Raw genomic sequence first — 72,089 nt, 5'->3', positions numbered from 1 at the left:
GGGGACTCTAATAAAGGGGTAATTATAATTTCATTCCAGGAATAACACTCACTTGAAATTAAATACTAGTCTACAAACTAAATTTTAAAATGCAACCAAAGACATCACTATGAGTCTGGAAGAATGCTTTAACATACGATTTAAAAATATAATTATGGCTACATCAGTTTCGATTAGATAGAGCAATAGAAAATCCAGCTTTATTCTTACAGAGGAGCCAGTCAGGCAAAAGAAGTGCGCTTTAGTTAAATGCTGTATTTAGTGAATACAATTAAAGTATCTGAACATTAATAAGCACCTACTTGGATTTCAGAAAGATTTTGCATAGAAATTTTCGTATGAATTAATCCTGTTGCCAACTGAGATATCAATTTCAAAAAACATATTAAAAATAAAATAGTTCTTTCAAATAGTGAAGAAAAAACAATTTGCATACAACCAAGACATGTAACGATACAACCAATTGCTTTGGAAATCAATCAGCCCTCTATACTTGTTTAGCAAATGTTGCTATATTTTAGCAACATTGCCAAAGCTTCCCAGATTTGATTTCAATCCAAAATTTTTAGCAGAACTCAGCACTTGAGAAACAAAGGGAAAAGGTAAATCCAGTGCAGATGTACATTTCTACAATATTTAATGCATAACAGCATAGTTACAGCATGTTAGTCATCAAAGCAATCAGCCTACCAAAAATACTAAGGAAACCTGAAGGCAAGCTGAATATTTCTGTTCCATCCTCTCACAACACATATTACAAAGGCTTAAATATATATAATAAATATACTCACTTCATAAGTATTAATAGTTATATTGGAATGGGTGGTGGTGGTGATGAGTTAATCAATCATCAAATACTTAACCATAAACCCAACAAACTACCAAGCTATTTGAGTGGGAAAACAGAATAGTATGATTCGTCTCTTATTTCAGGGACATAACAATTATATGATTTTTTGTTGTTCATTTCAGTTCAGTCGCTCTATGGTATCTGACTCTTTGCAACCCCATGGACCACAGCACACCTTGCTTCCCTGTCCATCACCAACTCCTGGAGCTTACCCAAACTCATGTCCATTGAGTCGGTGGTGCCATCCAATCATCTCATCCTTTGTTGTCCCCTTCTTCTCCTGCCTTCAATATTTCCCAACATCAGGGTCTTTTCTAAGGAGTCAGTTCTTCACATCAGGTGGACAAAGTATTGGAGTTTCAGTTTTAGCATCAGTCATTCCAATGAATATTTAAGACTGATTTCCATTAGGATTGACTGGTTTGATCTTCTTGCAATCCAAGAGACTCTCAAGAAAAAGCATCAGTTCTTCATCACTCACTTTCTTTATAGTCCAACTCTCACATCTATACACGACTACTAGAAAAACCATAGCTTCGACTAAATGGACTTTTGTTGGCAAAGTAATGTCTCTGCTTTTTAATATGCTGTCTAGGTTTTTTATAGCTTTCCTTGCAAGGGGCAAGCGTTTTTTAATTTCATGGCTGCAGTCACCATCTGCAGTGATTTTAGAGCCCCCCCAAAATAAAGTCTCTCACTGTTTCCATTGTTACCTAATCTATTTGCCATGAAGTGGTGGGACTGGATGCCATGATCTTAGTTTTCTGAATGTTGAGTTTTAAGCCAACTTTTTCACTCTCCTCTTTCACTTTCATCAAGAAGCTCTTTAGTTCTTCACTTTCTGCCATAAGGGTGGTATCATGTGGGTATCTGAGGCTATTCATATTTCTCCTGGCAATCTTGATCCCAGCTTGTGTTTCATCCAGCCCGGCATTTCACATGATGTACTCTGCATATAAGTTAAACAAGCAGGGTGACAATATACAGCCTTGATGTACTCCTTTCCCAATTTGGAGCCAGTCTGTTGTTCCCTGCCCAGTTCTAACTATTGCTTCCTGACCTGCGTACCGATTTCTCAGGAGGCAGGTCAGGTGGTCTGGTATTCCCATCTCTTTAAGAATTTTTCTCAGTTTGTTGTGATCCACACAGTCAAAGGCTTTAGCATAGTCAATAAAGCAGAAGTAGATGTTTCTCTGGGACTCTCTTGCTTTTTCAATGATCCAACAGATGTTGGCAATTTGATCTCTGGTTCCTCTGCCTTTTCTAAATCCAGCTTGAACATCTGGAAGTTCACAGTTCATGTACTGTTGAAGACTGGCTTGGAGAATTTTGAGCATTACTTTGCTTGTGTGTAAGCTGAGTGCAATTGTGCAGTAGTTTGAACATTCTTTGGCATTGCCTTTCTTTGGGATTAGAATGAAAATTGACTTTTTCCAGTCCTTTGGCCAGTGCTGAGTTGCTGTCATATTTAGTGCCAAATGCTGGTCACTCCCCTCCATAAGTTACAGTCCAGTAATCGGCAATCTTTCAGGAAACATTTATTAAATAGCTACTATGTGTCAGGCTAACTACATAAAGATGCTAAATAGGACATAGCCCTTCAAGTGTTTAAAATTCAGTGAGCGAGGACTCCCTTGGGGACTCAGTGGTCGAGATCCAGCTGGCCATGCAGGAGACACAGGCCCAATCCCTGTGTCTGGGAAGACCTCACATGAAGCGGAGCGACTAAGCCCATGCTTACTGTAACTGCAGAGTAATTCCCACTTGCCATAACTAGAGAAAAGCCCAACAAGGAATGAAGATCCAGCACAGCCAAAAACAGATAAGTAAATAATTTTCAAAAATCCAGTGGGAGAAACAACTCAAAAGGGATAATTGCAGAATTATCTGTTGATAGAGACATAGAGATATACAAGAGGAACTCCTCCTTAAATGTGTCTACACAGATCTCAGTAATTTCCCCAGTACCATGTGAGCTAAACAATGGGGTTAGTCATCCTACCTTAAAGATGACGAAATTGAGACTCAGGAAGATTAGGTAGTATGCCCATGGTCATATAAGCCTAAAGCAGAAATATGGGTTTAACTTCTCTTCCATTTTATGCTTCACGAGCATCACTTCTCTGCATAGCACAGAGGACTTAGGAAGCGAAGGCGGGGCTCTTTCCTACTATGTATGGATAGAGAACTATTATTAGTAACTGCCGTCTGCTCTTCCCCAGTAGAGCACCTTTTCACGGGGTTCACGGGGTTATCATGGCGAGAATACTGGAGTGAGTTGCCACATCCTTCTCCAGTGGACCACAATTTGTCAGAGCTCTTCACTATGACCTGTTCATCTTGGGTGGCCCCCCATGGCATGGCTCATAACCTCATTGAACTACGCAAGCACCTTCACCACAGCAAGACTGTGATCCATGAGACACAGCCCCAGAAAGAATTAAGTGACCGGGCCAAAGAAGAACAAGGCTCAACTGTGGGTGTATCTGGTGGTGAAATTAAAGTTTGATGTGGTAAAGACCAATATTGCTTAGAAACCTGTAATGTTAGGCCCATGAATCAGGTAAACTCAATGTGGTCAAACAGGAGATGGTAACACTAAACACTGACATCTTAGGAATCAGTGCTCTAAAATGGACAGGAATAAGCAAATTTAATCCAGATGACCATTATATCTATTACTGTAGTCAAGAATCCCTTAGAAGAAGTGGAGTAGCCCTCACAGTAAAAAAAATAAATAAATAAAGAAGAGTCTGAAATGTAGTATTTGGGTGCAACCTCAAAAGTGACGGAATGATCTCAGTTCACTTCCAAGGCAAACCATTCACATCATAGTAATCCAAGTCTATGACCAAACAATAAGTGACAAAGAAGTTGACTGGGTTCTATGAAGACCTATAAGACTTTCTAGAATTAACACCAAAAACATAAGTTATTTTCATCATGGAAGATTGGAAGTAGGAAGTAGGAAGTCAATAGGTACCTGGGATAACAGACATTTTGCCTTCAACTACAAAATGAAGCAGGGGAAAGGATAACAGAGTTTTATTAAGGGAGCATGCTGGTCATAGCAAACACCCATTTCCAACAACACAAGTGATGACTTTATACATGGATATCACCAAATGGTCAATACTGAAATCAGATTGATTATATTCTTTTCAGTTGAAGAAGCTCTATACAGTCAGCAAAAACAGGACGAGCTGACTGTGGCTCATAACATGAGCTCTTTACTGGAAAATTCAGGCTTAAACTGAAAAGAGTAGGGAAAACCACTAGGCTATTCAGGTATGACCTAATTCAAATCCACTGTGATTACACAGTGGAGGTAGCAAAAAGACTCAAGGGATTAGATCTGATAGAACAGTACCTGAAGAACTATAGTTGGAAGTTTGTAACACTGTACAGAAGGCAGTGACCAAAACCGTCCCAAAGAAAAAGAAATTCAAGAAGGCAAGTTGGTTGTCTGAAGAAGTTTTACAAGTAGCTGAGGAAAGAAGAGAAGTGAAAAAACAAGGGAGAAGGGGAACAATAAACCCAACTCAATAAAGAGTTCCAGAGAATAGCAAGGAGAGATAAGAAGTTCTTCTTCAATGAACAATGCAAAGAAGTAGAGGAAAACAATAGAAAGAGAATGACTGCAGATCTCTTTAAGAAAATTAGAGGTATCAAGGAAATATTTCATGCAAAGATTAGCACGATAAAGGACAGAAATGGTAAGGAGCTAACAGATGCAGAAGAGATTAAAAAGTAGCAAGAATACACAGACTTTTCAAAAAAGTCTTAATGATCCAGATAACCACTATGGTGTGGTCATCACCAGACATCCTGGAGTGTGAAGTCAAGTGGGCCTTAGGAAGCATTGCTACAAACAAAGCTCATGGAGGTGGTGGAATTTCAGCTGAGCTAGTTCAAATCCTAAAAGACGATGCTACTCAAGTTCTGCACTCAATATGTCAGCAAACTGGGAGAACTCAGCAGTGGCCACAGGACTGGAAAAGGTCAGTTTTCACTCCAATCCCAAAGAAGATCAATGCCAAAAATTGTTCAAACTACCAAACCGTTGCACTTACTTCACAGACTTCAAGGTTATGCTCAAAATCTTTCAAACTAGGTCTCAGCAGAATGTGAATCAAGAACTTCCAGATGTACAACATGGATTTTGAAAAGGCAGAGGAATCAGAAATCAAATTGCCAAGATCCACTGGATCATAGAAAATTCAAGGGAATTCCATAAAAATATCTACTGCTTCATTAACAATGCTAAATCCTTTGACTGTGTGGATGGATCACAGCAAACTGTGGGAAATTCTTAAAGATACAGGAGTACCAGACCACTTTACCTGTCTCCTGAGAAACCTATTTGCCGGTCAAGAAGCAACAGTCAGAACCAGACATGGAACAATGAACTGGTTCAGAATTGGGAAAGGAATAAGATAAGGCTGTATGAAGTTACCCTCCTTATTTAAATTTATGCAGAAAACATCATGCAAAATACTGGGCTGGATGAATCACAAGCTGGAATCAAGATTTCCAGGAGAAATAACAAAGCAACCTCAGATGTGCTCATTAATGGCAAAAAGTGAAGAGGAACTCAAGAGCCTCTTGATGAGGGTGAAAGATGAGAGTGAAACAGATGGCTTGAAACTCAACATTCAAAAAACTATAATCATGGCATCCAGTCCCATCACTTCATGGCAAATAGATAGGGAAACAGTGGAAACAGTGACAGACTTTATTTTGGGGGGCTCCAAAATCACTGCAGATGGTGACTGCAGCCATGAAATTAAAAGACGCTTGCTCCTTGGAAGAAAAGCTATGACCAACCTAGACAGCATATTAAAAAGCAGAGACATCACTTTGCCCACAAAAGCCTGTATAGTCAAAGCTATGGTTTTTCCAGTAGTCATGTATGGATGTGACAGTTGGATCAATAAAGAAAGTGGAGCACCAGTGAATTGATGCTTTCAAGTTGTGGTGCTGGAGCAAACTCTGTAGAGTCCCTTGGACAGCATGGAGATCAAACCAGTCAATCCTAAAGCAAATAAATCCTCAATATGCATTGGAAGGACCTATGCTGAAGCTTCAATACTTTGGCCACCTGATGTGAAGGGCTGACTCACTGGAAAAGACCCTGATGCTGGGAAAGATTGAGGGCAAAAGGGAGAGGCAGAAGATAAGATGGTAAGATATCAGCACTCACTTAGTGGACATGAATTTAGCAAAATCAAGGAGATATTGGAGGCCAGGAAAGCCTGGTATACTGCAGTCCAAGGGGTCGCACAGAGCCTAATAGGATTTGCGACTGTTTAACAACAGATAGAGAAGTAAGGAGAGAAAACGCCTTGATTCAGAGAATTACATGCGCTGCTACCAAGTATTTTAAGTGTAAACTTAAAAGCCATACATTTATGACAGACATAAATAAAAATAGCCAAGTTAGCAACTTAGAACATTAACTCGCCTACTTATCAAGAATATAGTACTCTCTTTTAAATAAATTGAAAATCATCTGAAGATACCTTGTCTCATTACTGAGTACTTTTTATGGTCTTTCATTTCTCAGATTCAAAAGAAAAATGCTACTACTTCAGGAATCAACAAACAAGCCCTCCAGGCATGCAGGAGTACCTGAACCCAAGTCCAAGTTCCTAGTCCCAAGTTCCTCTGAGGTGAGTGAAGTTAGGCCATATAGGACTAAATAAAAGACAGGGAGAATCATAAGACTGCAACATTCTAAGTCTCATTTTTCCTTAATAATTGACTGCAGTTGTGTCAGCTTCTCAGCTTTTAAAATCCATTCTAGCAAACTTAGTATTCATGAAAAAAAGTTGCTCTTATTAAATATAGTCTCCTACCCAAGCAGACACTCCTTCCATGCCAGTTTGATTGAAGAATGCACTCTCAAACAGCTTTGCACTCAAGTTTCCAACAATCAACTGCAGATTTCCAAGAGAGCCTTAATTTGTAGATAGACAAAAGAGTTTTGTGTGTTTGTGTCCATGTGTATGTGTCTGCCCTCTAAAGTAAAAACAGACATGGTAAATTATGAAAACAAGAAAATATAAAGATGTTTCATTACTACTGACATCATTATTTTTCATTACTTAATGTTAATAATACATGTTATATTCTAATATAAAAATTCAAATGAAAGAAGATATGCTCAGTAATAAATCCAGAGGTCCTTCGCACTCAACAACTACAACCACAAGTTCCCTCTCTCTCCGTGACTTGCGCTCAGCTTTCTGTTCTACTAATCAATACTTCTGCACACCTATATGTGTACTTACACATATGTATCTTCAGAGGTTGTTTTTAATAAAGAATCATCCTTACAGGTTTCTCTACAACCTGTGGTTTCAATCTAACAATGTTTTTAAGCTCTTACTTTATCAGTGGGTTCAGATCAAATTTTTGTAAGGACTGCTTGTTATTCAAAGTATAAATGACTCATAATACATTTGCTTGCTTAGTAAGTTCCTTTTATGGTGCCACTGCAAAGTGTTTCACAAAAAATCTGACACCTCAGATTGGTTTCTTTTCAGCTCATGACTCGCCTTTAAATAATTTAAACACCAGTGTTTGACACTAGAAAAACATACTAGTAAACTAGGATGGAAGTTTCTATTTATTAATCTCATATTAGTACTGAGCTACACAGTCAGACAAGGCTTAGTGACCGAATAACAACAACTGAGCTACACATTTATAGGAATGAAATCTGTGACACCTGAAAAAAAGCCAATAAAAAATTCATGTGTTTTAATATGATTGATCCCTAATTTTCAACTAGAGTGGTACATATAAAGAAAAAAACAACCTATGACCTAAACAATCATGACCTATTCTCCTTGAAATGACATTCATAAATTACCACTGAGAGTTTTACTGCTAAAAGGATTACAGAGTATGTAATCATAACCATTATAAACAATGAATTTTCCTTGGGGTTTACATTTCAACATTTTACAAAGTTCTTAAGCACTCTCTCACAGCCAAAACAGCCTTATTTTTTATTCCTATTGAGAAATCATGTCAGGACTATCTCTGCTTTCATGCATTTGTGCTCAGAGGGGGATAATCCTCCAGTCCCAAGAAATTGTCATCATTTGAAGTTAACATACAAGACTCACTAAATGGGAAGAAATTAATGATTCACAACCAAAGCCATATACCACGCTCTTTCTAGTCCAGAATTTAGTCTCAAATCTCATCCATACCAAAGAATGATCATAAATTCTGCATTGAAGAAATCTTCACAATTATACTCAGAAAAACAGAATGATGTATTGAGGGTAACAGACGGTTGGTTGACAAGGTGCTGCCTACTTTTTAAAGGCACATATTAAAGAAAAAACAAAAAACAGATCACAAGATCAGAAGAACTGATTACTAAATTGACCAGGAACAAGTTAAATGGCCCAGCATGATCAGTACACAGAGCTAGAAAAGTCATTAGACATGGACCTTATTTAATTGCCTCAATTCTACTTTTGCTAAGAATTACACAGAAATAACAAATCTTTATTTAAATATTTACTATGGTAATATTGCAGTTTAGTTGCTAATTCATGTCCAACTCTTTGCAACCCCATGGAGCCCACCAGGCTCCTCTGTCCATGAGATTTCCCAAGCAAGAATACTGGAATGGGTTGCCATTTTCTTCTCTAAGAGATCTTCCCCACCCCGGGATTGAACCCAAATGTCCTGCATTGACTGGTAGATTGTTTAACATTGCATTTCTGTGAAATATAATACTGCTTTGCTGTCATCTTTCCCAGAAAAACATGAGAGGACTGAACACAAATGTAGGTTAATTTGTCCCTCCCTCCATCCTTCCCTTCCTCTCTTACCTCCTCCCTTTCTTCATTCTTTCCTGCTTTCCATTCCTCCTGTTGCTTTTTCTTTTTTTCATCCCCAGAGCACAGGGTTTCTCCATCTCAACACTACTGGCATTTGAGACCACATCATTCTGTCTCGTAGGAGCCTGTCCTGTAAACACGGGAAGTTTAGCAACGTCCTTGGCCAATACCGACAAGGTGCCAGCCATACCTCTTCAGTTTTGACAACAAAAATATCTCAAGACATCGTCAGATATACCAAGTAAAATCACCCCAGTTGAAAACCACTGTTGCAGCATTTGTGAAGTATGAATCTCCCACAGCAAATTCTTAATCCTGCCCACTCTATCCAATACCTTGCAGCCCATAAACTGAGGTAATGCCTCATTGCCCACTGCACCAGGTGACGCCACCATAACCACTGTTCTCAACATCCTCCTCACCCCAAGGAGTAGGAATATAGCGAAACTATTAATAATAAAAATAATCATCAGCACCTGTTCTAAGAACTTTAATGTATTTTAACATAATTTGTTTGAGTCAGTTTTCTCTTGTTTAAGAAGGAGATAACAATACTCACTACCTAAAGGATCTTTGTGAGAACTCAATGAATTAATGTAGCTAAAGCTTAAGTTGAGCACTTATTAAATGTCACTTTAAGTACTAATGATCTTTATTTTTACTGCTATTATCATCTTCTCATTCAAGTCTCTCAGCTGCCCTAATAAATAGAGGAACTGGAATGCAAACATGAACCTATCTAATACCAGAGCCTGGGCTTGTAAATATTAATGTTATTAAAAGGTGAGGCACTAAGAATGGCATATTAAGACAATTAAATCTGTGATTTAAATTTTTTTTTTTTAGGATTCAGAGCTTAAGAAGTAAAAAGAAAGAAGAGAAAAATAACTTTATAATTTAATCAGGTACATCAAAATATTGTCATTTCAATGTGTAAATAAAATTGTTGATGATACTTCTTTTTTTAAGTGCTCAAAGTCTGGTGCTTGCAGCTCATCTTAATCTAAACCACGCATACTTCAAGGCTCAATAGCCAAATGTGTCTTGGGTACTCTATTGAACAGTGCAAGTTTAGACTAAGGAATATCAAGGATATTATGTTTGTGCAAACTTCACTGCCTCCTCATCACATGTCAGTCATGTGGTTGAAAGTCTTGCCTTCCTTGTTAGGTTAGATCTCCTTTAGTGAAGAAGACTATAACTCGTTAATCATAGCGTAGCACACACAACTGAATGTGCTATTTATCTAACAGAAGCATAAACCAAAAAATAAGCAAGTGAATGAGTGAAATAAAATGAAAATCAAACAGCGAAGCTGCCTATTTTTTATTCAGAAGGGTGTTATTTAGCCTCCATATGTTTGAATTTTTAATAGTTTTTTTCCTGCAATTGAGATCTAGTCTTACTGCATTGTGGTCAGAAAAGATGACTGGAATGATTTCAATTTTTTTGAATTTACCAAGGCTGGATTTATGGCCCGGGATGCGATCTATTCTGGAGAAGATTCCGTGTGCACTTGAGAAAAAGGTGAAATTGATTGTTTTGGGGTGAAATGTCCTATACATATCAATTAGGTCTAGCTGGTCCATTGTGTCATTTAAAGTTTGTGCATCCTTTTTAATTTTCTGTTTAGTTGATCTATCCACAGGTGTGAGTGGGGTATTAAAGTCTCCCACTATTATTGTGTTATTGTTAATTTCCCCTTTCATACTCATTAGCATTTGCCTTACATATTGTGCTGCTCCTATGTTGGGTGCATATATATTTATAATTGTTATATCTTCTTCTTGGATTGATCCTTTGATCATTATGTAGTGTCCTTCTATGTCTCTTTTCACAGCCTTTATTTTAAAGTCTATTTTATCTGATATGAGTATTGCGACTCTTGCTTTCTTTTGGTCTCCGTTTGCGTGTATTTTTTAACCTCAGAGAAGCAGAGAGTTTGAAAATCCACAATATCTATAGTAAGAATCATTTGGCTGCTGAGAGAAGAGTGCAGAACTATAACAGATGCACAACTCAGATCTCCTGCTGTCAATCTGATAAAACCCTGAATATTTTCACATCAAAAATGCACTTTAATTTTTTATGTATTCACATCCTGCCTGTAGAATTGCATGATTTTTATACAATTCTTTTTAAACTTTCTTAAGAACAGACTTTAAGCAAAGTATCTTTAAAAAAATTTACAGAAATATTACAGAAGAATGGACAAGTGATACAAATACTAAAGTCTGGATTGTGCATAGCATAGCATATCCATTTGTCAAAGGATGACTAAATAGTCTCAATTGTTTGATCTATTTTGAGCACTAATCCTTAAACAGTTTTTTTCCTTAAAACATGAAGCCCAAACCAAGTATAATGTTCTGGATAAGTGAACAAGCGCAGATACAACGGAAGTATTAACTCTCATAATAGACTTTGTGGTTATAAACCTGTTCATTACACTACATTTTAAAGCTCTATCATGAATCAATCTTTGTCCAATTTCTACATTATATATAAGGACATGAGTATACATACATAAAATTGAACTTTAGCATAGAGTCATATGAGTTCCTATTAGACCTTCTTTTCTTAAGTCATATTTCAAAATTTTTAGGTTAAAATTCATTTTAATTCTAACATCTACTACATTAACTAACTTTCCCAGTTTTATGACAACCACAAATCTGATCACCACATTGACGTCTTGAGCCAAATGTTTATGAGAATAGTAAATGACAGCATTTGGAAGTTCTGTGGAGCACCACCAGGTGTAATAGTTCTCAAAATTCAAGTGCAGAAGAATTGCCTTGTGGAGCTTTAAAATAGACAGCTAGGCCTGTCCTCCATTAAATCGGGTTCAGTTGGTCTGGAAAAGGGCCTAGGGATACAAAGTTTTAAGAAGCACCCACAGACATAAATGCTCTGGAGAAATGAGAAATAGCAAAGGAGGAAAAGCATGCACTATTCACTCAGAGCTTGCTACACCGAGGCAGTCAGCCCTGTCTCTCACATGTAACAGAGGCAGGCGTGGAGGATAAAAGGCCTTATAATGAGGGGGAAACAGGGAAAGACTCCAGGTGTTACGGAGTGTGTATTTGTGTCCCACCCAAAACTTCTATATTGAAATTCCAACCAGGAATATGACGGTTTTAAAAAGTGGGGACTTTGGGAGGTAAGTAGGTCATGAGGGTGAAGCCTTCATGAAAGAGGCCCTAGAGAGCTGTCTCACCCTTCCTACTGCATGAAGACACGCGGAGTCTGTCTGCAAACCAAGAGGCCGTCTTTCACTCTGAATCTGCCAGAGCCTTGATCCCAGCCTCTAGCACTGTGAAAAATAATGTTTATTGTCTAATCTCCCCAGTCTATAGAACTTTTGTTATAGCAGCTCCAAGAGCCTGAGAATTAAAATGTGCCCTGGCTGGAGGCTGTTGGCATAAGGAAACTGCAGGCAGGGTAAGCGGACGTGGGACGTCCTATGTGACTGGTTGGGTGCTTTGACTTTCTCCTGTTGATCCTAAATTGGAAGCAGGGGCAAAATTAGGTCAGTTATTGACCAAGTCCTGGTTACCTGAAGCCAATTTTTAGAAAGGCTACTGTTTGGCTTCCTGGACTGTCTGCCTATAGACAGTAGTCTGACTTCCTGGACTAGTTACTCTAAGTAGGAGATTGGCTTTCTAGGCTGATTGCCACACATTGTGGATCAGAGTTCTATTTTTATATGTAGTCTAGTCATTGTCCATATGTGTATTGTCTTTCAAGATTCAGGAAATCCTGATGCAAGAGTTTCTGAAACCGTACATGCTAGACATTTAAAGACCTACTCCTTGGTCTCCTGGTTGACTCATTAAATTTATGGTCTCAGAAAGCTGACGTTTCCTTGTATGCCCCAGTCCATAAAGATATTAAGACTGAACGACCAATTGAAATACAATCTCTGACTTGTGTAACTGTTCACAATTTACAATATTTCACATTCTTTTTCACATTTAATCTTCATATTGCCTTTCTTTATGGACATGATTGTATTAACATGTGATAACTTGCAACAGGCTACAGATTACACCAATTAGACGTAAATGAACAAAAAAGAAGCACAGAAGGTTTTTCTAAACCTATTTCACCACCAAAAGGAAGAGGTACGTGTTAGGGGGGAATTTATCCCAATACAGTCACAGAGGAAAAAAAAATATATATGTATATATATAAAACTTGGTAAAATTTTTGATGACTACATACCTATTAGAATGGCATAAAGAAAAACAAACAAATAAAAAAGCCGGAAAATTCTAAATAACAGAGGGAATGGAAAGTAACTGGTGCTTTCACATGTTGCTAGCGGCAATGAAAACTGGCCCAAGCACTGTCATTGGCTTCCACTTTGGAAAAACTGTTTAGAAATTTCTTGTAAAATTAGATATACACCTACCATCTGGCCCAGCAACAAAACTACAGATATTTACCCTAGAGAAATGAAAACTTATATTCATGCAAAAACCTGTATGTGAGCATACATAACAGCTTTATTTATAAATGTCAAGAACCAGAAACGACTCAGATGTCCTTTAAAATTAGGGAATGGATAAATAAACTGTGCTCCATCCATGTGATAATATAATACTCAGCATTTAAAAAAGAATAAAGTAATGATTCAAGAAACAACGTGGATATATCTTAAATGCATTTTGCTAAGTGAAAGGCCACATAGTTTATGCTTCAATTTGTTTGACATCCTTGAAAAGGCAGAGTTATAAAATGGAAAAATCAGTTCTTGGCAGGGGGTTGGGGAGTGGGAGGGAGAAGTAAACTACAGAGGTGCAACAGAAGGGCGTTTTGAGGATGATGAAACTGCTCTTTAAAAAGCGATCATGTTAGATACACGACCCCGTACATTTGTTAATCTCCGTAGAGCTGTATTTCACAAAGGATAAATTTTACTATCTGCAATTTTTCAAGTAAAACAAGATATAGAGGGAATCCAAGACAGAAAGAAGTCTGTGAAAAATGAATTTAAATGTGCTATAAATGAACAACACAGGGAGTGGGGAAGAAAGGAGCTGACCCAAGTAACTTTGGGGAAATGTGGTGGGACTGGATACTGTAAAGTCAAAGATAAAAAGAACTGCATACAAAAATTTTTGTTGTTCCATTGCTGTGTCCAACTCTTTGTCATCCCATGGACTGTAGCATGCCAGGTTCCTCTGCCCTCCAATGTCTCCTGGAATTTCCTCAAAATCATGATCATTGATTTGGTGATGTTATTGGACCATTTCACTCTCTGCCACCCCCTTCTCCTCCTGCCCTCAATCTTTCCCAGCATCAGGATATTTTCCAATGACTCAACACTTCACATAAGATAGCCAAAGTGTTGGAGCTTCACCTTTAGCATCAGTCCTTCCAATGAACACCCAGAACTGATTTCCTTTAGGATGGACTGGTTGGATCTCCTTGAAGTTCAAGGGACTCTCAAGAGTCTTCTCCAACATCACAGTTCAAAAGCATCAATTCTTCAATGCTCAGCTTTCTTTATGGTCCAACTCTCACATCCATACATGACCACTGGAAAAAGCATTGTTGCTTTTCAATTACCGAGTGGTGTCCAACACTTTGCCACCCCATGGACTGTGGCAGAGCTTCCCTGGTGGCTCAGATGGTAAAGAATCTGCCTACAATACAGGAGACCTGGGTTTGACCCCTGGGTCGGGAAGATTCCCTGGAGAAGATGGGATGGGCTTCCCATCCAGATGAGACAGGCTTCCCAGGTGGTGCTAGCAGTAAAGAACCCATCTGCCAATGCAGGAAACATAAGAGATGTGGGTTTGATCCCTGGGTCAGGAAGACCCCCTGGAGGACTGCATGGCAACCCACTCCATTATTCTTGCCTGGAAAATCCCATGGACAGAGGATCCTGGTGGGCTATGGTCCAGCACACACATGAGAAAGTGACACAGGACAAATTCTTGTTCAACTGAGGAATAAAGAAGCTGACCTCAGGAATTTATATTTTGGGGGTTTCCCAGTTGATGCTAGGGGTATGCATCACCTGATGCAGGTAGAGAACCTGCCTTTCAATGCAGGAGATGAAAGAGACATGGGTCTGATCCCTGGGTCAGGAAGATCCCCTGGAAGAGGGAATGGCAACCCACTCCAGTATTCTTGCCTGGTAAATCCCATGGACAGAGGAGCCTGGAGAGCTACAGTCTACAGGTTTGAAAAGAGTCAGACATGACTGAAGCAACTTAGCATGCACTCACAGATTACAGCACACCAGACCTCCCTGTCCCTCACCATCTGCTGGAGTTTGCCCAAGTTCTTGTCCACTGAATCAGTGATGCCATCCAACCATCTCATCCTCTGTCATCCCCTTCTCCTCCTGCCTTCAATCTTTTCCAGCATCAAGATCTTTTCCAATGAGTCAGCTCTTCCCATCAGGTTGCCAAAGTATTGGAGCTTCAGCTTTAACATCAGTCCTTCCAATGAGTATTCAGGGTTGATTTATTTTAGGATTGAGTGGTTTGATCTCCTTGCTGTCCAAGGGACTCTCAAGAGTCTTCTCCAACACCACAATTCAAATGCATCTATTGTTCAGTATTCTGCCTTCTTTATGGTCCATCTCTCACATCTGTACATGACTACTGGAAAAACCATAGCTTTGACTACAGGGACCATGGTCAGCAAAGTGATGTCTTTGGTTTTTAATACGCTGTCTAGATTTGCCATAACTTTCCTTCCAAGGAGCAAGTGTCTTTTAATTTCACGGCTGCAGTCATTGTCTGCAGTGATTTTAGAGCTCAGGAAAAGAAAAGTTGTCACTGTTTCCACTTTTCCCTTTCTATATGCCATGAAGTAATGGGATTGGATGCTTTGATCTTAGTTTTTTTAATACTGGGTTTTCAGCTGACTTTTTCACTCTTCTCTTTCACCCTCATCATGAAGCACTTTAGTTCTTCATTTTCTGCCATTAGAATGGTATCATCAGCATGTCTGAGTTTGTTAATATTTCTCCTGGAACTCTTGATTCCAGCTTGTAACTCATTCAGCTTGGCATTTTGCATGATGTGCTTTGTATAGAAGCTAGACAATCAGTATGACAATATTCAGCCTTGTCATACTCCTTTCCCAATTTTGAACCAGTCTGTTGTTCCATGTCCAGTTCTAACTGTTGCTTCTTGACCTGCATACAGGTTTCTCAGGAGACAGATAAGGTGGTCTGGTACTCCCACCTCTTTAAGAATTTCCCACAATTTGTTAATGTTTTTCTGGAATTCCCCTGCTTTCTCCATGATCCAATGAAGGTTGATCTGTGGTTTTTCTGCCTTTTCTAAATCCAGCTTATACATCTGGAAGTTCTTGGTTCACATACTGCTGAAGCCTAAATTAAAGGATTTTGAGCATAACCTTGGTAGCATGGGAAGTGAGTGCAATTGTCTGATATTTTGAACAACCTTTGATCCTGCCCTTCTTGGAGATTGGGATGAAGATTGACCTTTTCCAATCCTGCGGCTACTGCTAAGTTTTCCGAATTTGCTCACATATTGAGTGCAGCACTTTAATAGCATCATCTTTTAGGATTTTAAATGGTTCTGCTGGGACCCCATCATCTCCACTAGCTATATTGGCAGCAGTGCTTCCTAAGACCCTCTTGACTTCACACTCCAGGATGTCTGGCTCTAAGTGAATGACTACACCATCATGGTTATCCAGGTCATCAAGATATTCCTTGTGCCGTTTTTCCATATATTCTTGCCATCATTTTTTTATCTGTTCTGCTTCTACTAGGTTTTTATTGTTTCTGTCTTTTATTGTGCCTATCTTTGCATGAAATGTTCCTTTGATATCTCCAATTTTAAAAAATTTTAAAACTTTAATCTCCCTTATAACAAGACCCTATTACAACCTGTTATGAAGTCAGTGTATGGATTACAACAGGATATAGTAAAATATATGTGCCAGATGATCAATAATGATAGCTTTCCTAAAGACTGCACATTGCAAAGTGAAAATAAAGAGCTTCTAACTCACAACCAGAATGAGCTTACTCTTCTTCTTTTCAATATTGAAGTAGATAAAATGAAGAAGTTGTACTGTGGGATCATTTTCAACCTATCATAAATGAGGAAGATTCCTCCCCTCATTTAATGTAATGTTTCACAGATGGGATCTTCTTTGCAGAGTTGCCTTACCACTTTTCACATTTATTGATAATCTACACTCTCGGTAGTACTGAGTATTTTCACTGAGTTTTGTGAGCCATGTATCCTATTTTGAGTCACTCTGGCTGAATAGAATTAACGAGTATTTTGTAACTCCACAAAACTTTTCTTGGGTAGTGCCCATGATTTTTAATCAGAAATGCAAAGTACTTAGTAAGTAAACCACAGCATCTTAAGAGTGACTGAATTAAAGTCATAATATTGAGTCCCAGTCTTGCCACTTCCTTGTGTGGATAAAGAACTTACTTACTATGGGCCTGTTTCCTTGGTAGCCAAATGTTATAATAATCCTTTCTTTGATTATTCCACAGGGTTGTCATGAGGACCATGAGAAATTATGAAAGCATTAAGGTTTTATAATCTCATTACATAAAAACTAAACAATTGAGAGTTGCCATGATGACTACAAGTAGTAATCAGGAAATTCTTATAATGAATGAAAATCAAATAAAAATTATTTTTATATTGATAGGAACAGTACATGACTGTGTACCCTGACCAAATGATATGACTCTGAAAACCATAAATATGATCATTAAAATGTCTTCTTCCAATTATAAAATATTCAATAATAAGGAAAAGAAAAGTAAATTATAATGTATTGTTTAGTCACTAAGTTGTGTCAGACTTTCATGACCCCATCAACTATAGCCCATCTGGCTCTTCTCTCCACGGGATTTCCCAGGCAAAAATATTGGAGTGGGTTACCATGCCATCCTCCAGGGAATCTTCCCAACTCAGGGATCGAACCTGTGTCTCCTACATTAACAGGTGGATTCTTTACCACTGAATCACCTGCGAAACCCAAATTATAGTGTAGCAAATCAATTAAATAATTTTCCCAAGGGATCTACCTCTCTGCTCTTCTGTCTCAGCAACATCATGAAGCAGTTGAAGTTCTTTTTTGGAGCTTTTTCTTCAGGACCCTGTCAAGAGTTTAGGTGTTTTTCCATTGTTCTAGGGCACTGTGGCAACTTACTGTTCACTTCTCCATAAGTCAGCTGCTGAAACAAGACTTACAGACCTGATGAAGCCATGATCACTTTCAACTTCAGTTTCATCACCTGAGAAATGAGGTTGTGTTATATTGACAGGCAGATTCCTTAACACTGAGCAACAAGGGAAGCCCAGGGAAGGCTTTAATTTTGAAATTAAAAAAGAAAAAGACTCTTCTTAGGGCCTTGGAAGGCACCAGATAAGAGCCCCTCAAGAACAGTTCATCAGCTTCATGCCAAATCTTGTCTCTCCAGCCAGCCTGAGCCTGCCCCTGGTCACCTGCTGGCTGAGTAGAAGGGAAACCCAGACTGTGATACAAAAGATGACACTTGAGGATTGAAGCTGAAAGGTCATGGGAAGGAACAAACTCTAGAATGCCTAGAAAAGTTCCTAGATGTAGTGGAAATGTAGTTACTACCTCAACCTTGCATTAATGACAGTATGAAAATAGACATCCGCTTTCCTCGACAGAAGAATAGGAAACTGGACTAAAACCAAATTCTGCTAAAGAAGCCAGGGCACGTGCACGCACCAGGGGATGCTGCCAACTGCACATCGGAGGGAGAGTGGCAGCCACGACCAATGAATTACGGCTGTCAGGGCACTGAAGTCTAAGGTGACCCAGAGAGTTAACGGCCTCAGTTTGATTGTGTCAGTCCAAACCAGAGAACTCGGGTAAGCTGAATCGGAGATAGCGAATAGAGATTCAAACTACATTCTTCACAGTTGGAAGAATTTAGCAAATCTTCTAGTTCTAATATATATTTTTAAAAAGATAAAAACACAACCTCTGCCCTCATGGTGTATATATTTACGTGGGAAATTGTTTTAGGTCATAGACCTTGACATGGAGATTTGCTTATGAAAATCTTGTTGAGCAGTGTTCTCAGGAGGACTTCCCAGGTGGTGCTAGTGGTAAAAGGCCCACTTGCCAGTGCAAGAGACACGAGAGATGCAGGTTCCATCCCTGGGTCGGGAAGATTCCCTGGAAAAGGGAAAGGCTACCCCCTCCAGTATTCTTGGGTTTCTGTTGTGATTCAGCTGGTAAAGAAGCTGCCTGCAATGCGGGAGACCTGGGTTCAATCCCTGGGTTGGGAAGATCCCCTGGAGAAGGGAAAGGCTACCCCCTCCAGTATTCTTGGGTTTCTGTTGTGACTCAGCTGGTAAAGAATCTGCCTGCAATGCGGGAGACCTGGGTTCAATCCCTGGGTTGGGAAGATCCCCTGGAGAAGGGAAAGGTTACCCACTCCAGTATTCTAGCCTGGAGAATTCCAGGGACTGTATAGTCCATGGGGTCGCAAAGAGTCAGACACAACTGAGCGGCTTTCACTTAAAGACAATTCACCTCTGATCTCCCCAGCAAAGAACTAGCAGCCTTGTGATTTAAAACGTAGTTATGGTTTTTGCCATACATTGACATGAATCAGCCATGGATTTACATGTATTCCCCATCCCGATCCCCCCTCCCGCCTCCCTCCCCATCCGAAAGTAGTTAGCCTCCAACTAATAAAAATAAATGAAAATAAATAAATAACATGTAGGTTATTATTCAGGTATGGGGAATAACAGGAGATGATTGCCATTGAAAGAATAGCTTGTTAAGCTCCCTAGAGGAGGGGCAGACACAGGGGAACACCAGGGTCAGTCAGAAGGCAGTGGAAGTGGGAGGAAAGCGCATGCAGGAGGCTTGACTGTGGTTTCCTCAGAAAAGAAAGGGCTCGGCAGGGTAAGCAGAAAGCGAAGAGGAACTAAAGAGCCTCTTGACGAAAGCGAAAGAGAGTGAGAAAGCTGGCTTAAAGCTCAGCATTCAGAAAACTAAGGTCATGGCATAAACACTCAGTCACTGAGTGACTTTCACTTCACGTCTCTGAACTGAGATTACAGGGCTCTCAAAACTTCCCTCCATAATATAAACAGGCCCCTTGAAAATTAGAAGGCACAGTTCTAAAGACACCATTGGCCACTTAAAGAGCAGAATGAAGGTAGGTATGTTTAGATGGAGTGCACTGCAAGTGAGTATCCTCATTGGATTACAGTGGAAGACTGTGACTCACCAAAGTGCACGGTGGGAAACAGCCCACCTGCCGATGCAGGAGACATAAGAGACCGTGGTTCGATCCCTGGGTTGGGAAGATCGCCTGGAGGAGGAAACGGTAACCCACTCCATGTCTTTACCTGGAAAATCCCATGGATGGAGGAGCCTGGCAGGCCACAGTCCATGGAGTCGCAAACAGTAGGACACGGCGGAGCAACTTGGCACAAGGTGCCTTGTGAGGCCGCTGGCTGCCCTTAAAGGACACGGTGAGCTGCAGGAATCATCTCCGGGGGAGAAAGAGCATTTCAGTAGAATGTGTTATCCCTTCCTGCTTTACTAGTCCAGTCCTGCTGCTCATGTCCTGTTTTAAATATTCTATTTCTGTTTGACTACATTCTGTGATTCTATCCCCCGATAGCAGATGGTCCACACTTGGCAAATTCTGTGGGTAATTCAAAGATTTGTTTACCTTTGCTCTGAAGCTCTGTGACATTTGTTCTTACATTTCAGTAGAGGCAACAGAAGGAGAATAAATGCATAACATAGAGACTCAACTACTGTTCTCAAAAATAGGTTGGCTTGATATGTTTTCCCTTAACTCCCATTAAATATTTTTTATAATAGTGAAAGCCAAATAAGTGCAATGGTCCAAGAGAAAATAGGGAGAACAAATGCTAACAGGCTTCATGTATAATGCCAGTTGTATTTGGATATAATGCAACTTTGCTTTTTGAAAACTTAGAGTGGAAAATCTTATCTTCTAACATTATCCAGAAACCTTGCAAATAAAGTTTCTGTCAAGTCCTTTCAAGATTTGTACTTAAAATTGGTGGATAAATATTAGGAAGTTTTCAGGGTAGGACTGAGAAATAGTACGTTTTTTCACCAAGACAGGAGACACAAGAGACATGACCCAATATCTGGGTCAAGAAGGTCCCCTGGAGGAAGAAACAGCAACCCACTCCAGCATTCTTGCCTGGAGAATCTCAGGAACAGAGGATCCTGATGGGCTGTGGTCCATAGGGTGGCAAAGAGTTGGACTCGTGACCTAGCACGCAAGCATCTGTTTTTTTCAAAAACATATTCAGTCTCTCTTCTAAAGAAAACCGAGGCTAACACAGGACAACTTTTCAGTTCACAATCTATGGTTTTATAAAAATTATTTTCCTTGGAGACAGTGATTTGAACTACATCATTTCTACGTTAGGGTTTCACAGGTGGTCCAGTGGTAAAGAATCTGCCTGCCGATGCAGGAGATGTAGATTAGGTCCCTGGGCCAGGATGATCCCCTGGAGGAGGAAAGGGCAACCCAGTGTCCTCACTGGGATAATCCCATGCACAGTGGAGCCTGGTGGGCATCCATTGGGTCGCAAAGAGTCAGACATGAATGAGAGACTGAGCACTTCTATGTTATGTATATTAGCTGAATTCTTAAATCGACTTTCAATTTCCAGACACAAATAACCTCTTATTTAGAGCACTGAAACTGCTTGTTGTCTCTCCTTCCTAAATTGTACCTTTTTATTTTCAACCCAACTATCTCTGCTAAGTGCTTAAGTTCAAATACACTTGTGGGTTTCTGACCAAAATAATCTTAGATCTATTTGTACTTATTTCATACATGAAATAAGGATTACTTTATATACAGCTTGCATGGTTTTTTATTATTAATAAAAATTATTTAACAAGCGTGAGAAGTCGCTGCAGTAGTGTCCAACTCTTTGTGACCCTACTGACTATAGCCCACCAGGCTCCTTTGCCCATGGAATTCTCCAGGCAAGAATACCAGAGTGTTAGTATACTGTAATGGTCTTTATCTTTCTGGCTTACTTCACTCTGTATAATGGTGCACTGGGAAGACCCAGAGGGATCGGGTGGAGAGGGAGGTGGGAGGGGGGATCGGGATGGGGAATACATGTAAATCCATGGCTGATTCATGTCAATGTATGACAAAAACCACTACAATGTTGTAAAGTAATTAGCCTCCAACTAATAAAAATAAATGGAAAAAAAAAAAAAAGAATACCAGAGTGGGTTGCCATGCTCTCCTCCAGGGGATCTTCCCAATCCAGTGATCAAACTGGGGTCGTGCCTTAATTATTTCTTTCAATTTACTTTTAAATACTATTCTGTTAAGTATTTCCTTCCCAGAGAGTTAGACAGATATGCTTAAATATAGTGTAATTTTATACACTTCCATCTCAAATTAGATGGTTTTGTTTACTTTGGGGGATCCTGATTATACTTTGTTTAGTTGCTCAGCTGTGTCCGACTCTTTGGAGCCCTGTCCGTGGGATTTTTCAGGCAAGAATGCTAGAGTGGGCTGCCATTTAGGTTATTTATATTTCACTTCAGTTGAATTTTTTAACATTTTTCTCAGAGTAGATGAGAATGGATCACGCTGGTCCAAGCAGGACTTTGAGAAGAGAACAATCACAGAACTGATATCCCCAAGAGTAAATAGGCACTTGTAATATAAAATTCCTCTGTCAATTATAACTGCCCTTTTGTGGTTTGTGAATCATTTTATATGTTTGAAGTAGGTCTCTATAATAAAGTCAAACCTTAAAGTTCTTTCCACTTGCTCTTAAGTGTCAATCTTTTGGGACTATAACTGAACGTAAGTTTCTCAAGAAAAGAATTCAAATTCTAGCATAAAGAGTCTCCTTTAGACATGTTAGATAGCACTTAATGAAGCATTTTATATATTGTTAAGGCTTTATGCTATGCAGCCTGTGTATAAAATGGTTATTGAAATGGTTTTAATATTTTGAAACTTATATAATTTCTCATCTAAGTACTAAAAAGTCAGTACTTACACTCTGGCCACAAGTAAGTATAATATGTGTTATTCTTAGTCACTGTATTAATATTAATAATACTCATAAGGAATTAAACTATTAATTTTTGATTAGACCCAAAAAAGTCATATTATTGCACTAATTCAATCACAGGAAACACAAAGGGTGCTGGATTTAAGCTGAATGCAAATAAAATTTAAATATTTATTGTTCGATTTAACCGCACTGGTATATGCTCTAGATGTGGCTTAACTTTTATTCTAGTTATAGAAAATAATTCAAACAGCTCTCTTCTTTGCATACAAAGGGAATATTTTTCCAACATGATTTTCTGTTCATCTGACCTAAAGAAATCTCTTCTACCCTGTCTTTAATCCATCTTTTAGAGCCATATCATAGCCCAATCTGAAGTGAATATTATTCCTAGGCAACCAAGTGTTTTGCTAACTCCAAAAAGTCAACTTTTTTGCATTTACACAATCTGGAGAATTTTTAATTAGAGAGAGCAACTGGCATTACCATAAACACACCCAAGCGTACCCTCTTGTAGGGCTCATAGCTGTGCCTGAGGTATAGTACTCTGCTAGCAAGCAAATGTAACTGAGTCAGACACTTCTAGTAGTGCAAGAGGGGGCTGAAACACAGAGCAGTACTAGAAGTCAGTTGATCCCAAAGTGAGCTGTTTCCGCTCACCTCTTTTAACTGGGGCTTCCTTGATGGCTCAGTGGTAAAGAATCCACCTGCAGTGCAGGAACTGCAGGAAACTCAGGTTTGATCCCCGGGTCTGGAAGATCCCCTGGAGGAGGGCATGGTGACCCACTCCAGTATTCTTGCCTGGAGAATCCCATGGACAGAGGAGCCTGGTGGGCTGCAGTCCATAGAGTCACGAAGAGTTGGACACAGCTAAAGCAACTGAGCGTGCACGCACACAGCTCTTTCAACACTGGTTAGTTCCAGGTAACTGTTGATGATCAACTGAGGTAGCATTCAAACGTGACTTGTCCGGCCTGCTTAAGTCATCTCCATGCTTCACGCACATTCACTAGGGTAGGGCCTGCCTCTAGGACACTTGCCATTTTCCCACCTCCTGCATCAGTAAAGTATTTCCTACTATATCAGTCAGGATGAGTTAGGTTGGGCATTGTAACAAATTAGCCCTGAAATCTCAATGGCTGAACAGCCCAAAGATTTGTTTTGCACTCATATGAAGTCTGATAGATATCAGGTGATTTTCCAGAACATCTGACCTCTAAACACTAGACTCACTGTGATCCAGCCATGTCTATCTTGTGACTCTGCTTTCTCAACAATTGCAGAGAAAGATATCACCTAGAGATCACAGTTGCTCTTTGCACTTCAGTCCAAAAATGCCACAAGCACTTGTACTCAATTTATTGGCCAAAATTAGTCGTACAGTGCTTAATCTGAAGCCAGGACAGGTGCCCAGAGTGTCATTTTCTGGTTGAATTCCCTTTATACTCATCACTTTACCACTGTGTAATAGAATAAAAAATTTACAAAGATCAATCTTTTTTGACCCTTTAAATGAAGACAGGGGACTGAGAGTATAGGCATTTCTTGAAACGATTCTTTAGTTTTGTTCTGTTGTTTTATTTCTTTATGAAATAAGTGCCGTTGCTGAATAAAATAAATATATAATTTGAACCTTCAACTAGATATAAAATACTATTTATAGAATCTGATTAAACCCTTTAGGGCTTTAAATTTACTTTAAAATTTCATTTAGAGGGACTTCCTTGGTGATCCAGGGGTTAAGACTCAACATCCCCTGTGCCCAGGTCCCATCCTCAGTCAGGGAACTAAATCTCACATACTGCAACTAAGAGTTTGCATGCTGCAACTAACAGCCTACGTACTGCAACTAAGACCTGGTGCAGTCAAATAAATAAAAACAAAATAAAACACAGTACACTCCTACACTATTGGAGAGAATGTAAATTGGTACAGCCACTATGGAAAGCAAGATGGAGGGTCCTTTGAAAACTAAAAATAGAGTTACCATACGATCCTGCAACCCCACTCCTGAGGATATTTCTGGAGAAAGCTATAATTCTAAAAGATGTGTGCCTCTGAATGTTCATTGCAGCATTACTTTCAATAGCCAAGACGTGGAAACAAACTAAAACTCCCTCCACAGATGTATGGATAAAGAAGTTGTGAGATATACAAAATATTACAATAATGGACAGAAACAGTATGAACCTGACAGAAGCAGACGATGTTAAGAAGAAGTGGCAACAATACACAGAAGAACTGTACAAAAAAGGTCTTAATGACCAGGATAACCAAGATGGTGTGATCACTCACCTAGAGACAAACATCCTGGAGTGTGAAGTCAAGTGGGCCTTAGGAAGCATTCCTACAAACAAAGCTAATGGAATTGATAGAATTCCAGCTGAATTACTTCAAATCCTAAAAGACGATGCTGATAAAAGTGCTACACTCAATATGCCAGCAAATTTGTATAACTCAACAGTGGCCACAGGACTGGAAAAAGTCAGGTTTTATTCCAGTCACAAAAAAAGAGCAGTGTCAAGAATGTTCAAATTACCGCACAATCACACTCATTTCACATGCTAGCAAGGTAAAGCTCAATATACTTAAAGCTAGGTTTCAGCAGTACGTGGAGAACTTCTGGATGTACAAGCTGGATTTAGAAAAGGCAGAGGAACCAGAGATAAAACTGCCAACATCTGTTGGATCATAGAAAAAACAAGGGCATTCCAGGAAAACATGTGCTTCATTGACTACACTAAAGTCTTTGATTGTGTGGATCACAAAAACTGTGGGAAATTCTTAAAGAGATGGGAGTACCAGACCACCTTACCTGTCTCCTGTGAAACCTGTGTGCAGGCCAAGAAACAACAATTAGAACCATACATGAAAAAATAACTGGTTCAAAATTGGAACAGGAGTACGACAAGGCTGTATATTGTCACCCTGCTTATTTAACCTCTATGCAGAGTTCAGTTCAGTTCATCACTCAGTTGTGTCCGACTCTTTGTGACCCCATGAATCGCAGCACGCCAAGACTCCCTGTCCATCACCAACTCCCGGAGTTTACTCAAACTCATGCCCATCGAGTCGGTGATGCCATCCAGCCATCTCATCCTTTGTCGTCCCCTTCTCCTCCTGCCCCCAATCCCTCCCAGCATCAGGGTCTTTTCCAATGAGTCAGCTCTTTGCATGAGGTGGCCAAAGTATTGTAGTTTCAGCTTCAGCATCAGTCCTTCCAATGAACACCCAGGACTGATCTCCTTCAGGATGGACTGGTTGGATCTCCCTGCAGTCCAAGAGACTCTCAAGAGTCTTCTCCAACACCACAGTTCAGAAGCATCAGTTTTTCAGTGCCCAGCTTTTTTCACAGTCCAACTCTCACATCCATACATGACCACTGGAAAAACCGTAGCCTTGACCAGACAGACCTTTATTGGCAAAGTAATGTCTCTGCTTTTTAATATGCTATCTAGGTTGGTCATAACTTTCCTCCCAAGGAGTAAGTGTCTTTTAATTTCATGGCTGCAGTCACCATCTGCAGTGATTTTTGGAGCCCAAAAAAATAAAGTCTGACACTGTTTCCACTATCTCCCCATCTATTTCCCATGAGGTGATGGGACCAGATGCCATGATCTTGGTTTTCTGAATGTTGAGCTTTAAGCCAACTTTTTCACTCTTCTCTTTTAATTTCATCAAGAGGCTTTTTAGTTCCTCTTCACTTTCTGCCATAAGGGTGGTGTCATCTGCATATCTGAGGTTATTGATATTTCTCCTGGCAATCTTAATTCCAGCTTGTGCTTCTTCCAGACCAGCCTTTCTCATGATGTACTCCGCATATAAGTTAAATAAGCAGGGTGACAATATACAGCTTTGACTTACTCCTTTTCATATTTGGAACCAGTCTGTTGTTCCATGTCCAATTCTAACTGTTGCTTCCTGACCTGCATACAGGTTTCTCAAGAGGCAGGTCAGGTGGTCTGGTATTCCCATCTCTTTCAGAATTTTCCAGTTTATTGTGATCCATACAGTCAAAGGCTTTGGCATAGTCAATAAAGCAGAAATAGATGTTTTTCTAGAACTCTCTAGCTTTTTTGATGATCCAGTGGATGTTGGGAATTTGATCTCTGGTTCCTCTGCCTTTTCTAAAACCAGCTTGAACATCTGGAAGTTCTTGGTTCACATATTGCTGAAGCCTGGCTTGGAGAATTTTGAGCATTACTTTACTAGTGTATGAGATAAGTGCAATTGTGCAGTAGTTTGAGTATTCTTTGGGATTGCCTTTCTTTGGGATTGGAATGAACTTTTCCAGTCGTGTGGCCACTGCTGAGTTTTCCAAATTTGCTGGCATATTGAGTGCAGCACTTTCACAGCATCATCTTTCAGGATTTGAAATAGCTCATTCCATCACATTCACATGATGGGAAATGCTGGGTAGGATGAAGCACAAGCTGAAATGAAGATTGTAGGGAGAAATAATAGTAACCTCAGATATGCAGATCATACCACCCTTATGGCAGAAAGAAAAGAGAAACTAAAGAGCCTCTTGATGAAAGTGAAAGAGGGGAGTGAAAAAGTTGGCTTAAAACTCAACATTCAGAAAACTAAGATCATGGCATCTGGTCCCATCACTTCATGGCAAATAGATGGGGAAACAGTGGCAGACTTTATTTCCTTGAGCTCCAAAATCACTGCAGATGGTGACTGCAGCCATGAAATTAAAAGATGCTTACCCCTTGGAAGGAAAGCTATGACCAAACTAGACAGCATATTAAAAAGTAGAGACCTTACTTTAACAACAAATGTCTGTCTAGTCAAAGCTATGGTTTTTCCAATAGTCATGTATGGATGTGAGAGTTGGACCCTAAAGAAACTGAGCACCAAAGAACTGAAGCTTTTGAACTGTGGTGTTGAAGAAGACTCTTGAGAGTCCATTGGACTGCAAGGAGATCAAACCAGTCAATTCTAAAGGAAATCAGTCTTGAATATTCATTTGGAAGGACCGATGCAGAAACTGAAACTCCAATACTTTGGCCACCTGATGCAAAGAACTGACTCATTGGAAAAGACCTTGATGTTGGGAAAAATTGAAGGCAGTAGGAGAAGGGGACAACAGAGGATGAGATGGTTGGATGGCATCACCAACTCAATGGACATGAGTTTGAGCAAGCTCCAGGAGTTGGTGATGGACAGGGAAGCCTGGCGTGCTGCAGTCCATGGGATTGCAAGGAGTCATATACCACTAAGTGACTGAACTGAACTGAAAAATTGTGTAGGATTATGAGATTACAGTTTACATATTCATTACTGTTATTCTCTTTTACTTACCCTAAAATGTGCCATGAGAATATAGCATACTTTGGAGAGGAAAGGGAAAAATAATGAATTTCTCTGGTCTTATTTCTAACTGTTGCCTTAAGCAATGGAAGTTTCTGAATGTTTGAAACAATGAAGATCCTTAATTGCATCAAATGATTTGGCCTAAATGAAATTTTATCTATTATACCTGGTGGAATGATTTCATCTCCCTTCCTGAAGAATGAGGCAGTTAATAAGCATAGATTGAATGTGGATTCAAGTTAAATCATACATTAATATTAAATTGTATTTCCTTTAAAATTTTTTAATTTATGAAATCATCTTGTTTTTAGGAAAAAAGAATAATTAAACTGATTTCCACCATTGCTCAGAGAATACTCCCAGCTGCAGGCAAAACCCATTAGAAGAACATCTCTATTAGAATGAAACACAAATCCAGTGAACATTTATATGCAACATTTGGAAATTCATGCTTTAGGCTTATGGAAGTGATTCAAATGACTGCCTCTCATTAAATGTTGAGAGCAAAACCGAACTGATATGCCATTCAAATGAGCAACTCTTTCAACTGTTATAAAGGGTACTATAGTGGGTATCTGAAGCATTCGGAGGCATAAATCAATCATTACATAAAGCAATGGAGGTAGGCTTAACCAGGAAATGCAAGAAATATATACATATAGCCACATTGCTAAAAATGGAATCAATGGCTGCCAATAATAAGATTATTTTGGAGTTGCGGGTCACTCTTCGGCCTGAGTAGACCAAGACAATGCTACGTGCGTTGGGTGGCCGGCTGGGGGATTGGGCTGGAGAGGAAACAGTAAATTGGGAAGAGGACTCACGGGACAGCCTGGGCGCTTGAACCAGCGTAGGGAGGGTTGGCGACTGCAAGACCCGAGGTTAGAAATGCAACCTGAGAATATTGGATCCAGCCAGGGCTGGGAGAGGAACTCCGCTTGCCAAGTTACGGAGCAGTAACTTCGAGGAAATTCAGCGTCATCCTTTATACCAGAAAGCTGGCGGGCACTATGGGGAAAAAACAAAACCAGAAGAAAGTGGAGGCGGTGCTAGAGAAGAGGAGGAAGAGTTCGTGGTGGAGAAAGTCCTAGACCGCCGAGTGGCGAGGGGCAAAGTGGAATACCTGCTAAAGCGGAAGGGGTCCTCAGATGAGGCTGACACACGGGAACCAGAAGAGAACCTGGATTGCCCTGACCTCATCGCTGAGTTTCTGCAGTCACAGAAAACAGCACACGAGACAGACAAATCAGAGGGAGGCAAGAGCAAAGCTGATTCTGATTCGGAAGGTAAGGGGGAGGAGAGCAAACCGAAGAGGAAGAAAGAAGAGTCAGAAAAGCCGCGAGGCTTTGCCCGGGGTTTGGAACCAGGGCGGATTATTGGAGCTGCGGACTCCAGTGGAGAACTCCTGTTCCTGATGAAATGGGAGAACTCTGATGAGGCTGACCTGCTTCCTGCCGAGGAAGCCAATGTCAAGGGCCCGCAGGTTGTCACATCCTTCTATGAGGAAGGGCTGACGTGGCATTCTTACCCCTCAGAGGAAGATGACAAAGATGATAAGAATTCACTTTCTTGAACACCAGCCCCTGTCACATCTGACTGTGGGTTTCAAGTGGGGAAAGGAGGAGTTCGACTCGTCTTGACACCATAAAGGTGGCTGGAGAAGATTTCCTTTGGAGAGTCAGTATAGTTTCTCTGCCCTGCAGCAGCCCAAGTGCTTTAAAGCGTTCCATGCTGTATAGTTTGCACACCCATCCCCGGCGAGGGGAAGGAGGGTCAGTGTTTCAAGCAACCCGTTCTGAACTTTTCTTAAAAAAAAAAAGCAGAGGGCCTTCTATGAAGGACAAAACGCAGAATGGGATGTGGGAGAGCAAGAGATACTGTAAATCTTCAAAGAGCATCTCCACAACCCACACAGCCTTCTTCCCTATAGTGTTAACTCTGCATTTTACAGCGTATCATATGTGTAGTTTTTGGCTATTACTGGTGTATTATTTGCGGTGGGTGGGGTGGGGTGGGAAAGAAGGGAGGTGGGTTAGGATCATCTTTGTTAAAATTTGAGGAAATGGTGAAACAAAAGAAAGAATAACTAATGACGATTGGGTTCTGTGTCCAGAATATTATTTTTTTAAAAAAAAGATTATTTTGCTCACATTATTACTCCCACAGTATTACTTTACCTTTATTATAATAGAATGATGTAATATATTTTTTAAAAGATTCTCCTGATTGATTTTTAACTTGTGTATTTATTGTATTTATTTATTGATGGAAGTTATTAAACATGTCTCAAAGAAAAACACTTTCTTTTTTCAGTTTTGAACATTTAACCAAAAATTATCAGTTATTCTCAAAATTATTTCAATAATATCAAACCCAACTAGTCTGTAGAAAAAAAGGATAAAAATCAGTTAGCTCATATGTAAAGAGTAGTCAGATTATGATTTAATGACAAAGGAAGTTTATTGCATCAGTTTTTAAAATAATACATTTTCATGTCAGTCAACAAAGAGAATTAAGGAGGACAGTTCTCCCTAAGAGAATATAGGGAAGGAATGGAAGAGAAAGAGTAAAAATAATTTGATGGGTGTGACCACTAAAAGGAGTGTTAAGTGAGGGTAAGTAAAGTAAGTAAGTATCAGTTTACAATGGCGAAGAACCTAGGCAGAGTACTCAGGAAGTTTTCCCCTCTCTTCCTGCAAGTCTACCATCCTACATAAGGGGATACGACCACATCCAATTGTTTTACAATTCTCTTTATTCCAGGGACTTTGCCCTGTCCATGTTTCATAATATCCACTAGAGTAGTTTCCTACCTGTGACTCTCAGAGTTTTCTAATTATGCTTCATGTATGTCTTTCTGATGCCCACGAAAATCTACCAACAGAGAAAAATGTCAGAATCCTTAGGTCAATCAAAAGGATACTTAAGGGGGCTCATTCTTCTGTTTTGCATTTCCAAGCGTTCTTTCAGGCTTGAGGTGATGATCAAAAGCAATGACTCAAGCCAGTTAAAGTAGATATCACAGGGAAGCAAGGGCAACTTGGAGTAAGAATGGTAGGGGACTTTGGGTGTCCATTGCCCCAACCCTACCACCAGATCCACTGTCTTCCCTTCACCACCATGCTCTCTGCCACAGGAAGTTGCCTTTTGTGAACTTTATCACCCAGGCTTCTTTACCCTCTGGCTTCCATTTTGGTTTGGCTAAAAAGAGTCACCCGCAGGAAAATCGGAACATAAAAGGAGAAATACTAATAGGCATTTCTGTCCCTCTTCCCTGTTTTGGCACTCCACTGTCTTCATTCTTCAATTGAATACAAAGCTCCCATCACTTCTAGTCCTCCCAGGATCTAAATTCTTTCCAGATCCAGCATCACATTCTCTCTTATTGCCCCTTCAAGCCTTAAATAACCGTAGCTTCCCTTATAGCCAGTCCCTGAAACTTCAGTAGTCTTTGACCATTCATTTAACTCTACCCACACCACAGTATTTGTTCTACTCCTTAACTTCTCTTTGCTCAGCCTCTTTGCTGTCAGAACCCTGACCCAGCCTGGAGATTGTCTTACATCGCACATCACACACTTTTCCCTCAGGAACTCTAAGAAGTCAAAGAACTTGTCACTCTAGACCAATGCTAGAACTGAAAATTACAACTCTATAACATCTCTCCACCTCCTTCCACTGACCAGGATTCATCTACCTGAGAAATTTGTCAGAGATGATTGCAAATAGCTTCAACACTTGTCTTTGTGTCATTGACAAAGAAGAGGATATTCCTAATAAAATACAGTGTGATATCAGTGGATATTGAAATAAACAAATACAAATATTACCCATAATTTTTAATCCCCTCAAAAATGTTAATGAAATAGTCCCTTTATGATCATTCTATGACAGTTCCCTATTTCTTTCTAGCAATATATTGTTATCAGTTTGCTAATCTGCTTTTATTTATTTTTGGCTCCCTCACTGCACAGAAGCCACATGAAAGCCCATGTCTGCACTTATTATTGTGTATGCCCGGTGTCAGAGAAGAGTAGAGAACAAAATAGTCACTCAGTAAACAGTATTTGTGAATAAATAAAGAACTTTATTTTCATTATTTCATGTAATTGTTCTTACCATCCTTCAATGGGTCCTATATTACTATTATTCCCATTTACAAATGAGGAAACATTATCAGAAAAGATAAGTAACTTGCCTAATTTCACACAGTTAGTAAGTAGTCAAGTTAGGACTGGAGCCTATATTTGTCTTATACTTCCCTATTCTAGTTCATGGAAGCTCTGAGCATGGTCACCAATTAATTCAATTAATATTCATGTGAATACAGTACTTATTTTGTATCATATACTAGTTCTGAGAGCTAGGTATATTGCAGTAAACAAAAGAGAAAAAAATCTCTTCCTTCACTGAGCTAGTCAAAATTAAAATTACAAAGACAAATAACAGAAACAAATCAATAAGATATATAATAAGATATGCAAGTCATCATTTTTTGAAGAAAATTAAAACAGGGTAAGGGGATAGAAATAGTGAGTGGGTTGCTATTTTACCTTGCATTGTCAGTGAAGGCCACCTGGCGGTCCGGGAAGTTGCTGGCCTATGTACTATCTTTTGAGCACATTGGAAAAAGGCAGACCTTCCTTCAGGCACTTGTAACCCTTCTTGTGAACCACCGTGGCTCTCTGCTTCCATGGCAATTACCACAGTCCAGCCTCTCATTTCTCACTTTAGGTTTACTGCAAGACTTTTCTGATTTGTCTGTCTACTCCTTTTGCCCTCTTGCTATCAGACTAACCTTAATTATCGGGCCTAGCAAACCACACAGAGGCTGGATTCTGGACTCCATTTCAATCTCTTTCAGACAGCTTTGTATAGAAGTCAACTCAATGTGACAGCCTGTTTCAGGAGGTGATGTTTGACTAAAGGCCTGAATAAAATTAGGGATCAAGCCATGAGAACATGGGGCAGGAAGAGCATTCTTTAATCCCTAAAACCAGAGCATGTTTGGTATGTCATAGTAGAGCAAGCTCAGTGTGGTGGAGGGAGCAAGGAAAATATTAGAAAAAGGAGTAGCTCTGGTAAGGACTTTGCATTTTATTTTAAGGGTATGGGAAGCCCATTAAAGTAGGGAGTTATGAATTCTCTCTCTTAACATGAAAAAACTCCTTTACGTAGGAGATAAGATTTGACCTGAAAATACGAAAATGAGTTGCAGTTGTCCCGTGCATAGAGATTCCATGAAGAAGAAATCTGCAAGGTAAGATCATATGAAAGAAACAAAAATAGTTCGGGAACCTAATCCTTGCTACTGAAAATTTCTAACACAGATGAGCCTCATCCACATCACCATAGACGCTGTTAACAATGCAGAATCTTCGGCTTTTCTCTAGATCTACTGAACCATAATCTGCATTTTAAACAAACTTAGAAGTAAATTGTAAGCCTTGCAAGGGATAGTGGATGAGACTAAATAAATTATAAGTGATCTAGTGTTCTCAGATTATGTGCATTAGGCAATAATGGATGTAGAAGTCTATGAGCCTGGATAGTTAGGTTGGACTCATTGGGACTCACTATACTTTGAGTATAGTGATTGAGGTTCTGGAACATTCTGACAAGAGAAAACATTCCCATAATAATAGTCACCTCACAATGGTTGAGTACTATTGTCTGTGAAATTTAGTACGTTAAAAGTAGAGGAATTTCTTGTAATATTTCATGTAAATTTCAGTTTAAGATATTATATAAATATGTATTTTTTCTTTAAAAGAGGCCACATTGTCTATATGAAATAAAAACTATTATCTGGTTATATATTTATTTTTACCCCATGTTAGTTTATATACATTCCTTAGAAGCCCTTAAACATGCTGAACAAACTGAGAAACAAAATAGTCCTTGTAGATGTTCATCAATGAATTGTTTATTCTTTTCATTTCTCATATTCCAAAGGTCAGGCTAAATTGCAAATGTGTTATTTCTAGGAATGTAAATGTGATCAATTACACAACTTCTCTACATCTTTGTTTTGGCACACATCCTGTTGCATCTTCTCTTGCTTATTAAAAATAATAAATAGGGACATTCAGAATTCACCAAAAGGAGCAAGGGTCACTATAGCAGATAAATTGACACATCCCCAGAATGACTTGAATATTAATTTTGCCAGAATGTTTCACGAGGTGTTTTTTATTTTTCCTTATGTCTTTAAATCTTTTCTTAATGCTATTTTGGCAAACTTGTACCTCAAGATGCGTCAGGATGGACAGAGGTAGCAGGTATCCAAGGGCCTGGAAGATACACAGAAAGGAAGCATGAAGGACACAGTATGCAATTTATGATAAACAAGAAGTTCCAGTCAGATTCCTTGTCTTCAGAGAAAGCCGATATCAAAAGCTGGCAGAGATTCAGTGTGAAGGAAGGGACAGAAATTCCCTAGAGGAAAAGCTGAGAGCTGAAGATAAAGGAGTAATCAAGAGCCAGACCCGGAAGAGTCTTATGTACGCAATGAAGAGTTTGTGCCTTGTCTTGACCTCTGAGAAGAATTTATCTTTCCTTCAAAAGCAAACATCCAAGCTATAATCAATTTTCATCCACACTTTTATTCTTGCCCTGTCCTCTGGCCCCAACTTTACTCCATTTCTCATAAAGTAGCTAGAGGGGGAATCTTTTCATTTCGCTGCTAAATATTCTTCAAAGACTTCCCTGTGCACTGCAAATGAAATCCAAATTCCTTATGACTTGGTCCAACAATCTACATATGGAAAACACAACTCTACCTCTTGCTTATATAGTGACCTCCTTTATTTCTTCCAATGGGTCAAGTTATTTCATATTTCACAGCATTTCCATCAACCATTCTCTCTGCTGAAATGTCTTTCTACCTTCCACTCCACTCAAGATTGCTAACTCCTCTTCCCTCTCGAGTTTTGGCCAATGGAACATCTCCTCCTGATCGTCCCTTCCAAAGTATATAGTATCGCAATTTTCTACCTGTAATAGCTCCTTAGTTATTTCCCTCACACGTCTTAATTCAAAACTGCTTATCTGTTGGGAGTGGAGGTCCACATGGCAGAGTAGAAAGACACTCAGCTCACATCCCCGCCACGAATTGCTCTCTTACTGAAAACAGCATGGAGACTAGAAAGACGCTTATGCAACCAAGGAAGTAAAGAGACCCACAGGAAAGGGAGTGGTCTGAATCTGCACCCACAGAAAGGGACACAGAAGAGGACGGGATATCTGGTCTCAGGGATCTTCCCTGGGAAACAAAGAGTCTTGAGCCACACCCGAGGCAAGCCAGCCCTGGGGTCCACCAGCAGAGAGACAGTCCCCTCAGCTGGTTTGAAACCCGCGGGCGGACGCACTGGAGGACTCTCCTCCTCAGCAGCAGACACAGCCGCTTGCTCCCGGTAACGGCAGGGAGGCGCGGGCTGAAAACTGCCTGGGACCCGGGTGGTTTCCCGGCCCACCCCAGGGCGCACCCCAGCCCGCACCGGGTGCCAGCTCCAACGCTTGGCTCCAGCCGTGCTCTCAGCAGGGTAGAGGCTGCCCTTTGCCAGGGGAGGGCAGGCACACGTGGAGGGAATGGGGCCAGCCTGGACTCGACCCTCCTCTGACGGCGGCAAAGGCAGCCCTTACCCGCGCACACAGCCCTGCGCGTGCACACGCCCGCTTGCTCCAGGCCGCAGCGTGCAGGCCGCAGATGAAGCTGGTGCTCTCACTGGCTCTCCACGACTGATCATTGGAACGAAAACTACTGTAAGAGGCTTTTCCAAGAGGGTGGAGGACGAGGAGGATCCGGAGCTCATCTCTCCCCACAGACTCACCAAGAATGCATATGCTGGCACTGCGTTGGTGGTTTGGGGGTTAAGAACCGAGCTCCAAGCGTCGGAGACTCGGGCTTGATCCCGGGTCGGGGAACTAAGACCCCAGACGCCGCAGAGAAACCAAGCCCGCACATCCCATCTACAGAGCCCGCGTGCTACAAGCAAGACCTGATACATTAATAAAAACAAATAAATAAATAAAAATATTTATTCACAGCTAGGTGAATAAATATTTGTAAAAATACATATACACATGAAAGGATTCTCGCAGAACACGTGCTTCACGCTAGCAGAGGACTGCGGACACCTAAAAGGATAAGAAAGATCCCCGTGCTACCAGGGTGAAAGAAAAACGCAGGGACAGGGAAGAGACGAGGAGGCAGGACAGGACAGGCGCCCTGGCAAAAAGCTGAAGCGGGGCGAGGTTTCTGCATCCGGAGAAGCCCTGTCCCCAGCGGGGGAGAACAGCTGGGCCGGAAGCGGAGCTGCAGCGGCTCAGAGCGGAGCCCAGCCCCGGGCGATGGCAGAAAGGATGGAGGGAGACCTACTCAGGAGTTCCCTGCAACAAACCTGTGCGCCCCACCCCTACGACGAGCCGGGGCGTACAGGGGGCTTGGGGCAGGAACTTAGGGTTTGGAGGCTAGACCCAGGGAGGGCACCGCTGTTGGCTGTGAGGGAACCGGAGGGAGGACCCAGGAATGCTGGCGGAGGAAGTCTGGACAGTCGCCGAGGCCAAGAGCCCTTCCGAGAGATGCAGAACGGGCGGGGTCACCATGGCAACATCTCTTCTCGCGCTCCATCCCCGCCTCCACGAGCACTAGGGAGGGCTTCCCCCAGAGCTGGCTCACCCACCCCCGCCATCACCTCTGCCGCCCCACTCTGCCCAAAAAGGGCGACCCACTCACCCCAACCACCGCCCGACGGGCTGTCTAGTTCTAACCGCTACCCCGCACTCTTCTACCAAGGCAGCTAGCATTCTCAGCCGCTACCTCCTCTCCTTTCCGCCCAACTGCCTCATGCTTGGGAACCTCTGAAACGGATTTTGGTAGGAGAAATACATGCAGAGGTGGGACGAAACCCTAGGGGTTGAGTGATTTAAAGAAGAGATGAGATCATTCTTCAGGTGTGCACAGACGGTGAAGTGACGCCTCCTAAACGTACAGCTTCCTAAGTTGAGCGCCCATGAAACATCTGAAAGAACAACTGCTCCTGCGGTTGAGAGAGGTCTGGCTTTAGCAACTGTGGGTTTGTGGTCAGTTTTGTTGCTGTTGTTCAGTCACTCATTTGTGTCCGACTCTTGGCAACCCCAAGGACTACAAAACTCCAGGCTTCCCTGTCCTTGAATATCTTCTGGATTTTGCTCAAACCCAATTCCACTGAGAAGATGATGCTCTCCAAACATCTCATCCCCCTTGTACTGTAATTTTTTTAAAAAACCTGTTTATCTATTTGTCCATGTTCCTTTTTCATATATTAGTTTTCTACTGCTATGGATCAAACTTAGCAGCTTAACACAGCACACATTTGTTATCTCACAGTTTCTGTGAGTCAGGAGTTCAGACAGCCTAAGCTCCATCCACTGCAGGCCTGATCTTAAGGATGTCTGCAAGTATTTTTGTCACATCTGGACACTTGGCTGAGGAAGACTTTACTTAGGCTCACTTAGGCTGTTGGCAGAAGCCAGTTCCTTGTAACTGTGAGAATGAAGATCTCAGTTTCTTTCTGTCAGCTGGAGACCGCTTCTTCCCACATGTCTCCCTTAATTCTTTAAAGCCTGCAAGAGAGAAAAGTCTTTAGAATAAGTGTGCTAACAAAATAGAGCTTTATATAACATAATCATGACAATGCCCTCCCATCAACTTTGCCATATTCCATTGTACAGAAGCAAGTCACAGGTACCACTCACACTCAAGTGGAGGGGATTATATAAGGGTAAGAACATCACGGGTTGGAAATAACTGGGGTTGTCTTAAAGTCTGTTCCCCACAACCTGCCCTTTGACCTCTAATGATTTATTGATACACCCCTCTCACAAGCAAAATACATTCAATCCCCTCCCAAGATTCTTCTTATAGCATCCTGTTATGGTATCCTAACATAATATCAGTTCAAAGCCAAAATTTCCATCTCTAAATCAGGTCCAGGTGAAGATGACAGTCCTGGGACTAATTTGTCAAGTATAGTTCCTGGGACATAATTTCTCTCCATCTGTGGATCTGTGAAACTAAAGAACAAGCTGTTGTTGTTCAGTCACCAAGTCATGTCCGACTCTTTGCGACCCCATGGACTGCAGCATGACAGCCTCTCTGCCCCCCACTGTCCCATGTGCCCACATTTATGCACATTGAACCGGTGATGCCTTCCAGCCATCTCATCCTGTTACCCTCCTCTTCTTCTGCATCAGGGTCTTTTCAAATGAGTCAGTCCTTCCCATCAGGTGGCCAAAGTATTGGAGCTTCAGCTTCAGCATCAGTCCTTCCAATGAATATTCAGGACTGATCTCCTTTGGGATGGACTGGTTGGATCTCCTTGCTGTCCAAGGGACTCTCAAGAGTTTCTCCAACACCACAGTTCAAAAGCATCAGTTCTTTGGTGTTCTCCCTTCTTTATGGCCCAGCTTTCACATCCATGCATGACTACTGGAAAGACTGCCTCAACTGCCTCGCCTATACAGGCAAGTTATCTACCGCCAATTTCCTCCAAGAAGCATCTTTGCTCTATGAATGTGGAGACTAAGCCAATCTTGTTCAGCACTTTATGGTCAAGAATGCACTATACTTAAAATGTTTAGTAAATGTCCCTGAATAATTAATTCATAACCAAAATGTCAGCAAGCAGACAAAGCATGGTCCTGAGGTTTGATAAGGACCCAGAAACAAAGAATAAGTATCAAGACTGAGAAGCAAATAGTCAAAACTAGAAAATGATAGTTTGAATATGAAATAAAGAAGAAAAAGAAGGAAGGAAAGAGTGGAAGGAGGGAGAAAGGAGAGGAAGAAAGGAGGAAGAGAGGGGAAAAAAGAAGAAAGGAAGGAAAAACATAGCAGGATCAGAGTATGTGATCAGAACAAGACCAATAACAAAGAGGATGCTACTGAACCAGATACTTATTCACTAATTCATCTAATAAACCCTTATAAGCATTATAAAGATTTTACAATGCTAAAAATTATGGTATCTGAGATAAAATAATATACCAGATACAGTCCCAGCATTCAAAGAGCTAGTCTAATGGGAGATAGAAAATATAAGATGATAAATAGTAAAAATTAATAAACAGAGGGCTAACGAAATACATGGGGAAAATAACTACTCTTGTATGAGGCCATGTCAGATAAATTTTCCCCAAAGATATCACCTCTAAATGTAGTTTTAAAGATAAGTAAGATTTAACTCAACAACTGCTATCTGGATTATGCTGGAAAGGGGAAGGAAAGACGATGTTTTAGGAAGAGAAGAAAAATACATGTTAAAAAACCAACAGTGAAAACAAGCATGGTATATTCAGACAACTAAATTTTTTTTTTTTTTTTAAAGTACTGGAGAGTAGAGCTGGATGATAAAAACTGATGAGAATTGAGACTGCACACTTGATAAAGGGGACCCAGATTATAATATGAAATTTGAACTTAATTTTAGTATAGTGGAGAGCTATTAAAAAGTTTCAAGTAAGAAAATTTAAAAAATCAAACTTATGCTTTAGAAAGATAATTCTGACTAATGCAGAAGATCAACTGGAATGAATAAGACCTAAAGACAAACAGATTAGCTATGAGACAGTTATTTCTGGAATCTAACTAAGAAACAGAGGAAGTTGGAAAAGGCAAAGAGCACAAAGAATTGAGTAACAGTGAGTAGAGCTGGGGTTTAGTTGCATGCTGGGATCAGGGGAGAGACGAGAGACGATACGGCTGAGGGCCAATTATCTGTTTTGAAAACTGATTGAACACTGGTACTGTGTGCCAAAGTAGCAAATAAAGCAAGAGGAAGAGTTTAGGGTCTAGGTTGGATGGAGGTGAGCCACACTAGAAAATCTTAGCTTTGAGTTGCCCCTGGGAATTCCAAGTGGGGATGGCTTGAAGGCAGTCAGTTGTACGTGGCTCTGGAGCTCAAGAAAAAATGTTGGTCTAGGCTTACTGATATTTCCCTAACTGAGGAAAAAGATTGGCCACAGAGTTCAAGGACTAAAGAATGACTACCAATGGAAAAGTGAAAGATGAGTGCTGTCTGTTACACAATTCAGAGGAATTTGGAAACCAAAAAAAAAAAAAATCAGCAAAATGTTTTCTAAATACTTGTCACAAATTTTCTCATCTAATCCTACATAATACAGTGTGTAAAACATTAGTGAAGATTTCCAATCAGACATGTCAAATGTGTTTATCTCTGCTCCTAGTGGAAATAATGCCTATTAGAATGTCAATGCTATCTTTTTAAAGGTTATAAATCCCAAGAAAAAAGGAAAAATGAATGGAGGTGAGAGTCACTGAAAAATGTCAACAAATATTAACAAGTTGAAAGCAAATAGTGAGGTGGCAACTGACTTACTAAGTAAAAAACAGTTGAAACATAAAAATTTACAGTGGGAGGCAAGCTGAAAAGTGGGATTTTCCATGTAGATCGTAGAAGATTTGGAACTTGAGACACTGGACATATTGGTTGGCCCCAGTGATGTGAGAATTAGTTGAAAAGTCTGCATATGGAGTAATCAGATGCCTTCTTCCTATTCATGCCCCTCCTTACCATACACAGCCAGGTTAATACCACTTTCTAGCTTGTTTAGGAAACCAGACATTTAAACTCTGAGAAATTGATTCTGAAAGACTCCAGACTGGAGACACCAAGAGCAATGGAGTTTGATGGTGCTAAAGTGAAGACACATTTCTGAATAGTACTTTATTATAAACTTTCCAGCAGTATTCTATTTTTAAGTAATACAGAAGGAATAATTTAATACATTTAAAATTTTCCGAATAAAAGACTATTAAACCATTCAAGAAACCATCCTTATGCATTTTTTTCCTTTTTTTCAAAAGAGGTAGAAATATCTATCTAAAACTACTCCGGTTTTTTGACACCAAAGTGCCTGTGGGCGTGCCCTTTACTAGCAATGTAAGGGAAAAGAAAGGCACTGAGGTTGAAATCAGCATCTCTACAACAAAGCCTTTTGCTGATTCTTTCAGGACCATTAGTGACAACAAGAAGATCATCAGAGACTGGAGTCCCAGAGAATTGGCATCTTCCTCTTCAATTCCTTTTCTCTCTACTGGAGGATTCTCCCAATGGAAGGACCTGGGCATTTCTTCAGATCGGAAGAGGTTGCCCGGGAGATGAATGTGGAATGGGAGTCCATTCTTTCTCTTCCCTGAAAGCTTCTCTTACTCAGCTGTTAGGGTCCCCACTGCATGAACTGTTTTGGACTCTTTCATGCAAGATATAGAATGCTGCTACATTGCCTTACAGTTCCAAAGGCTGCCAAACCCCCATTTATCCAAAACTACCCCAGAGATGCAAAGTATGACAAAAATGTTTATTTCCTCTACCCTGCTACCTAGAGTCTAGGTGGCCCAACCAACTCTTTCAAATCCAATTGTTTCACCCCTTTACTTCACTCCTGAAACAAACTAGCAATATTATGGCCATGAAATTCTTCTCTAAAATCATGCCCCCCTTCATGGATCACAGTCTTGTTGTGGCGAAGGGGCTTGCATAACTCAATAAAGTTATGAGCCACGCCACGTAGAGCCACCCAAAATGGACAGGTCATGATGAAGTGTTCTGACAAAACATGGCCCACTGGAGGAGGGACTGGCAAACCACTCTAGTACCCAGAGTAACAGGTGAGTTTGGTCTTGGAGCAGAAAATGAAGCAGAGCAAAGCCTAACAGAGTTTTATCAAGAGAATACAGTGACCAAACAAGCCCTCTTTCCCAACAAGCCGAGAGACAAATCTACTCATGGACATCACCAGAGGGTAAATACCAAACTCAGATCGATGTGTTCATTTCAGCCAAAGATGGAGAAGCTCTATACAGTCAGCAAAAACAAGACCTGGGGTTGACTGTGGCTCAGATCATGAGCTCCTTAATGTAAAACTTAGGTTTAAATTGAACAAAATAGGGGAAATCACCAGGCTATGAAGGTATGAACTAAACTAAATTCCTTATGATTATACAGTGGAGGTGGTGAGTAGATTCAAGGGATTAGATCTGATAAAGTGCATGAAGAACTGTGATAAAAGTTCATAACATAGTATAGGAGGCAGTGACCAAAACCATCCCAAAGAAAAAAACATGTGAGAAGGTAAAGTGGTTGTCTGAAGAGGTTTTGCCAATAACTAAGGAAAGCAGAGAAGTAAAAAGCAAGGGAGAAAAAGAAAGATATACCCAAATGAATGCAGAGTTCCAGCAAGTAGCAAGGAGAGATTAGGTCTTAAATGAACAATGCAAAGAAATAGAGGGAAACAATAGAATGGAATGACAAGATATCTCTTCAAGAAAAGTAGAGATACCAAGGGAACATTTCATGGAAAGATGGGCACAATAAAGGACAGAAATTTGGACCTAACAGAAGCAGAAGAGATTAAGAAAAGGTGGTAAGAACACATGGAAGAAATATGCAAAAAAAAAGGTCTTAATAACTGGGAAAATCATGATGGTGTGATCACTCACCTAGAGTCAGACATCCTGGAATGTGAAGGCAAGTGGGCCTTAGGAAACATCACTGTGAATAAAGCTATTGGAAGTGATGGAATTCCAGCTGAGCTATTTAAAATCCTAAAAGATGATGCTGTGAAGTGCTGCACTCAATATGTCAGCACATTTGGAAAACTCAGCAGTGGCCACAGGACTGGAAAAGCTCAGTTTCCATTTCAGTCTTAAAGAAGGGCAATGCCAAAGAGTATTCAAACAATTGTATTTATTTCACATGCTAGTAAGGTTATACTCAAAATCCTTCAAGCTAGGGCTCACCAGTACATGAACTGAGAACTTCCAGATGTACAAGCTGAGTTTACAAAAAGAAGAAGTAGAGATCAATTTCTAACATTTGTTGGATCGTAGAGAAAAGCAAGGGAATTCCAGAAAAATATCTACTACTGCTTCATTGACTATGCTAAAACATTTGACTGTGTGGATCACAACAAACTGGAAAGTTCTTCAAGATGGAAATACCAGACCACCTTACCTGTCTCCTGAGAAATCTGTATGAAGGTCAAAAAGCAACAGTTAGAACCAGACATGGAACAATGGATTGGTTCAAAATTGGGAAAGGAGTAGGACAAGGCTGTATATTGTTACCCTGCATTTTAAACTTCTATGCAGAGTACCTCATGTGACATGCCGGGCTGGATGAATCACAAGCTGGAATCAAAACTGCCAGGAAAATATCAACAACCTCAGATATGCAGATGATAATATTCTAATGGCAGAAAGTGAAGAGGAACTCAAGAGCCTCTTGAAGAGGTTGAAAGAGGACAATGAAAAGGATGGCTTGAAACTGAACATTCAAAAAGCTATGCTAGTGGCATCCGGTCCCATCACTTCATGGCAAATAGAGGGGCAAAGGTAGAAGCAGTTGGATATTCTATTTTCTTGGGCTCTAAAATCACTGCAGGCAGTAACTGCAGTCATGAAATTAAAATGTATTTGCTTCTTGAAAGAAAAACTATGACAAACCTAGATAGCATATTAAAAAGCAGGGACATCGTTTTGCCAACAAAGTCAAAGCTATGATTTTTCCAGTAGTCATGTACCAATGTGAGAGCTGAACCAAAAAGAAGGCAGAGGGCCAAAGAATTGATGCTTTCAAAGTGTGGTGCTAGAGAAGACTCTTGAGAGTCCTTTGGACTGCAAGATCAAACCAGTCCATCCTAAACGAAATCAGTCCTGCATATTCATCGGAAGAACTGATGTTAAAGCCGAGGCCCCAATACTTTGGCCACCTGTTGCGAAGAGCTGACTCATTGAGAAAGATTCTGATGCTGGGAAAGATTAAGGGCAGACAGAGAATAGGGTGGCAGAGGATGAGATGGTTGTATAGCATCACCAACTCAGTGGACGTGAGTTTGAGGAAACTCAAAGAGACAGTGAAGGGTAGGGGAGGACAGGACTAGGGTGCTGCCGTCCATGCAGTTGCAAAGAATGGGGCACAACTCACTGACTGAACAACAACATTGTGATGTTTATTCACTCAGTCACGCCCAGCTCTTTGTGACCCCTAGGACTGTAGCCCACCAGTCTCCTCTGTCCATGGGATTTCCCAGGCAAGATTACTGAGTGGTTGCCCTTTCTTCCTCCATGGGATCTTCCCAACCCAGGGACTGAACCCAGTCTCCTGTGTCTCTTACATTATCAGGCAGATTCTTTACTGCTGAACCATTTGAGCAGGACAACAGCATCATGAGACAAACCTAATCTCTGGCACTAGCTGTGTGGCCTTGAGTGATTCGGCCAGCATTCTTGTTCCTCCTCGTTTGACCTCACAGACTTGAAAGACAAACCCCATTTGTCATTATGGAGAACGAAACCCTTTTCCTTCATGAATTTCTCTTTTCTTTGTGTTTAAATATATAATATCTTGATCACTTCCCATTTATTTCTTCATCTCTTTTCTTAGATATTTCCTTTGTTTCATTGTTTTCCTTTACCTCATTTGATCCTACAGGCAACTCATTTAAGCTTCTTTCTTATTCCTAACAATATGCTTCTTAAATTGCATGCTTATGAAAACACACATACACACAGAAGTGATCATTCCGTAATAGCAGTTTTACTGTTACCATAGAGACATATCAGTTTCTTATCAAGTGAGGGAGATGAATCATGACTCACGAGTATTGTTTCACTTTATATTTAATTATTCCATTTTTAACATCTGTGGCAAAAATGGATACTTTGTTTTCAATATATTTTCAGTTCAACTTTGTTTCCTTTAAAGACAGCATTTCTTTATCACTCCAAAACTGCAATGTAATAGTCTAATGTAATTAGGGCCAATGTACTAGTAATTTGGACTTTCCTGATTGCTCTGTGGTAAAGAATTCACCTGCCAATGCAGGAGACGTGGGTTCAATCCCTGGGTCAGGAAGATCCCCTGGAGAAAGAAATGCAGTATTTTTTCCTGGAAAATCCCGTGGACATAGGAGCCTGCTGGGCTACAGTCCATGGGGTCGCAAAGAGTTGGACACAACTTAGTGACTAAATAACAACAACTAATAAGTTGGTTTCTAAACAAGTTAATAAAGTTTAAATACATATAAATTTTTGGTACTATCATATGCTGTATGTTTATTAATCAATATACTCACCTGAAAAAGTATACATTATTATTATGGATTCTTCTAATTAATCACTAGATGTGTGTGCCCATTCTTGCCTACCAACTCCTGTGATTCACTTAAATGAAGAAATTTCGAAAATATCACTAAATCAAAAGTAGTATTCCAATAGCATTTACCAAGTCTTGGAGGCAATTCAATGTTTTTACATTTCTTTACATTTCTGGATCACTTTTCAGTTTCCAAAGCATTCACATATGTGACAGGGTATGAGCATTCAACCTGCTTTATTATAGATACAACTGTTTTGCTCATCTTTCTTTTCTGTGTGCATTAGAGAGATAGAGTGCATATATTTCTCCACATTTCCCAAGAGTATTTGAAGTTACAGAATTTTTTTTTACTTGAAAGAAATAAAACATTTTTGCTTGATATTAATTCTAACTCTGAGTTTAAGGGACCAACAAAGCAAATGAAAGCAATGAAAATAGAGAGTTTTGGTGGGAAGGTGTGTTCATGTGATAAATAGAGGACATAGTGAGGGAGTCTGAGAGAAAGAGCAAGTCAGTCGGAGCCGGGGATTCTGAGGAAGAATGGCCTTGGCTTGAAACAAAGCAGGTAAATAGACCCAGCCAATGACCACACAAAAGGTGTTATTTGGATGACGGCTTTATATGGCCATCAGAAATGATGTCTTTCCATGGCTCCAAGAATATATCCAAATCCCAAAGCCTTCATAAACCGAAAGAGGGGCCTCTAGGACAAGTAGGAGAATGGTAGTGAGAAAGCCTCTTGCCAGAACTTTGAGGGCTAAACTGGATAATCTTCAGACCTTTGTGCTAGGATGGGTGACTTGCATTTGGGACACCAAGTTGATCATATATCGCTGAACTTGACAAAAGCAGAGTGAAGTAGATTATGCAGATGAAGTCACAGAACAACATCTTTGGGAGCACAGACTCGGGAGTTGAGGAAATTTAGACTCTCATTCTATGTCTTAGAATCTGTGCTAAAAAAGTCACATTTTATTTCTTTAAGACTCTCTTTTTCCATTTGGAAAAAAAGTAGAGAAAGAAACTTTACAGAGTTGTTGCACAGATTAAGTTCAATCAAGTAAAGAACATAACCCAAAGCCTGAATCAAAATAAGTGCTCCATAAGTATTACTGTTATCATTAGTTAGAGTAGAAAGAGACCAAGTGATTTGTTCAGGGTGATGTGTCCAGCTGGTAGCCACATGAGGGATCGTTTCATTAACCCTCAGTACTTTTGGACCACCAAGAGGACTTCCTTCTGCAAACTGGAAGCATCACTAGAGAGCCTCCCTCAGGTTTCACCAACCTAATTGATAATACCTAAGAGAGTACACTTGATTTATGTTTTCTCACTCAGACTCAATCAAAAAAGCAGATTGTTTGCTCAGTCATTCCACCTGCCTTCATCAAAAGAGTAATGCCTATGAAAATTAGAAGTATATAACCTGGAAGTCAAGGCCCTCTGTCATTTGTCCCTAAACTTGCTTATTGGAAATGTGTAACCATGATGTTGACTGGACGACACTAGCTCCTGTGTCTTGAGTTCTTAAGTCACAAAATTGCCAGTATTTTCACAAAATTGATCAGCCCTGCCAGGTATATTTTCCAGACATCCAACAAAAGAGATTTTTTTTTTGTTGATTTCCTGTTTCCACTTGCAAGAATACGGCTATACAATAAACACTTCATCTTTTGATCACACTTCCTCTTAAGTTTTACATATTCCATTTCATCTTAATCTAGTCTGTTGTAAACAAAGACAGATGTCCTGAAATAAAATAGCAAAGTTATATATGTCTAAATTTCTCTTCATCAATAAGAGAAACTATTTCAGACTCAGGTCATGGAGTGACAACTATTATCTATTGCATGATTTTTATATCCCTTTCCCCTAACACTGATTTGGAGTGAAATAATACTTCTAAAATATAATTTGGAGTAATAGGATATTTCCACAAAGATTTTTCAAAGAAGCATAAAATAAACAGGAGGGGGAAATGTTCTAGGAGATAACAAAAAAGAATCACAGGTTGAGAAACTGTGATTTAATTGAATATTTGCATTGCACAACAATAAAGAGAAGAAATTCTCAACAACAATTTATAAAGAATTTCACTTGTAACTGGACTCCCATGGGATCTTACTTTGTAACTATGCTAAAACACTTATTACAGTGCAGTTTGAATCAATATGCAATGTCTTCCATTTGATAAGAGATCTTATCTTATTTGACTTTGCATCTCTGTCTAAGCACTATCCTTAACACAGAGAAGGGTTTCAGTGAATGTTGAAGACTTAAACATTTAAAGAGGTTTTTAAAATGTAGATTTTAAGAAAGTACTCCAGGAAGAATTGCTTTTGTTACAATACAATATGACATAATAGAAGAACAGCTTTGAACTTTAATCTATTAAATCACCTAAGAGGAGTAAAAATACTCCGTGATTGTACATTTTGATTGTACAAAAATTAGTTTCAACAAATTCATTAATTATTCCCTAAGTCATATACATGACTAAACTTAAATAATCCACATGTGGCTGTGACAGAACATGTATTCTTATAATATTAAGAATGTAAGAAATTATATTTTTGATTACCAATGATGATAACTCATGATGAGAACTGTTAACATCTATTATTTGTTGAACACTATTCTAGGTGATTATGATGATTTCTGTTATCAACTACCCAGAGTTTGGCCAAACTTCACAGGTTCAGAGGACAGTCCTAAACAAGGCTATCCTTGCTTAAGACACCAGCAGAACTTTAGAGGTCTTCAGATAGCTACAGAGATCCTCAGAAGTCAGACCATATGGCCAAATCCAGGGATTTCCACTACCCCCTCAGGTTTAATAATTTGTTAGAAAACCTCAGAATTCAGAAAAGCTTAGCTACAGGTTTTTTGAAGTAAAATCAGAACCAGCGAAGGGGAGAAACAAAGTCAGTGAGCTCTGGGAGGCATAAATATAAAGCTTTCATTGTTCTCTCTCCTTGGAGTCAGGACACATCCCCCTCCAACTGTATCAATGTGTGACAATGCACCTAAAGCACTATACAATACCATTCATTAAGCACAGAGAAGCTCACCTGAGCCCCAAGTTCAGTTTTTATTGGGGTTTCATTGCATCAACAGTATTGACTGAATCACTGGTCATGAGGTTGAACTCAATCTTTAGTCCCCCTCTCCTCCTTAGAGGTCAGGCTAAACTTATATGGTTCTAGGTCTTTCTACCAGCCTCTATCCTGGGTCTTCTCATTAGCTTAAAATATCTAGTGGTCCAACATAAGCATCAACTATCAGAGCCCACCAAGAACAACAAAGATTCCCCTATCACTAGAGACACTACAAGGATTTAGAAGCTACCACCCAGGAACTATTTGAACCAACAGGGAAGGTGGCTCAGACAGTAAAGAATCTGCCTGAAACGTGGGAGACCTGAGTTTGATCCCTGAGTTGGGAAGATCTCCTGGAGAAGGGAAAGGCTACCCACTCCAGTATTCTGTCCTGGAGAATTCCATGGACAGAGGAGCCTGGCAGGCTACAGACCATGGAGCTGCAAAGAGTCAGACACAACTGAGTCACTTTCACTTCCACTTTCCTAGGAACCAGGGATAAAGGTCAGACCAAATCTTTGTTATACATGAAAGATTTTTATGTCTTATCTAATATAATTCTTCTGTTTCATATATCCACCTGTTAAGGTGGATGGTATTATTCTAGACATGAAGAAATGTACTTTTGGAGAGCTTAAATAATTTTTTCCAAGGCTATATAGCTAATGTAAGTGAAAGCCAGGATTTGAAGCCATGTCTTTCTTTTTCTAACTCCTTTCCCCAAATTATACTAATCTTTCATGTGATTATGCCTCAAGCTCAATATTTACTAGTTACATTATAACAATTTTCTATCTCCTGTACTATAGTTACAAGGTCATGTTTTCAATGGAAGAAAGAGCATTTTATACGAAAAACATTTAGCATGTTTCAGTAATTATCCTCAAACTCAGAGGAGACAATGAAATGTTGAGGACAGTAATAGGCTTGAGTGATCATTTCTGCCAACTCATAATTAGCCCCTAAATCTGTGACCTTAGCCAAGCCGCTTATAGTCTCTGGGCAGTAGGGTATATCTGTGAACGCTCTCCTATATTCCAGGATTGTTATGGAAGTCAAATAACAAGTGTGAAAGCAGTGGCCATATTCCCCAAATCCCTTATTTTCCTCTATTTCTCCATAACATTTAACATCTTGTTCCAAAACCATGTCATGTGATGTAAATATGTAAGTTCCATAATTAAACTAGTTTGCAAACTCCTATGGGCAGAGAGGCAGATAACTAGTTTTTTAATGATATATCACAAATTTCTAAATTAGGTATGGTAAGTATTAGAAATTCAGTTTCCTGGAAATATTATATACTATGGGCTTCCCAGGTGGTGCAGTGGTAAAGAATCTATCTGCCAATGCAGGAGATGCAAGAGATGAGGGTTTGATTCCTGGGTCGGGAAGATCTCCCGAAGTAGTAAATGGCAACCCACTCCGGTATTCTTGCCTGGAAAATTCCATGGACAGAGGAGCCTAGCAGGCTACAGTCCCCTGGGTTGCAAAGAGTCAGACACGACTGATCAACTGAGCACACACGCAAGCATGCGTGCATGCCTGTAAGTAGCAGTGAGTAGATTGACCTTTAACTCATCTAATTCAATCATCCCACTGAGGAAAACTAGAGTAACTGGAAGAAAAAATTTAATATATACATTGTGACTGTGTGTGTGTGTTAGTTGCCCAGCCATGTCCGACTCTTGGCTACCCAAGGACTGTAGCCTAGGGAAGATAAAATTTTTAAAAATATGTTTTAATTATTGAACCAAGGGAGAAGGAATTTCAAAGAAGCCCTGTAGTTTAGGTTTTATATATGTGTGTGTGTGTGTGTGTGTGTGTGTGTGTGTGTGTGTGTGTGTGTGTATTCCACCACCACACCCCTCCAGGGAAGACATACATGGCCAACAGGTATATGAAAAGATGCTCAACTTTACTAATCTTCAGGAAAATGCAAATCAAAATCACAGTGGGATAGCACCTCATACCTGTCAGAATGGCTGTTATGGAGAGAGCAACCAGTAATTGTCAGAAGCAATGAGGTAGGAGAATGAGTGAAATATGCGAGAGAGATTATGCTGTATGTGCTTAGTCCTCAGTCATGTCCGATCCTTGGCAACCCCATGGACTGTAGCCCACCAGGCTCCTCTGTCCATGGGGTTCTCTAGAGTACTGGAGAATAGTATTCTGGAATACTGGAGTTGGTAGCCTACCCCTTCTCCAGGGGATCTTCCTGACTCAGGAATTGAATTGGAGTCTCCTGTATGGCAGGCAGATTTTTTACCAGATGAGCTACAAGGGAAGTCTGTGAAAGAGATTAAGATGTACAAATTTACAATTACAAAATAAATGAGTTACAAGGATGACATATACCATGTGGGGAATATAGTTAAAGATAATGTAATATCTTTATTTTGAGGGGCTCCAAAATCAGTGCAGATGGTGACTGCAGCCATGAAATTTAAAGACGCTTGCTCCTTGGAAGAAAAGCTATGACCAACCTAGACAGCATATTAAAAAGCAGAGACATTACTTTGCCAACAAAGGTCCATCTAGATGGTTTTTCCAGTAGTCATGTATGGATGTGAGAGTTGAACTATAAAGAAAGCTGAGCACCGACAAACTGATGCTTTTAAACTGTAGTATTGGACCCTTGAGAGTCCCTTGGACTTCAAGGAGATACAAAGGAAATCAGTCCTGAATATTCATTGAAAGGACTGATGCTGAAGCTGAAGCTCCAATACTTTGGCTACCTGATGGAAAGCATGGACTCATTTGAAAAGACCCTGATGCTGGGAAAGATTGAGGGCAGGAGGAGAAGGGGACGACAGAGGATGAGATGGTTGGACAGCATCTCTGACTCGATGGACATGAGTCTGTTATGTCAAAGTTGTTAAGAAAGTAAATCCAAAGAGTTATCATCACAAGGAAAAAGTATTTTTCAGTATAGTGAAAATACATTTTGGATTCTTTTTTAATTGAAGTATAGTTTATTTATAATAGTTTCTGATGCACAGCCAAGTTATACATATATATATATGTGTGTGTGTGTGTGTGTGTGTGTACTCTAAGTCCCTTCACCTCTGTCTGACTCTTCACCACCCCATGGACTGTATGTAGACTGTCAGGCTTCTCTGTCCATGGGATTCTCCAGGCAAGAATACTGGAGTGGGTTGCCATTTATTTCCTCCTCCAGGGGATCTTCCCAACCCGGGGATTGAATCCACATCACTTTTGCCTCCTGCTTGGGAAAGCAGGTTCTGTACCAGTAGCACCACCTGGGAAGTAGCTTCTCCTCCAGGGGATCCTGTTTCTATTTTGCATGTATGCTCATTCAGTAAGAATAACATTCTCTAGGTGTATCTATATGGCTGCAAATGCCAATATTTCATTCTTTTTATGGCTAAGTAGTATTTCGTTGTGAATATATATGACTCATCTTAATCCAGTTGTTTTTCATGGACACTTGGGTTGTTTCCGTATCTTGACTATTGTAAGTAGTGCTGCTACAGACGTTGGGATGCATGTATCTCTTTCAATTATAGTTTTTGTCATCTCCTGGTATATACCCAGGTGTGGAATTGCTGAATCATATGGTAGCTCTATTTTTAGTTTTTCAAAGAATATCCATACTGTCTTCTGTAGTGGCTGCAACAATTTGGATTCCCACCAACAATGTAGGAGTATTTCCTTTTCTCCACACCCTCTCCAACATGTATTATTTGTAAGGGGCTTCCCTAGTAGCTCAGTTGGTAAAGAATCTGCCTGCAATGCAGGAGACCTGGGTTTGACCCCTGGGTTGGGATGATCCCCTGGAGAAGGGAAAGGGTACTCACTACAGTATTCTACCCTGGAGAATTCCACAGACTGTATAGTCCATGGGCTCACAAAGAGTCAGGCACATCTGAGAGACTTTTCACTTTCACTTTTCAAGACATTTTTAAAAATTTAATCTATTTTTGGCTGTGCTGTGCCTTCGTTGCTGCACACAGGCTTTCTCTAGTTGTGGCGACCTGGAGTTATTCTCTGGTTGCAATGCACAGGCTTCTCATTACAGTGGCTTCTCTTATTGCAGAGATAGCCTCAATGCACACAGGCTTCAGTAGTTGTGGCGTATGGGCTCAGCTGTGGCTTGCAGGCTCCAGTGTGTAGGCTCAGTAGTCGTGGAGCATGAGCTTAGTTTCCTCCCAACATGTGGGATCTTCCCAGGTCAGGGATTGAACCAGTGTCCCCTGCATTGGCAGGCAGATTTGTACCCACCAGACCACCTGGGAAGTCCAATTTCCAGACATTTTTGATGATAGATATTCTGACCTGTGTGAGGTGATACCTCATTTGATTCTTATTTGCATTTCTCTAATAATTAGTGATATTGAGCATCTTTTCACATACCTGTTGGCCATTTGTCTGTATCCTTTGGAGAAATGTCTAGTTAAATCTTCTGCCTACTTTTTGGTTTTGACTTTTTTTTTTCCTACATTGAGTTGTGTGAGCTGTTTGTGTTTTGGATATTAACCTCTTTTGAGTCACAGCATTTGCAAATATTTTCTCCCATTCTGTAGGTTATCTTTTCAATTTCCTTCACTGTGCAAAAGCTTTTATGTTTGAATGTCTCATTTGTTTATTTTTTATTTTATTGTTTACCTTGAAAGAGTGATAAAAGAAAATATTGCTATGATTTATGTCAGAGAATAGTTTGCCTATGTTCTCTTCTAGTTTTACATTGTCATGCCTTATATTTAGGTCACTGAACCCTTTTGAGTTTATTGTATACTGTGTGAGGAAGTGTTATAATGTGATTGAATGATATGTAGCTGTCCAACTTCCCCAACACCAGTGAAGAGACTGTTTTTTCTGCATCATATGTTCTTGCGCCTTTTGACTTCTTTGTTGCAGATAAATCAACTGTAGATACATGGCTTTCCTTCTGTTCTCTATTCTGTTCCATTGATCTGTATGTCTGTTTCTGTGCCATTACCACACTGTTTGGGTTACTGAAGCTTTGTAGTATAGCCTGAAGTCTGGAAGGATTATGCCTCCACCTTTGGTCTTTTTCATTGGGATTGCTTTGGAAATTTTGTTCCTTCATTTTGTATCTGTATGAGATGATCAATGTTCACTAAACTTGAGATAACCATTTCATGATACATATAAGTCAAATCATGACTTGTGTTTGTTAGACATCTCTGTGTCTTCTTTGGAGAAATGTCTGTTTAGGTCTTTTTCCCACTTTTTGATTGGGTTGTTTGTTTTTCTGGTATTGAGTTGTGTGAACTGCTTGTATATTTTGGAAATTAATCCTTTGTCAGTTGTTTCATTTGCTATTATTTTCTCCCATTCTGAGGGTTGTCTTTTCACCTTGCTTATAGCTTCCTTTGCTGTGCAAAAGCTTTTAAGTTTAATCAGGTCCCACTTCTTTACTCTTGCTTTTATTTCCATTACTCCAGGAGGTGGATCATAGAAGGATTTTGCTTTGATTTTTGTCATTGAGTGTTCTGCCTATGTTTTACTCTTAGAGTTTTATAGTTTCTAGTCTTACATTTAGGTCTTTAATCCATTTTGAGTTTATCTTTGTGCATGGTGTTAGGAAGTGTTCTAATTTCATTCTTTTCCATGTAGCTGTCCAGGTTTCCCAGCACCATTTATTGAAGAGGCTGTCTTTGCCCCTTTGTATACTCTTGCCTCCTTTGTCAAAAATAAGGTACCCATAGGTGCATGGGTTTGTCTCTGGGCTTTCTATCTTGTTCCATTGGTCTCTATTTCTGCTTTTGTGCCAGTACCATACTGTCTTGATGACTGTAGCTTTGTAGTATAATCTGAAGTCAGGAAGGTTGATTCCTCCAGCTCCATTCTTCTTTCTCAAGACTGATTTGGCTATTCTGGGTCTTTTGTGTTTCCATATGAATTGTGAAATATTTTGTTCTAGTTCTGTGAAAAATGCCATTGGTAATTTGATAGGGATCACATTGAATCTGTAGATTGCATTTGGTAGTATAGTCATTTTCACAATATTGATTCTTCCAACCCAGGAACATGGAATATCTCTCCATCTGTTTATGTCATCTTTGATTTCTTTCATTAGTGTCTTATAATTCTTCTGTGTACAGTTCTTTCATCTCCTTAGGTAAGTTTATTCCTAGGTATTTAATTCTTTTTGTTGCAATGGTGAATGGGATTGATTCCTTAATTTCTCTTTCTGATTTTTCATTGTTAGTATGTAGAAATGCAAGTGATTTCTCTGTATTTATTTTGTATAAATAACCAGCTTTGCTGATTTCTCTGATTAGTTCTATTATTAGAGCTAATAATTATCTTTTTCAAATTTTGCCAATCGCCATTTTTGAAGAATCCCTTTTTAGAGACAGAGATAAATATTTTCCTTTTTCCTATTCTTTAATTCTTCCTTGTCTATTTTTTCTTTTTCTTTTACCTTCAACCTACATTTCCTGTTATTATATTTTTTTAAAGTTACTTCTTTCCAGAGTGTGAAAGGAGAGACACCACTGGCATTATTTAATAGTCTTTTCACATTTGGAGGAAATTAGTACATTATGAAAAGCAAACTTTATTCTAAACTAACAACTGTGACATCAGTTAAGTTAATGTGATAATAACCAATGTGCCCCACTTGTTTTCATTCAAATTAGAAGCTTGTTGCAAAAGTGATTAGCTGAACGCTAATTGGATTTGGTTAGGAGTCAAGCCTCATTTTATTCATTAGTATTTATGGACTATAGATAGTGGGCCTGCTTCAGCACTAAGCAATTAGCATAGTAAAATAAATACCACCTGGGCCCTCTTTTCAAGGGAATCAAAATCTATTGGCAAAGTTTGACATGCAAGTAGATAATTACCATGCAATGCAGAAAGACAAAGTCTAGCAGAAACCTTCTTGCTAAAATTCCTTCAAAGTAAGATATAATTGCAGTCACAATTCTTCCCCCAAGGAAACCATTTCTCCTTCCCTAATTCCTCAGAAAATTGCACAACATCCAGCTAGTTGTAGATAATAGACACCTGAGGGCTACTTTTCACAGTTCTTCCTATCCTCCTGACCACTAGTACCAGGTACACCACCAATTTTTGGCTATCCTAGCACCAATATGAAATTAATTTAATTCCCTGCATCTCCACTTCTACCACCTTAGTCTAAGCATCCATAACCTCTTTCTTAAACTCCATCAGTAACTCTCAAATTGTCTTCATACTTCCAATTTTTCAATAAATTCCTATCACTACATTCAGAGCAATAATTTTTATAACAATTCTTATATATATCTCTTTGGTCCTAAAACCCTTCAGTGTCTTTCTGTTGCTCTGAAAATGCAAAGAGGACCTAGGTTTAGAGGCACTTCTCAAGTACAATAAATACTGTGTGACATATGGAATGATGACAAGAGAGTTTAAGAAGTTTCCCAAATTAGCTTGAGATACTGGATTAATAAGCTTCCCACGTGGTTCAGTGGTAAAGAATCTGCCTGCTAATTCAGGAAACCCAAGAGATACGAGTTTGAGCCCTGGGTCAAGAAGATCTTCTGAAGAAGGAAGTAGCAACCCATTCCAGTATTCTTGCCTGGAATATTCCATGGACAGAGGAGCCTGGTGGGCTGCGGTCAACTGGGTTGCAAAGAGTCTGACACGACTGAAGCAACTGAGTGTGCATGCACTGGATTAATCATGTAACCTTAAAAGATTGAGTTTACAGGGTTAATGAAAAGGGAACATGGATTTAATATCAGACCTGCTGACTCACAGAGTCTATGGAAAATTCAAGCGGTGATGAATAGCCACAGTTAAGGCAGCAGTTAGAGACAGAGTCAGTTGTTTAAGCCTGGACATGAATATGCTATGCCTGTGTACCTGCTCCTGCCCAGCCCTGTGTGGCCTGATGAACTGTAGCCTGCCAGTCCATGGAATTTTTCCAGACAAGAATACTGAAGTGCGTTGCCATTTCCTACTTTAGGGAATCTTCCCAACCCAGGGTTTGAAACTGTGTCTCCTATTTCTCCTGCATTGGCACATGGATTTTTTACGACTGCACCACCTGGGAAGCCCCATAGGCATGACTACATGAATCAAATTCTAAGGTAGTGTTTGTAGAGCAAGAAATAAGGACTAAGAACGTAACCCAGAGGAATACTAACATTTAAGGGGGTAGGATGACCGAAGATGAAAGGTAGACAAAGAACAAAGGGAAAAGCGAGGAAACACTGGAATAAGGAAAGAATGTATGCTGGCTTTTATTATTAAGTGAAGTCAGTTCTAATTAGTAGCTTTTGAAAAAAATGTACCACGGCAGGAAAAATGCCTAGTAATTTGGTGTGATCATTTCTTTAACATTTGAACTTCGCATTTTTAGACCTCAAGTGAACAGAGTTAACTTTGCTTATTTTATTATACATTACAATTGATCCATATAAGCCTCTGTGTTATTTTATTTATTTGTTTATTTTATACCCACCATTCTAATAGTTAACCTCTCTATTATGTTGAATGTGTATCCTCTTTTGGTATGCATTCTTGTAAAGTGTGCTCTGACTGGTGAGCAATATTTTTAATTAGATGAATTGTGTGCTGTACTTAATTTTTACTCTTCCTTTCTTACAGGCATATTTTAAGATACATTCATTTCTATGCGTTCTTCTAGTTCATTGCTCCTAATTGCTTCATGATAGTCCATATGTGTGTCACATTTTACCTATTAATATTACCCATGAGAGACACCCACGTTGCTTCCAATTCCCAAAACGATGGTATTGCAATAGTATTCCATTTATATATGTCTCCTTACGGACTTATGAAAGAATTTCTTTGGGTTAAATATTCAGGAGAAGATTTTATTGGTTAAAATGTATACATGTACTTAACTTGGGTAACTATTTCCACAGTGGTCTCTGAATGGCTGCCCTATTTCACACTCCCTCCAGCATAGCAAAAGGGTTCTTGTATCCTCCCATACTGATCAAGAGTTGGCATACCTATCTTGGTTATTTATTGCCAGGCTATTAGTGAAAAGTGATATCTTACCTCAGTTTGCACTTCTGATTATTAATAATTTATGACACCTCTTCAGATATTAAATGTCTTAGCTTCCTTTTCTGTAAATTGCTTGTTCATATCTTGTATAACTTTTTATTGGTTTTTTTCTTTGATAAATAAAAAATTTGATTTGATGAAGGTTTTGGACATTCTGTTAGCGCTTTGTCATTCGACAGTGCAAATATAGTCTTGCGGGCTTTCCTGGGGGCTCGGATGGTAAAGAATCTGCCTGCAGTGTGGAATACCTGGGTTCGATCCATGGGTCGGGAAGATCCCCTGGAGAAAGGAATGGCTCCCCACTCCAGTATTCTTGCCTGGAGAATCCCATGGACAGAGGAGCCTGGCCTACAGTCCATGGGGTGGCAAAGAGTCGGACAGGACTGAGCAACTAACACTTTCATGTAATCTTCCATTACACCACCTGTCTGATATGTCTGTCCATGGAACCCATATAAGCTTCCCAGAAATTCCACAGCAAAGCATACAAACTGGATGACTTGAAACAACAGAAATTCATTATCTCACAGTTTTTAAACTTTGAAGTCTTAAATCAAAGTGTCGGCTTCCTCTGAAGGCTCTAAGAAAAGCTTCTTCCTTGCCTCTTTTAGCTTCTGGGAGTTCCTGATGTTCCCTGGTTTGTAGCAGCGTAACTCTAATCTCTGCCCTGATGGTCACACGGCTATATTTCCTCTGTTTGTCCCCATGCATTTGTGTTCACATGGTCTTACTCCATCCCTGCTGCAATAACAAAATTCCACAAACTAAGTGACACGAACAACTGGCATTTATTTCACACAGTTCTGAACGTTGGAAGTCTAAGATTAGGATGCCAGCGTGCTCAGGTAGGTGAGAGCTCTCTTTCAGGTTTCAAACTTCCTATTGTTTCCTCACATGGTATAAGGGGCCAGCTAGCTCACTGCAGCCTCTTTTATAATGAAATTAATTCCATGCATGAGAGTTCCACCCTCACAGCCTAAGTACCTTCTAAAGGCCCCACTTTCTAATATTATCACACAGGTCTTTAGGATTTCAACATGTGAACTTTTCAGGAACACAAAGATTAAGACCACATCACATGGCAACAGTTATTGCATTTGTTGTTCAGTCACTAAGTTGTGTCTGACTCCTTGTGACCACAGGGACTGCAGCACACCAGCCTTCCCTGTCCTTCACTACCTGTCAGAGTTTGCTCAGACTCACGTCCATGGTGCTGATGATGCCATCTGTCCATCTAGTCCTCCATCACCACCTTCTTCTGCCCTCAGTCATTCCCAGGATCAGGGTCTTTTCCAGTGAGTCGGCTCTTCACATCAGGTGGCCAATTATTGGAGCTTCAGCTTCAGTATCAGTCCTTCCAATGAATATTCAGGATTCATTTCATTTAGGATTGACTAGTTTGATCTCCTTATTATCCAAAGGACTGTCAAGAGTCTTCTCCAACATCACAGTTCAAAAGCATCAATTCTTCAATGCGGCAGCCTTCTTTGTGGCCCAACTCTCACATCTATACATGACTACTGAAAAAGCCCTAGCTTGGACTATACAGACCTTTGTAGGCAAAGTGATATCTTTGCTTTTTAACATGTTGCCTAGGTTTGTCATAACTTTTCTTCCAAGGAGCAAGAGTCTTTTTAATTTTGTGACTGCAATCATCATCCACAGTGATTTTGGAGCCCAAGAAAATAAAATATGTTATTGGATTTAGGGTCCACCATAACTCAATATGCAAAGCGTCCTTGTGGCTCAATGGTGAAGAATCTGCCTGCAATGCAAGAGACACGGCTTCAACCCTGGGTTGGGAAGATCGCCTGGAGAAGGGAATGGCAACCCACTCCAGTATTCTGGCCTAGAGAATCCCACGGACAGAGCGGCCTGGCAGGCTACAGTCCATGGGGTCACAAAGAGTCAGACACAACTGAGCTACTAACATTTTTACTTTCATAACTCAGTATGGGCTTCCCTGGTGGCTCAGTGGTAAAGAATCTACCTGCCAATGTAGGAGATGCAGGTTCTATCCCTGGGTCTGAAAGATCACTTGGAGAAAGAAATGGCAACCCACTCCAGTACTCTTCCCTGGGAAATCCCACAGACAGAGGAGCCTGGCAGGCTACAGTCCATGGGGTCGCAAAAGAGTCAGACACGACTCGGTGACTAAACAGCAAGAATGTAACTTAGTATGACCTCATCTTAATTTCCCAAATTGCAATCGCCAAGACTGTGTTTCCAGATAAGCTCACACTCTGATGTTCTGTGTACACAGGAATTCCAGAATCTTGGGGAGACACTGCTCGATTCCATACAATGTCCTTCTTGTAATTTTATTTTTGTTTATTAATCCTTACTACACCAAGTCTTCGTTGCTGCGTGGGCTTTCTCTAGTGTCCGTGAACAGGAGCTACTCCGCTGCGGTCCGCCAGTTTCTCACTGCAGTGGTTTCCCTTGTTGCAGGCTAGAGCACGTGGGCTGCATATTCAGGGCCCGAGGGCTCAGTACCTGAGACTCCCTGGTTCCAGGGCACAGGCTCAGGAGTTGTGGCCCACAGGCTTAGTTGCTGTGCAGCATGTGGCATCTTCCCGGCCCAGGGATCAAACCCATATCCTCTGCGTTGGCAGGCAGATTCTTTACCACTGAGTCACCAGGGAAGCCCCCAATATCTTTCTTTAAATAAATGAAAATGTTACTTATATAGGTGATGATACTCTATTATACACTTGAAACTTGCTAAGAAAGTTGATCTTAAACGTTCTCACCACAGAAAAGAAAATAGTGATTATATGAAGTGATGGAGGTGTTAACTAATGTTACTGTGGTAATTATTTTACAATGTACAAGTGCATGACATCAACACATTGTATACCTTAAACTTGCATAATATTATATGTCAATTTTATCTCAGTAAATCTAAGGAAAAATTAAACCTATTGGTGTTATAAGTAAATAACTGAATTTTTATAAAATTACAGTGGCCTACTTAAGGGAGGTCTTCAGTCTATATAGCTATGTTCGGAAATCATTGTTATAAAGCAACCTTGAGAGAAGATAACTGTACTTCTAGCTTGACCCTGATTTAGTTTATTCCCATGGTCATAGTAATTGATTCAGGCCTGAACACAAGACTGAATTGAGGACAAAGAGACATTTACTGAAGATATCTGGAAAAGAAACATCTTTACTATTGTAAAGAATTCCCAGAAAAGGGTTCTCTCTTCTAGTTGGAAGTGACCAAGGAGACTTGTAGCCTTATGTAGCTACGGAAAACCATTTTGCTACCATAATGGAAGCTGGCCTAAGGAGAAAACTAACCACAAAGTTGGAAAACTATGAAAAATTGAAGATAAAGTGAAGTTGAGTCCTAAGCTCAACTTTCAGTTATATTGATATAACATTTTCTAGGAGAGGTCCAGAGTTCTAACACTCTGCAGTATATGACATGAAACAAGTCACTTTAACTTCTATAAGCTTCCCTTTCCTCATCTGCAAAATGTAGCATCAATAGTACATAACCCATAGAATTTTATGAGAATTAAATAAAGATAATGTGTGGCACTTAGTCCAGGATTAAACAGTTTTAAATTTGAGATAACTGTGAGATGCTGTCATCATCATCATCATTACCACCACCATCATTATTAATTGTATCACTGACATTGTTATTATTAGACTAAGAAGCAAACCCAGGATGAACTCTCAAATTTTCTATCTCTGGATCTTGTGCTTCCGCCACCTAAACCAAGTTACCCATTGGCCCTCTAGCCACTGCGTTAAAGTTTCCAGTATATTGGTTAACTTTACAGTTATTTATTTTATAAACAGGGAATCCTGTTGTATGCAATGCACTAAGCTAAGTATCAAGGACAGAGCTGTGAACAAGATAAAGATGATTCTTAATAGTCAGGAGTTTATGGGGGCTGGAGAAGCTGGCCCGGAGTACCATCTACTGCTGATGAGTTAGCCATCCTTAAACAAGTCAGCTTTGACTGACTGTTCAGATGAAACAGGATTTCAGGTTTGGAAATCATTGTTATAAAGCAATTTGTTTGGAAGCTTTAAGAGCCAAAGAAAGCAAAGAAGAACAGTCATAGAAATTCTAGCCATCTAAATCTATGGTGCCTTAAGGAGATAATAAGAGATACCTTGCAGAGAACCAAAGTATAGGACAGGGCCAAGAAAAGCCCTTCTCATCTGAATTCACTCCAATTATCTTTCAATTATGGGTCTCTTTAAGATATTATTAAGCTTCTGTAGCATGAGAACTTCATAAACTTAACTTATTAATATTTCTCAACATAAAACCAAGTATCACATTGATTAATAAAAACAGAAATCTAAAACAACAGGTGAAATTTTTACTTACCAACCTTGGTAAATGAAGAATATTCCATCAGAATTCTAAAACAGGTTGATTATTTTCATGATTTAAAAACAAATCCATTGTTTACTTCACATGTATGTATTTTCCCATGTAGGCAGTTTTTCAGTATTTTCTCACAGAGGATAAACATATCAGAATTATAATGCTGGCGGGGTGGGCGGGGAATTGCTCAAAAATATTTGGAGGGCAGAGTAAGCTAGAAAAAGAAAAAAATGTTTTTCTTTGTAAGAAAGTAACATAGAATAAAATAAACAAGCAAGCAAAGGAAGAAAAAAATGGGAAATAAAACACCACTACAAACACTTGAGGAATAAGAGACAGAAAATCTATGTAGCCAATAAATTCCCTTTTCAGAGAATCTATACCCTGTCCAATTTTGGAAGTAATGGCAAGGGTGGAGAAGGATCAATTATACCAGTCACTGCAAAGATAAAAAGTGAAAAGAAACATATGAAAGAGATAGGAAGCAGAAACCTGACTCTTCTGTGAAAATAATTACAAATCAAATCTTCTGGTTTCCATGTTTCCAGGGAGCTTTTCAGTTTTCTGGGCTTGAGATAAAGTGAAAGAAGGAAAGGCCTTTCCCTCTCTGCCTAGAACCCTAATTCCCTGCCAGTTTAACCAGAAATCACCCCAATACCCCTTGGAGTTACCACTCAACTGACCTCATCTTCTGTCCAATCTGGCATTTTTTCCTTTCCTGACCTATTCTTTCCTGCTATACATTTTTGGGACCCATACTGCTCAGGTCAAAAAGAAAAGGAGGAATAGTACTGGGATGAAAAACAAAGAATGGTCCATCAGAGAGGGCGGTGGGAGACAAGGGTGGGGTTCATGTCTTCTGCACAATGTCCCACCAACACAGTGTCTCTCCATCAGCGCTTAAAATACTTGTCTACTTGTCCATATTCCCTCCAAAGACAGACAGCATCCTGTGTAGTTGTCCCCATTACTCTAAATCCTGAATAGGAGAAAACCCAATATAGAGACTGAGATATAGAGAAAACCCAATATAGAGAAAACCCAATATTTCAGAAGAGGAATTTTAAGAAAACATACTTGAAAAATTCTACTCAGTAGCCAAGTACCTGACAGGATCTACACTAATTGACATTGTGACAGAGCTCAGAGCCATTGGGAAGAGAACCAGCCAAAGAAAACCAAAAGAAAACCCTCTCATCTAACTGTCTAGTCCTTTGGAGTCAGAAAGCCTGGTAATCACTACGTCCATAAGTATTTGTCAAGGGTCGAGTGAGTTACATTAAAGTCCTGGGTGGCATAAAATGCATGTCACATAGGATCCAGGCTTCGAATACATTATAATAAAGTAGAACGAACCAGGCAGTATCACAACTTACATAATGGTTCAATTTAAGGGTTAAGTTACTCAAAACAAATAATGGATATGAATGTACATGCTAAATTAAATATATTTGTACATAGAAAATAAGTACATAATGAAGTTAGACAGGAAGGTAGAAGTTATTAGGTATAACTTGGGTTTTGAAAGATAATTCCAGTGTGGGGAGGTATTTAAGATAAAACTTCTGGATTTCAGTTTTAATACCATAAGTTTAAATAAAGAGCCAAGGATAATTTTAATGAGGTAAATTCCATTTATATATCTTATAGAATATTAACTTTCTGAAATTATTTTTAGAAATTAATAATTTGAATATACATAAACATTTTAAATCAGTAGAATATAAGTTATAGTTACAACTTTTTTAAAGTTTATTTTTAATTGGAAGATAATTGCTTTACCTCTTAATTGGAGAATAATTTATTTTTAATTGGAGGATAATTTTTAATCAGAGGATAATTTTTTTGAGCTCCAAAATCACTGCAGATGGTGACTGCAGCCATGAAATTAAAAGATGCTTGCTCCTCAGAAGAAAAGCTACAACCAACCTAGACAGCATATTAAAAAGCAGAGACATTACTTTACCGACAGAGGTCCATCTAGTTAAAGCTATGGTTTTTCTAGTAGTTATGAATGGAAGTGAGAGTTGGACTCTAAAGAAAGCTGAGCACCGAAGAATTGATGCTTTGCTCCGGAAGTTGGTGATGGACAGGGATGCTGGCATGCTGCAGTCCATGGGGTCGTAAAGAGCCGGACATGACTGAGTGACTGAAGTGAACTGAACTGAACTGAACTACGGTGTTGGAGAAGACTCTTGAGAGTCCCCTGGACTGCAAGGAGAGCAAACCAGTCCATCCTAAAGGAGATCAGTCTGGAATACTCACTGGAAGGACTGAGGCTGAAGCTGAAACTCCAATACTTTGGCCACCTGATGTAAAGAGCTGACTCACTGGAAAATACCCTGATGCTGGGAAAGATTGAAGACAGGAGAAGGGGGACAACAAAGGATGAGAAGGTTGGATGGCATCACCGAGCTGATGAACATTAGTTTGAGCAAGCTCTAGGAGTTGGTGATGGACTGGGAAGCCTGGCGTGCTGCAGTCCATGGGGTCACAAAGAATTGGACATGACTGAGCGACTGAACTAAACTGAACAGGCAGTGAAAACTACTATGAAGAGTCAAAATAAAAAATCAAATCACATGGTTTGTATACCCACATAGTGTAGTATATAAAACACATTCTATAGGTGAAAATGTAGATTGCCTTAGTGGGGGAAAATTTATGCTAAAAAAATTTAGAACCTTTTTTCCAAAGTTTTCAAGGTCAATTATAATTTAAGTCAACATGACAAGAATTTTTGTATTTCTATACTATTTTATTAAAATCACTATACACCTATTCTCAAAGAATAAGTTACAGAATAAATAATTAAAGCACAAATTATTGTATGGTTAATATTTCTTTAGGTTGTAGCTCAGTCATATAGGTCTCATCTTTGCTTCAACATCAGCCAATACTTCTCCATGCTTTTAACTTACTATCTTTTTAAAACTTCCACAACAGTTTCTCCTCATTTATGTCTTAACTGTGTATTACACTGCCTTCACCTAGAGGCAGACACCACTAGGGAGTACATATAACCTATTCCCTCTTTCTTCTCGAAGACTGATTTTATACGGGATGTATATGTGCCAGGTTAAAAATGCTTACCTCCCAGTCTCCTGTGTGGCCAGAGGTGAATGTCTGATTCAGGTCTGGCGGATGAGACATATGCTGAAGTCAACTGAGTGGCTGTTACAAAAGCTGTTGCTTTGATCAAAGTGCTAGAAGCACCTTTTTGCCTTTCATTCTCCCCCCTTATCTTCTTACCTGGAACATAGATACGGTACTAAAGGTAGAATGGCCATCTAATGAACAGAAAAAGAAAATGACATGCCAAGGATGGCAGAGCGAGGTGTAAATGAAGCCTGAAAAACTGCTGACTTTCTTAAATAGCTGCCACGGTTCTGGACTGCCTACCTCTGGACTTTTTGCCACAACAGAAACATAAGACTTCTTGTCGACTGAAAAATATAGTCACAACCTGAAAGTAGAGTTATTTTATTTGATGGGAATGTTTAGGACTCCTGGGATCAGGAGACAGCATCTCAGTAGCTCTGGGAAAACTGCTCCAGGGAGGCAGGAGGGGAAGTCAGACTATATACAAGTTTGCAACAAAAGGAACAGGCAGTCTAAACATCGAAGATGAGGTATCAAGTTAAGGGACATGGAAGCAACCTAGATGTCCATCAGCAGACAAATGGATAAGAAAGCTGTGGTACATATACACAATGGAGTATTATTCAGCCATTAAAAAGAATACATTTGAATCAGTTCTAATGAGGTGGATCAAACTGGAGCCTATTATACAGAATGAAGTAAGCCAGAAAGAAAAACACCAATACAGTATAATAGCGCATGTATATGGAATTTAGAAAGATGGTAACAATAACCCTGTATGCAAGACAGCAAAAGAGACACAGATGTATAGAACAGAATTTTGGACTCTGTGGGAGAGGGCGAGGGTGGGATGATTTGGGAGAATGGCATTGAAACATGTATATTAACGTATGTGAAACGAATCGCCAGTCCAGGTTCGATGCATGATACAGGGGATGTACGGCAAAACCAATACAATATTGTAAAGTAATTAGCCTCCAATTAAAATAAATAAATTTATATTTTTAAAAAAAGGAATTTAGCATTCTATGTATGGGAATATACAAGCCTCTGGTCTCGCTGAATTTATTCCTTTCATATGCACCTCGGCTATCTGGGGCCAATCCTGTCTCCTTGTTCACCTTGCTTCTTGCATTCCTCCAGCTCCCCAGCAATCACTGTTGGGGGTGGCAGCTGGATCAGTTTGGGGAGCCCGCATTCACGTTTGGAGGCCAAAAAACGCTGATGGCTGTGACATTTCTTGCTTATTAATATGGCAGGAGATATTTTCATTTCACATTCTAATTGTTTAAATCACTGTAAATGTTTCTTTTATGTGGAATAAAATGTAATCCTAATCAATACAAACAGAAAATAAGTGACCTCTCTCCCTACAATAGCGTGCATAAATACTTATCCTAAATTCTCTATTTTTTAAATCATAGATTGATAAATAAATTTTAAAAGAAAGGAAGAAATAAATATTCAGGGGAAATTTTAAAATATACGCAAACTCTTTGGAGATTCTGTTTTGCTTTGTTGATTTTATTGGTTGTTAGTTTTTCTTTCTTTTTTTTTTTTTTTTTTTTTGGTCCTTGGTAAAACAGCTTTTTAACGTTATATGCAATATCCTGTTGTGGTGTGGGGTTTTTTTTTGCTTTTTGGGGGGTGGGGTCACACTCCCCCATTTACAGGATCTTAGTTCCTGACCGGGGATCTCACTCCAGCCCCATGCAGTAGAAGGAAGCACACAGTCCTAACCACTGGATTGCCAGGGAACTCCATGTGTTCTTTACTTGTTTGTTTTAATGATGGTTAATTCTTTCACAGTTTTCCCTCAGAATAGGGTCTATGTCCCTTTCCCTTTGAATCTGAGCAGCCTTGTTACTTGCTTATGACCAAAAGAATTCAGCAAAAGAGACTGTGTGATTTCCAAAGCTAGGTCAGCAAGGGCAGCGCCACCTCAACCCCATTTGCCTGAACGTTTGCACTTGTCGCCCTGAGCCAAGCTGTAAGAACTTCAGCTACTCTCAGGCCGCCGTTCTGCAAGGCTGCCCCATGGAGAAAGATCCTGTAGAAAGTTCTTGTCTTCAAATTCTTCTAGACCCTGAGCCAAACACGGGAGTAAGCAACACTTCGGCCCCCAGCAACTGAGTCACTCCTGGCATTTGAGTCTTTTCAGCAGAAGCCAGACATCGTGGAGCAAAGACCAACTGTCCTCAGATAAATCTGTCCAAACTCCTCACCTACACAATTTGTTAGCGAAATAAATCAGTTACTTGACACTTTTGAATTTTGGGGGATTTTGTGTTGCAGAATAAGTAGCTACAATCCTGGAGAAAACCACTCCTCACACCTATAGGAATATGTGAAAAGTTTTCCAAAATGAACACAGCGGCCCATCACAATGACCAAATAGGGTCCAAGAGGATGGCAGCAATCATAAAAGCAATATTGTATATTTATATTGCATCTTTGAGTCTATGGCATTCAGGACCCATTACAAATTTGACTGCTTAACAACAACAACAAAAAATACACAAAAACCCTGTTGTGTGTCTAGGTGTGCTGAAATTCACAAGAAAGATAGAGATTTCAAACAGCCAGAAATAAGAATCTAAAATCATCAGATAATGTTGAGCTTTCAAACACACATGAACTTTTAGTTTGGCAAACAGTATTCCTTTCCAGGGTATCTAACACATTCCTCTTCCCTCCTCCCATTATAAAAACAGCAGCATCATTCTCATCATGATCATATTTATCTCAAGTCTTCAACCCAAATACTGAAGGTACAGACCATGAAAAATTTCTATATTATGTTAGGCATTTCTCTTATTTTCCATATTTAGTGATGCTTGATTTCATCTTTTCCCTTTGAGACTATAAATTTAACAAAATCAGAGGCCAGTATCATAAAATTTTATCTATCAGTAAGATTATTACCCTTAGCTAGACTGTAATGGCCCATAGTGAAAACACAATTTCATTGTTTGAACCATTTTCATTCTTCTTATTAAAAGGTTAAGACATACTTTCTAAATATTTTATTCACTGAAGAATTTCCCTATGCTTTTTGTTATTATAGCAGCAACATTTCTACAAAATGTTTGCAAAAAAACAAATGCCTTTGGGGATTTTGGTCTCTAATTATCTTCTTTTCCTGCATGGTTTGTCTTGTAGATATAGATGAGATGTTGAAAGCAAAGTGTCATTAAAGACAGACTCACTGACAGTCATCCAACAATTTTCCTCTCAGTTCTTTGAAACAAAGTTGAAAATTATGAACTTTTTCTCAAATCCTGATATTGTCTTGCTCAAAAAAATCCACTACATCCTTCCAAAGGTTTTATTTACTGTCATATACAGACAGCTGGTATTCTCTCTAAGTTGCTCAGATTACTGTCAAAATTCACTCAATCCAGCCTAAAATTGTGAAGTTAACCTCCAAAAACTTTGTACTGAAAAACTGAATTGGGGTTTCCTGCTTTGTGCCAAGAATAAAAAGGTACAAAGTTCTACAATATGAGTACAGATTTTAAAGTGACTAGATAGCAGAAAAAAATTTAGAAGAATTATCTGGCAAACTAATTTATGTTACTTACAAGTATTACAAAGCTGCTTTTTTTCCTTCAGTTTCTAACAGAGTATTTTATAGGTTTGTGAATGCTCACAAATATTGCCAAACTCAGTATGTTAGATCATTGTTTGAGGTTTCAGATTTCATATCAATGCTATAGTTTTAATAAAATGTGGCTAGTTATTAATGTTTTAATAATTGGCTAGTCACTACATATTTTATTTTTCTTACATGCTTTGAATCTGTTCCATGTCTTTAAAAGAGTCTTCCTTATCATTAGAAAGAAATTCTAAAATATTTCCTCAAAGAAGCTAATTTTTTACAAACATGATTTATATGAAATTGATTCTCTTTGAGTGAAATAATATTTTTATCCCATGCTTTGCATCTAAATTGATTTCGAAAATATCAAATGTCCTATGCCTGTAATGTTTTTGGATTCCCATTAAGTTCGTATGTTGGCATGACACTTAAATTTAAAAAACATAACAGCTTTTAAGTTTCATTAGGTCCCATTTGTTTATTTTTGCTTTTATTTCCAATATTCTGGGAGGTGGGTCATAGAGGATCCTGCTGTGATTTATGTCAGAGAGTGTTTTGCCTATGTTCTCCTCTAGGAGTTTTATAGTTTCTGGTCTTACATTTAGATCTTTAACCCATTTTGAGTTTATTTTTGTGTATGGTATTAGAAAGTGTTCTAGTTTCATTCTTTTACAAGTGGTTGACCAGTTTTCCCAGCACCACTTGTTAAAGAGGTTGTCTTTTTTCCATTGTATATCCTTGTCTCCTTTGTCGAAGATAAGGTGTCCATAGGTTCGTGGATTTATCTCTGGGCTTTCTATTTTGTCCCATTGATCTATATTTCTGTCTTTGTGCCAGTACCATACTGTCTTGATGACTGTGGCTTTGTAGTATAGTCTGAAGTCAGGCAGGTTGATTCCTCCAGTTCCATTCTTCTTTCTCAAGATTGCTTTGGCTATTCGAGGTTTCTTGTATTTCCATACAAATTGTGAAATTATTTATTCTAGTTCTGTGATGAATACCGTTGGTAGCTTGACAGGGATTGCATTGAATCTATAGATTGCTTTGGGTAGTATAGCCATTTTGACAATATTGATTCTTCCAATCCATGAACATGGTATGTTTCTCCATCTGTTTGTGTCCTTTTTTGATTTCTTTCATCAGTGTTTTATAGTTTTCTGTGTATAGGTCTTTTGTTTCTTTAGGTAGATATACTCCTAAGTATTTTATTCTTTTTGTTGCAATGGTGAATGGTATTATTTCCTTAATTTCTCTTTCTGTTTTCTCATTGTTAGTGTATAGGATTGCAAAGGATTTCTGTGTGTTAATTTTATATCCTGCAACTTTACTATATTCATTGATTAGCTCTAGTAATTTTCTGGTAGAGTCTTTAGGGTTTTCTATGTAGAGGATCATGTCATCTGCAAACAGTGAGAGTTTCACTTCTTCTTTTCCTATCTGGATTCCTTTTATTTCTTTTTCTACTCTGATTGCTGTGGCCAAAACTTCCAAAACTATGTTGAATAGTAGTGGTGAGAGTGGGCACCCTTGTCTTGTTCCTGATTTCAGGGGAAATGCTTTCAATTTTTCACCATTGAGGGTGATGCTTGCTGTGGGTTTGTCATATATAGCTTTTATTATGTTGAGGTATGTTCCTTCTATTCCTGCTTCCTGGAGAGTTTTAATCATAAATGGATGTTGAATTTTGTCAAAGGCTTTTTCTGCACCTATTGAGATAATCATATGGTTTTTATCTTTCAATTTGTTAATGTGGTGTATCACATTGATTGATTTGCAGATATTAAAGAATCCTTGCATTCCTGGGATAAAGCCCACTTGGTCATGATGTATGATTTTTTTAATATGTTGTTGGATTCTGTTTGCTAGAATTTTGTTAAGGATTTTTGCATCTATGTTCATCAGTGATATTGGCCTGTAGTTTTCTTTTTTTGTGGCATCTTTGTCTGGTTTTGGAATTAGGGTGATGGTGGCCTCATAGAATGAGTTTGGAAGTTTACCTTCTTCTGCAATTTTCTGGAAGAATTTGAGTAAGATAGGTGTTAGCTCTTCTCTAAATTTTTGGTAGAATTCAGCTGTGAAGCCATCTGGTCCTGGGCTTTTGTTTGCTGGAAGATTTCTGATTACAGTTTCTATTTCCTTGCTTGTGATGGGTCTGTTAAGATCTTCTATTTCTTCCTGGTTCAATTTTGGAAAGTTATACTTTTCTAAGAACTTGTCCATTTCTTCCAAGTTGTCCATTTTATTGGCATAGAGCTGCTGGTAGTAGTCTCTTATGATCCTTTGTATTTCAGTGTTGTCTGTTGTGATCTCTGCATTTTCATTTCTAACAAAGGAAACTATAAGCAAGGAGAAAAGACAGCCTTCAGAATGGGAGAAAATAATAGCAAATGAAGCAACAGACAAAGGATTAATCTCAAAAATATACAAGCAACACCTGCAGCTCAATTCCAGAAAAATAAATGACCCAATCAAAAAATGGGCCAAAGAACTCAACAGACATTTCTCCAAAGAAGATATACAGATGGCTAACAAACACATGAAAAGATGCTCAACATCACTCATTATCAGAGAAATGCAAATCAAAACCACAATGAGATACCATTACACGCCAGTCAGGATGGCTGCTATCCAAAAGTCTACAAGCAATAAATGCTGGAGAGGGTGTGAAGAAAAGGGAACCCTCTTACACTGTTGGTGGGAATGCAAATTAGTACAGCCACTATGGATAACATGTGGAGATTTCTTAAAAAACTGGAAATAGAACTGCCATATGACCCAGCAATACCACTCCTGGGCATACACACCGAGGAAACTAGATCTGAAAGAGACACGTGCATCCCAGTGTTCATTGCAGCACTGTTTATAATAGCCAGGACATGGAAGCAACCTAGATGCCCATCAGCAGACGAATGGATAAGGAAGCTGTGGTACATATACACCATGGAATATTACTCAGCCATTAAAAAGAATTCATTTGAATCAGTTCTAATGGATGAAACTGGAGCCCATTATACAGAGTGAAGTAAGCCAGAAAGATAAAGACCAATACAGTATACTAACACATATATGTGGAATTTAGAAAGATGGTAACGATAACCCTATATGCAAAACAGAAAAAGAGACACAGATGTACAGAACAGACTTTCGGACTCTGTGGGAGAAGGCGAGGGTGGGATGTTTTGAGAGAACAGTATCAAAACATGTATATTATCAAGGGTGAAACAGATTACCAGCCCAGGTTGGATGCATGAGACAAGTGCTCAGGGCCGGTGCACTGGGAAGACCCAGAGGGATGGGTTGGGGAGGGGGGATCAGGATGGGAAATACATGTAAATCCATGGCTGATTCATGTCAATGCATGGCAAAAACCACTACAATATTGTAAAGTAATTAGCCTCCAACTAATAAAAATAAATGGAAAAAGAAAAAAAATAAATAAAAGCAAAAAAAATAAAATAAAGTAAAAAAACATAACAAAGTATACTGTTATATTTCATGACCTTATATTTCAGAAAGCAAAATATTAACTAATTAAGGAGTGGACAAACCTTTGGACAATTATTCCATTTTTTAACAGTTTTGTTGTAATCGTTAGGGTAGTCAGTACTCTTGAGATCTGAGTGCTATGTAATGGAAATATATTTA

At 39.4% G+C, this 72,089-nt stretch overlaps 1 long non-coding RNA gene and 1 pseudogene across 1 annotated transcript; one reads left to right on the top strand and one right to left on the bottom strand.

Annotated features, from left to right (window-relative positions):
• The first annotated feature begins 29,113 nt into the window (after positions 1-29,113).
• On the top strand, positions 29,114-29,676 carry LOC110122486 (chromobox protein homolog 1 pseudogene; annotated as a pseudogene).
• A 7,546-nt stretch (positions 29,677-37,222) lies between these two features.
• On the bottom strand, positions 37,223-50,441 carry LOC139038408 (uncharacterized). Its single transcript, XR_011491371.1, has 2 exons — positions 50,337-50,441; positions 37,223-37,709 (listed from the first exon to the last, which is right to left on the bottom strand). It is a non-coding gene; the product is annotated as an uncharacterized lncRNA (long non-coding RNA).
• Positions 50,442-72,089: the final 21,648 nt, after the last annotated feature.

Source organism: Odocoileus virginianus, chromosome 15 (genome assembly GCF_023699985.2).
Source record: "Odocoileus virginianus isolate 20LAN1187 ecotype Illinois chromosome 15, Ovbor_1.2, whole genome shotgun sequence".
Lineage (NCBI taxonomy): Eukaryota > Metazoa > Chordata > Mammalia > Artiodactyla > Cervidae > Odocoileus > Odocoileus virginianus.
Note: the sequence above shows the minus strand (reverse complement) of the source record. Positions and strands in the feature narration are given on the sequence as shown.